The 70,849-nt window shown below is 48.6% G+C and overlaps 4 protein-coding genes across 5 annotated transcripts; 3 read left to right on the top strand and 1 right to left on the bottom strand.

Moving 5' to 3' along the window:
- The first annotated feature begins 18,240 nt into the window (after positions 1–18,240).
- LOC136528663 (aberrant root formation protein 4-like) lies at positions 18,241–47,377 on the top strand. 2 transcript variants are annotated; one of them, XM_066521625.1, is made up of 14 exons: positions 18,242–18,495; positions 18,595–18,795; positions 18,910–19,059; positions 19,935–20,007; positions 20,743–20,921; positions 21,037–21,093; positions 21,190–21,343; positions 21,447–21,506; positions 21,588–21,862; positions 21,935–22,006; positions 23,697–23,774; positions 24,016–24,210; positions 45,673–45,724; positions 46,946–47,377. In XM_066521625.1, the coding sequence occupies exons 1-14, from the start codon at positions 18,385–18,387 to the stop codon at positions 47,158–47,160; spliced, it is 1,872 nt and encodes a 623-aa protein (XP_066377722.1). In that variant the 5' UTR covers positions 18,242–18,384; the 3' UTR covers positions 47,161–47,377. The 2 variants fall into 2 exon arrangements, with proteins under 2 accessions (XP_066377723.1, XP_066377722.1); XM_066521626.1 differs by lacking the exon at positions 45,673–45,724 and having other exon boundaries at positions 18,241–18,495; positions 46,946–47,152.
- On the top strand, positions 24,226–45,662 carry LOC136528664 (uncharacterized). The gene is made up of 2 exons (XM_066521627.1): positions 24,226–30,558; positions 36,295–45,662. The coding sequence occupies exon 1, from the start codon at positions 28,914–28,916 to the stop codon at positions 30,195–30,197; it is 1,284 nt and encodes a 427-aa protein (XP_066377724.1). The 5' UTR covers positions 24,226–28,913; the 3' UTR covers positions 30,198–30,558; positions 36,295–45,662.
- Positions 47,378–47,846: 469 nt separating the features above from the next.
- Positions 47,847–51,228, top strand: LOC136528353 (NEP1-interacting protein-like 2). Its single transcript, XM_066521303.1, has 5 exons — positions 47,847–48,756; positions 48,889–49,067; positions 49,344–49,427; positions 49,747–49,905; positions 50,955–51,228. The coding sequence occupies exons 1-5, from the start codon at positions 48,630–48,632 to the stop codon at positions 51,075–51,077; spliced, it is 672 nt and encodes a 223-aa protein (XP_066377400.1). The 5' UTR covers positions 47,847–48,629; the 3' UTR covers positions 51,078–51,228.
- A 1,419-nt stretch (positions 51,229–52,647) lies between these two features.
- Positions 52,648–54,929, bottom strand: LOC136528017 (protein BOBBER 1-like). The gene is made up of 6 exons (XM_066520906.1): positions 54,440–54,929; positions 53,667–53,839; positions 53,495–53,543; positions 53,166–53,332; positions 53,004–53,087; positions 52,648–52,893 (listed from the first exon to the last, which is right to left on the bottom strand). Exons 1-6 carry the CDS (start codon positions 54,822–54,824, stop codon positions 52,855–52,857), a joined length of 897 nt encoding a protein of 298 aa, XP_066377003.1. The 5' UTR covers positions 54,825–54,929; the 3' UTR covers positions 52,648–52,854.
- Between the last annotated feature and the right edge of the window lie 15,920 nt (positions 54,930–70,849).

Genomic DNA, 70,849 nt, shown 5'->3' with positions numbered 1-70,849 from the left:
GAGGTCCCATGGGTTCCTAGGGCATTTGTACATGCCCTAGAAGTTTCCCACGAAGATCTCCTTCAGATCCGCCCAACTCTAGATTGCGTTGGACGGTAGGTGTTCCAACCATGCCCGAGCTGAATCGGGCAAGAACAGTGGAAGGTTGCGGATAATGAAGTCATCATTATCTGCACCACTGGCTTCACAGGCAAGCTGATAGTCTTCAAGCCAAAGCCTAGGGTTTGTCTCCCCAGAGTACTTAGGGATATTAGTAGGTGGTCGATACCTTAGCGGGAATGCAGCGTTGAGGATGTGCCGGCTAAAGGCCTGAGGCCCTAGGAGGCTGGGGCTTGGGCTTCGGTCCTCACCATTGTCGTAGCGTCCACCATGTCGAGGATGATAGCCGCGGTGGGCTCCTTCCCTTGGGTCATTGTAGGCACGTCTGCGGGCGTCGAGGGTGCTGCATGCGTCGCAGTTGTGGCTGAGACGTTGATGCACCGGGATTGCAGCGCGCTGCCCGTCGCCTTGCGGCGCTTGGTGGACGGATGCATCCCTAGCGGGGTGTACCGAGGGTGTATGCTGGTTGGTGTTGGGCTCGCATCGCCGAGACAACGAGCTCTCCGACTGCTATGCTGCTGCATGCTCAAGTAGCATACGGATTTCGCGGTGGGCCCAGCGATCCTCGGGCGTTGCGGCCTCTGGAAGGCCACGGAGCAAGGCCGTTGTGACGGTGATGTTTTGGCTTGCCCAAGCAAAGTGGGGAAGGGTTTCATCGTCGGCGATGATCCTTCGGTTTACGTCATAGGCCACGGCGCGTGTGTGCCCTCCATCTCCGTGGCGCTTGATCTCCTCGTCGACCTTCTCGTACTCCTAAACAAGCTGTTGTCCGGCTTTGTCTATTTCCCGCTTTTGGGCTCTCAGCTGCTCCACCCCAACGTGAGGTGGGGCCACTGTCCCCCTCTTAGTTGCGCTGCCGCGGTTGCCTCCCGAGGTAGTCTCCTCTGCAGAGATGCTTTCGACGTGTCCCTTGGAGGTTTCCGCCATGAAACATTCCCAAGAGGGATGATGGCTCCCCCTGCCGGAGTCAGAGCCGGAGTCCAACCCTAGCCCCTCCATGAGGAGGCCGTGGAGGGATTCTGTAATGCTTTTGATCATCCCTATGAACTCGTTGTTTGAGTGGGACATGATCATGCGTTGTGTCACAAGGTGGCTAACGGTCGCTGTGGCGTTGCAAAGACCGAATGGAAATGCGGTCGGGGCGCTCTGTGCGGAGTGTTCCGGAGAGAGGGTGAGGCGGCGCGGGTCCTCTCTGGATGGCTGTGGTCCAAGGGAGAAGCCGGGCTGGCGCTCAAGCCTCTCGTAGTTGAAGTTGACGGAGGGGAGAGACTGGACGGCGGTGTGGGCCAGCGCCAATTCTCCTCCCAGTGTGACAATTAAGTCTAGGTCACCGAAACGCACGTGTGCACCCAGAACCCAGCTGATTGCATGGTTAGCCATCCACGGCCTGATTTGGAATGCACAAAGGCCCCTACCTAGCCCGCCAACTATTGGTGTTTCGAACAAACACCGGCTAGTAAATTTATGATTGTTGCGCGTTAGGCCCGGATGGTGCACTAAAGGACACGAGATTTATACTGGTTCGGGGTGAACGTCCCTACGTCCAGTCTGCTGCTGCTCATGTTATTAGTACCAAAAATGGTTCATAGTAGGGGGTACAAACAGTCGAGAGAGGGACGAGTCCCAAGTCTCTGATGGAATGATCGAAAAGGTCACCGAGACCTTAGTCGCTGCTCAGCCGTGTGTGAAGTATCGTGTGTGTTGAACTTATCCGTCCAGAGTCCATCCCTTTGGTGGGGAGCCCTACCCTCCCTTTTATAGACCAAGGGGGAGCAAGGGTTACAGATGGGAGAAAGAGAAAAATGCCGAAGGTATAGAAGGTCCTTTGAGGGAGCCGGGTCTTCCTTTTTCCCTATGCCTACCTTGCTTAACACTACAGGCCGTGTCAGAGGTGGCGAGTTCGCTGATCCTCGTAGGCCATGCCCTGACCTTTTTTAGCAAGTGGGTGCGTCCCATCCTACGTCGGTGGATGGTGTGGCGTGCTGAAGAGCCGAGTTGTGACCCCTCGGGGAGTAACAGGGGAAGTGACAATACGCCCGTCACTGTAGATGAGGTGATTTCTATCTTGGACCATAGTGGCTGTCGTATGCCTGTGTTAGTATCCACGCCCGAGGACTGAAGGCGATGCCTACTACACTGTGGGACAAAAGTCAGCGCCTACAACACTATTTTGGCACTGTTACATCAGAAAGGGCTTAAAGCACCCGTCCCATCGTAAACTGACGGTACCTTCCTGCAGGCGTGCAGGGCATGGTCCTCGGTATTGCGTTTGACTCGAATGTCCTGTCATACCCTGTGCTTATCATTATGAAGGAGTAGGGTGCGATCGTTGGGCGAGGCGGAGCCCGCCCTTGGACATCGGGCGAGGCGGTGCTAGCCCCTAGCCGTCGGGCGAGGCGGAGGCCAGCCCTCGGGGGTCGGGCGAGGCGGAGCTCGTCTTCAGACGTCGGGCAAGGTGGAGGCCAGCCCTCGGGGGTCAGGCGAGGTGGAGCCAGCCCTCGGGGGTCGGGCGAGAAGAGTAGCAGTGCTCTTGTCTGACTAGAAGCATCAACATTCGATGGTTATTAGTTCTACCTCATTGGGTACCCTGGTATTAGGTCCTCGACAATAAGACAGCTGACGGTGACCTCTAAAGCCCTCTACTAGTGTGTACTCCATCTCTAAAAGCATCACATCCCAAATATCAAAGACAGTCTGAGACACCAGGTAATGCACTAGCCACAACTGAATTTGAGTCAGGCCCTCATGGTAGCCCATCCTCGGAAGCAGAGTCCTCCTCATAATAGCATCAAGGAGCTGAGCTATAGGTGTAAGGTCACGTGGTGTCCTGCTTGACCCCTCGCCAAATGGCTCTGTGAAGCATGGTCTAACAAGATCTGTAGGTGGCACAAGTCCACCGTGAGGGCATCTTGGAGGCTCTGTCTGTCCATAGCATGCCTCATGAAGATGAATAAGTGACTCTGGAATCCTCAGTATCTCTTTGACCCTCGAGCTCTAGAGCCTATAGTCATGCCCTTAGAAGGCAAAATGAATAAACCTGTGTCTCGGGTCAATCCACAAGGAGGAGTAGAACTCACGGACCCAAGATGGAACATACCAATCAGTCCATCCAAGGAGATCTGACAAGCCTGGTAGATAAGTGAGGTGAGGATGGATCTGCTTGCCTACAGCTGTAACTAGAGACTCTAAGGAGTAGACCCACTGAGATCTGAAGGTAACACCGCTATTGAGATATGCATTATAGAAGTCCTCCTGTATCACTGTGTAGAAATGCTTTGAGGCACACTCATCCCACCTCGACAGAAACCAATCCTCAAACTGTATGAACCATAGCTATTGTACATGTCTGGCTGTGGCAACCCTCAGGTCAAGGTGAACAACCAGAGGTGGACCCTGTGGTCTGGGAGGTGGATGAGAGCCTCACCACTGTGTTTGAGGCCTCAATGACACCTGAGTGCGTGTGTGACTAGAGCGTCGAAGCTATGGCTATGTTGCCTACTCTGCCTCCTCAACCTGCTCTCCCTACTGAGCGTCTTCTATCTACTCTGTCGACTGTGTCCACTGCATAGTCACCCCCTGAGTCTGACTCTCCTCTAAAGAGACATGCCGTCCTCCAAGTATGATGGTCCCATGTGGACTACCAAGACTAGCCTCAATCCTCTCAATGGCGGCCCTCTAAGCCGGTGACAACTGATCGCCTATGCGAATGCCACTGCTAGATCCATCTATCTTGGCTCGCTCTATGGTGGCTGCCACTACTGCTGCTCTCTCCGCCTCAACATCATCTCTCTCACGCTTCTTCTTTGTAGTCTTTTTCACCTTTCCTTTTTGCTGAGCATTCAGGCGAGGCGGAGGCATTGGATCCTCATCACCGGGACCACCCCCAACATTCTTGCAACGTGCCATCTCTGAAGCTGACAAGAATCACTGCCACTAACAATAAACAACTGCCAACTGACACTCGTGAGGCTTGGCCTCAATCCATAGTCGCGAGCTTAGCCCTGAGTAAAGCTACCACTATCAACTACCAAGCAACCTCAAGCACACCAACTCACTACAGAGATGGAATAGATTAATATAAATAAGAACATTATGTAACTAGAGATAAGAGAGTAATCCTATTGGAGCAAGCAATTAGGTAAGAGATAGAAGAACGTCTTGCTACTTGGAAAAAAACTCCTATGAAAAGATGAGTATACTGAGCACAATAGGGCACCACGAGGTCACGGCAAGGATAAAGGGGAAAGGCATTGCCGGTCAATGAATTTACTAGAGTAGCTACTCTGGAGGATGAGTAAGGTTGGGGTGGGAGCATAGGAGAGAGTGGTGATGACAGCGAGCAGGTGCGGAGAAGAAGTCCGGCGGCGGTGATGAGCCGAGCACGGGCACGGCGAGTAGTGTAATGGCACGATGAGCGGAGGCGCAAGCACATGCACGGTGGTGGAGATGTAGGCGCGAGTGTGGTGGCGGATGGTGAAATAAATAAGGGCCCCCGTGATAGTTATAGAAGAAATGGATCTAATCCACATGAGTTGAAGCGACCGAACACGCCGGTGAAAACGACCAGACACAGAAAACTAGAGTCCGATCGAGTACAGAGAGGTCCAGAAATGCCCAAATGGCGATCGGACGCGTCCGATGCACTTGATCGGATGCAGCTTTGAGTCTGATCCTTTTCTGTTAACTTCCATGTGTTGACCGGACATGAATTCAACTTCACACCTGACGCACACAAAATACTGTTCATCTTCCGGTCCTTCTTCAGCTATATCTCCTCCTGATGTACTGATCGGACACTGCAACAGGTGAGTCTAGTCCCTGCGTCCAGTCCCTCTTCAACTGTAGATAATCCTCCTTTCTTCACGACGCTTTCTCCTAATCAAGTCCTAAACTTCAATAAGACCCAAATAAACACCAATTATGACTGATATGAGATACCTCTCTCAAACCCTCAAGTTTTTTTAAATAATTTTCCTTTGGCTATAATTCTTTTTAAGAAAATAGGCAACAAAAGAGACGAGGAGCACCATGTGACCACACAAGAGAGTTTTATGACCAATAGGAGCTTCAAATGCTCTCTCTATTTGTGGATAAACACAGCGGCTGCTCAAAAGATAACTGAAAAGAAACGACAAAGCAACACACATGCACATGCAATGCAATACTTGAAAGTAAGTCTAGTTGCTTATCAAGTTTGTTCCAAGGTTAAGCTTCTTCACACACTTTTTGGCGGTCATCTTAACTATGTTAGACAAGTCCTAAGTGCATTACTAAAAATCAAACATGTTTTATATTACAATGCAATACAAGGGACAACACAAGCTCATTTTTAGTGAAGTTACTAAAGTCAAGCACATTTAGCTCATTCCTCAACCGACTAAATGTAGCCTCATCTAGCGGTTTAGTGAAGATATCCGCCAATTGATCCTCGGTCCTTACACCTTCTAGTGATATATTATTTTTAGCAACATGATCTCTAAGAAAATGATGGTGGATATCTATGTGCTTGGTGCGAGAGTGTTGAACCGAATTATTAGCAAGCTTTACCATGCTCTCATTGTCACACAAGAGAGGTACCTTTTCTAGAACTACACCATAGTCTAGAAGAGTTTGCTTCATGTAAAGAATTTGTGCACAACAAGCACCCGTGGCAATGTACTCCGCCTCTACAGTGGACAATGCCACGCTATTTTGCTTCGTGGAGGTCCAAGACACTATCTACCAAGCAAATGACACCCTCTGGATGTACTTTTTCTATTAATTTTGCAACCGGCATAATCCGAATCGGAATAGCTAACTAGTTGGAATCTAGCTCATTTGGGATACCAAAGACCAATGCTTGGTGTGTTTAAGGTACCTAAGGATTCTTTTAACAGCAACCAAGTGAGCCTCCTTAGGATTAGCTTGAAATCTAGCACACATACAAACACTAAACATGATGTTGGGTCTAGATGCGGTCAAATATAATAAACTACCAATCATAAAATGGTAGAGAGTTTGATCAACCGATTTACCTCCCTCATCTAGGTCGAGATGTCCATTAGATGACATTGGTGTATTGATTGGCTTACATTCATCCATTCTGAACCTCTTGAGAAGGTCCTTGGTATGTTTTTCTTGAGAGATGAAAATCCCCTCTCTCATTTGCTTGACTTGAAAACCCAGAAAGAATATAAGCTCTCCAGTCATAGACATCTTGAACTCCTTTAACATCAATTCACCAAATTCTTTGTAATAGTCTTCATTTGATGAGCCAAATATGATATTATCAACATATACTTGACAAATGAAGATCTCTCCATCGGCCTCGTTCGCTGGTCTGAAACTTGGCTGAAACTGGCTGGAAAACACTGTTCCGGCTGAATTGTTGTGAGAGAAAAACGCTGTTCTGGCTGAAAAAGAAGCCAAAAAAGCCAAATATGGGGTAAGCCGAATAGGGCCATCAAGCTTCTTGATGAATAGTGTGGTATCGACCTTCCCAATGGTGAAGCCCTTCTCAATGAGAAACTCCCGAAGGCACTCATACCAAGCTCTTGGGGCTTATTTAAGCCCATATAACGCCTTTGATAACCTATAGAATGATTAGCATATCTAGAGTCTTCAAACTCGGGAGGTTGATCAACATAGACTACCATTTATGAAACCATTTAAAAATGTACTTTTAATATCCATTTGATATAATTTTATTTCATGATGGGATGCATATGCAAGAAGGATACGAATGGCTTCAAGTCTTGCAACCGGTGCAAAGGTCTCCAAAATCCAACCCTTCAACTTGCGAGAACCCCTTTGCAACTAGCCTTGCCTTGTTCCTCATAATGATGTCTTGATCATCTTGTTTGTTGTGGAACACCCACTTTGTTCCAATGACTCTTGCATCTTGTGGTAGCTCTTCAAGTGTCCAAACTTCATTTCGGGTGCAGTTGTTCAACTCTTCATGCATGGTATTTATCTAATCCGGATCTTAAAGAACTTCTTCTATATTTTTAGGCTCAATACAAGAAACAAACGAGTGATGTTCAATAAATAAAGCAAGTTTTTGAGAGCGAGTCATTACATCCTTTGAAGAACTCCCTATGATGAGATCTTGTGGATGTGCTTGTAGTAGGGGTGAATTTCTTCTATCAACCACTTGAGAGGGAGGTTGTGGAGCATCAACATCTTGAGCTTGTGCCACCATTTGATCATGGGAGATATGAGTATCTTTATTTTCTACTCTTTCATCTTTATCATCATCTTGTGGCACATTTGATGAAGAAGGTGGATTAATCACTTGTACATCATTTTCATCATCTTTGGGCTTGATGTCTCCAACCGGAATGTTCTTTATGGCCTCCCTTAATGGTTCATCACTTACATCATCAAGATTCTCATGTGCTCCTTGGGAGCCGTTACATTCATCAAATTCTATATCATATGTTTCTTCAACCAAGCCGGTGGCATGATTAAATACTCGATATGCTTTGGACTTTGATGAGTAACCCACAAAAAAAACCAATATCACAACATCTTTAGAACTTCCCTAGGTGTTTCCGGTTCTAGTAGATGTAGCATTTGCAACCAAACACCCGAAAGAATGATACGTTCGACTTCTTCCCACTGAGCAACTCATAAGAGGTTGTGTCAAGAAACTTTTGAAGAAATAGGCGATTGGATGCATAACATGCGGTGTTGATAGCTTCCGCCCATAGAGCTTCGGGTGTATTGTACTCATCAAGCATTGTTCTTGAAAGAGTGATAATTGTCTAGTTCTTTCTCTCTACTACACCATTTTGTTGAGGAGTGTATATTGCGGAGATCTCATGCTTGATCCCTACTTCATCACAATATACTTCAATGTTTGTGTTGTCAAATTCTTTTTCATTGTCACTTTTTATCTTCTTGAGCTTCACTTTAAATTCATTTTGTGCTCTCTTAGCAAACTTCTTGAAACATGCAGCCACTTCGGTTTTGTCATGAAGGAAGAACAGCCAAGTATATCTAGAGTAGTCATCAACTATCACAAGACAATAGAGATTTCCTCCCAAACTCTTATAAGTTGTTGGTCCAAATAGATCCATGTGAAGAAGCTCTAGTACTCTTGTTGTTGACATGTAAGCTTTTGTTCGATGAGTGTTTGTAACTTGCTTGCCGGCTTGACATGCACTACAAAGCTTGTCTTTCTCAAATTTCACATTCTTCAAACCTCTCACCAACTCATTCTTCATTAGCTTCTTGAGTGAGCTCATCCCAACATGCGCAAGTCTTCTATGCTATAGCCATCCAAGTGATGTTTTGGTGAATAAGCATGTCTTCAAGTTTGCATCTTCGGATATGAAATCCACTAGATATAGGTTGTTGTATCTAAAACCCTTGAATATAACTTGATCATCATCTTTCTTTGACACAACCACTTCCTTCTTGGTAAATAAACATTGAAAGCAAAGATCATACAATTGACCAACGGAGTTGAAACTCAATGAAACAAAATATAGCACATTTAATATTGAATGATCATTTGATATTACAACTTTACCCAATTCTTGAACTTTGCCCTTTGAATTATCACCAAACGTAATCCTTTCTTGACCATCTACTTCTTCATCTAGTGAGGTGAACATACGAGGATCACCGATCATATGTTGAGTGTAACCACTATTAATAACCTAATGACTTCCACCGATCTTATAGTTCACCTACACATAAGAGACCAAGCTTGTTGTTTAGGGACCCAAACTTAATGAGGGCCCTTGACTTTCTCAACTAGTGACTTTGCAACCCAAATTTGCTTAGACCTATTCTTGTTGGGTGGACCTAAGAACATGACTTTCAATTTTCCACTAGAATCCTTTCTAAGTATATAGTGAGCATTGAAGACAAAGGGTCTAGCATGCATGAGCAAGGGTTGTGGTGGTGGAGTTTGACACTCATGAGCAAACTGACCTTCTTGTCCACACTCAAAACATCTCTTTGGCTTAGGCTTTGACTTTATTGTTGTTGATGTTGAGCTTGAGCTTTCTTCTCTTGATTTGCCAAGTACCCAATACCACTTCTATCCATCTTTATCACGGTGTTCATGAGTAGCTCACTTTGGAGATATTGGCCTCTTGTGAACTTGCTCAAACCAGTCTTGAGATGTTCTTTCTCCAACTTGAGCTTCTTGTTTTCTTCTCTAAGTTCGTCATGATTTTTCTCCATCTTGAGTCTCTTGTTCTCTTCTTTAAGCATCTCATTCTCAAGAGCTATATCATAATCATTGTTAAGATTCTCTATAATAATTGTGTTGGTGGTTGATAGCTTTTCAAGATCTTTCTTGAGCTTTTCATTCTCATTCTTGAGCTTGACATAATCATCATAGTTGTCGGACTCAATCACTTTCTTGCCTTTGTTACTAGAACCTTGCTCAATGCTCTCAACAATTAAGTCATCACATGATGTAGCTATATCAATCTTAACAATATTGTTAGTAACATCATGTGGATCATTGAATAATAACTCATGAGAAAGAACAAGATTGTCATGATTAATCTTAAGATTGGTGTACTCTTCTTTTAGCAAATTGTAACTAGTGGTGAGCTCATTATGTATCTCCTCAAGTTTATTATATTTTTCTCTAAGCTCCTTTTTAGAGGATTTGAGCTCCTTGAGTTTGGATGACACAATTTTATTCTCTTCTCTAAGCTCAACACTAGCTTTTTCGGCTATGTCATACTTTGCTAAGAGTGAGTCCTTCTCAAGTTCTAGCTTTTTATTTTTAGCTCTTGTCTTTCTAATGATTTTGGTGTATTGGTTTAGCAATTTGACAAGATCATCATAAGAAGGTGATTCAAATTCTTCATCACTATCACTACCACTTTTATCATTGCTAGCATTATCATCACCACTATTATCATCATTATTTTGTACCTTTCATTCACCCATGGCCATAAGGCATAGGTGTGTAGAGGATGACGGTGACGGTGTCGGTGAAGATAGTGAAGAATCAATCACAAGAGCGCCCACCTTCTCCTTCTCCTTCTCATTCTCACTTTCATCATCAGATGAGCCACTTGATGACTCAATGTCTGTGAGCCAATCACCAACAATGTATGCCTTGCTATTCTTCTTCTTCTTCTTGTAAAATTCCTTCTTCTTGCCATCCTTCTTCTTATATGGCTTGTTCTTCTTCTTCTCATCATCATTTTCATCACTTGAGTTATTTTTCTTGCCCTTGTACTTCTTCTTGTACTTGTCTTTCTTAGGTTTGGGGCATTGATGAGGTCTTTCTTAGGTTTGGGGCATTGATGAGCTAGATGACCAAGTTCTCTACAATTATAGTAATACATTTCAGAGATGGGCTTCCTTCTATTACCAGTGAAGAATTTCTTCTTCTTGCCATCAAACTTGACACTATTCTTGTTTAGCTTCTTGAGCATCTTGGCAGTTCTTCTCACCATGAGAGCAAGACTTGCATCATCAATCTCATCATCACTTGAGCTATCATGATCAACTCTTGCTTTGCCCCTCTTCTCTTGGCTAGCCTTGAATGCCAAATCTTTCTTCTTGTTGGAAGAAAAGCCATCTTGTGGAGTGATGTGCATGTACATCTCATGTGCATTGATCTTCCCTAATATTTGAGTTGGTGTAGCGGTGGAAAGATCACCTTGATGAAGCACCGTCACAATATGCCCATATTTGTCAAAGGGAAGGACACTCAAGATCTTCCTCACAACATCGGAGGGTTGCATTTGTGTGAGTCCAAGCCCATTGACTTCCTCGATAAGAACATTCAAGCGTGAATACATCTCATTGGCACTTTCTCTAGGAAACATCTCAAATGAATTAAGCTATTTCATCATAAGGTGGTAGCGTTCCTCACGCTCACTCTTGGTTCCCTCATGGAGCACATAAATGTCCGACCATAGTGCATGGGCGTCTTTGTGGTTCCGCGCACAGTTAAAAACATCCTTGCAAAGGCCTCTAAAGAGCATGTTTCTAGCCTTTGCATTCCACTTCTCATAGTTAACCTCATCGCCTTGAAGGTTGGCAGGATCCTTAGGTTTTGGGAAGCCTTGTGAGGTAGCTCTAAGAACTTCAATATCTAAAGCCTCTAGGTATGCCTCCATGTAAATTTTCTAATAAGGAAAATCATCTCCCTCAAAGATAAGAGGGGGTCCATCCCCGTGGGACATCTTGCTCTTGGCGGTTAAGCCTAATTTAGGGACCACGATGCTCCAATACCAATTGAAAGGATCAAGATGCCCAAGAGGGGGGGTGAATTGGGCTAATTCTAAATTTTTGCAATAATTAAGTCCTACACTTAACCCATTTCACCCCTTGTGTCTAGAATGCGCTTCTATTGTTCTGTCGTATAAAAGTTTTGTATCTTAGGTTCCAATCCTACTCTAGCATGACAATTCTAGGAATGTAAAGACATGAAATGACTTACTCAAATATAAATGCTCAAAATAAAGATAGGAAAAGAAACACGACGATGTTTTCCTGAGATATCGGAGAGTCACCACTCCCCACTAGTCATCGTTGGAGCACCCACGCAAGGGTGTAGCTCCCCCTTGATCAACCCAAGGATCAAGTGCTCTCTACGGGCTGATTCTTTGACATTCTGCCATGGTGAATCGCCCACAACCGCTCATAACATGACTTGGGTCATCCACATGCTCTGCTGGATGATCACCAAGCTCCTAACCACCATCGAGTCGTCTAGGTGATGGCGATCACCAAGAGTAACAAGCACAAACTCTCACTTGACCAAGACAAGCCTAATGAGAAAGGTGGATAGACACTTACTACTCTCTATGCACTAATGAGGTCCTTAATCTTGGATTATCAAATCTCAATTACCCCACTAGGCTCTTGCTCTCCCTTCACTCCAAAGGTGTTTCTCAGCTGAACAAATGGGCAAGAGGCCTCAAATGGACGAGTGGGATATGTATTTATACCCTCCCCATTCAAAACATAACGGTTGAGGTCCAACTCAGCAAGTATCAGGATGATCGAACACTCCGATCAAGGTGATCGGACACTCTGGTCAGTGTAATACGTCAGTGTGTTAGAAAGATCCATTTGCTCTAAACGAACTCTAGCCCGCATCCGATCAGCACCCACCGAACGCGTTCGGTCTTCAAAAACCCTCTCTGGAACCTTACTGTTGTTGACCAGACGCTGGCACCTAGAGTCTGGTCATTTCTCTATTCAGCGTCTGGTCCGTGGTCAACAACCTATCCACGCTGCTATAGATACGGCTAGCATCGCGTCTGGTGAGCACTGGTGTCCAACGTCCGGTCGCACTCTGACTGCTGCTGCCGATTAAATGAACTGACCAGACTCTCCAAGCTATGTTCGGTCACAACCAAACTAGCATCCGGTCAGTCATTTGACTCTCCATTTACTTCTAATTCAAAATTCTTTATAAATGAAGTTGACTTCTATCGATCTTAGGGCTATTCCTGAGCTACCTAGTGCTAAGTTTGACAAGTGTGCACCACACCTAATCTATTAGACTCACCTAGGTTAAGCTACTAGTCCATACCCACCTTAATAGTACGGTCAAAGGAAAAACAAAGTCCTAAACTACTCTAAGTGTCTCTCCAACACCTGAAAGGTCCTAATATGGCTAGAGGGGGTGAATAGCCTATTTAAAAATCTACAAATCAACTAGAGCAATTTGATTAGTATGACAAATAGCGAAATGCAAACTTGCTCTAGCTCTACAAGGGTTGCAAGTCACCTATCCAACAATTCTAGTTGCAATGATTACTAGGAACACAACTTGCAATGTTATTACTCACTAAGAGCTATCAATCTTGCTACTCTAAAGAGCTCCACTAGATGAACTTAAAATAACAAAGCAAGCTCTCAATTCTAATTACACTAAAGAGCTTGCCACAACTAGTTTGTAAGAATATAAATGAGTGAGTAGGGTGATTATACCGCCATGTAGAGGGTTGTGAACCAATCATAAGATGAATACTAAATCAATCATCGGGAGAATACCAAAGGGCAAGAGACAACCAATTTTTCTCCTGAGGTTCACGTGCTTGCCGGCACGCTAGTCCCCGTTGTGTCGACCAACACTTGGTGGTTCGGCGGCTAAGAGGTGTTGTATGAACCTCATCCACACAATTGGACACCGCAAGAACATACCCACAAGTGAGGTAACTCAATGACACGAGCAATCCACTAGAGTTAACTTTTGGCTCTCCGCCGGAGAAGGCACAAGACCCCTCACAATCACCATGATCGGAGCCAGAGACAATCACCGACCTCCGCTCAATGATCCTCGCTGCTCCAAGTCGTCTAGGTGCACGGCAACCACCAAGAGTAACAAGTGAATCCCGCAGCGAAACACGAATGCCAAGTGCCACTAGATGCAATCACTCAAGCAATGCGCTTGGATTCTCTCCCAATCTTATAATGATGATGAAACAATGATGGAGATGAGTGGGAGGGCTTTGGCTAAGCTCACAAGGTTGCTATGTTAATGCAAATGGCCAAGAGAGTGAGCTTGAGCCGGCCATGGGGCTTAAATAGAAGCTCCCACGAAATAGAGTCATTGTACCTCTTCACTGGGCACAACACGGGGTGACCGGACGCTCCGGTCAGTTCGACCGGACGTAGGACCCCAGCGTCCGATTGCCCGATGCTTGCCACGTGTCATCGGCTTCAAACGCCGATAACCCGATCTCAATGGTCAAGTGATGACCGGACGCATCAGTTAGAAAGTGACTGGACGCAGGACCCCAGCGTCCGGTCATTTCCAGTAAGGTTCCAAACGTGAAATTTTACGACCGGACACGTCCGGTCATGCTCGACTAGACTCACCCGGCATCCGGTCACTCAACGTTTCCTCTGTGTGTCTCATGTCAGCGTACGTCAGCACTGACCGGACTCAGACCATGAGCGTCTGGTCAGTTTACACGCCAGCGTCCGGTCACAAGATCGAGACCGTGTGCTTACTACTATCACTGACTGGACTCTGAACCCAGCGTTCGGTCACTGCACCACCAGCGTCTTGTCACTCTGTGAACCCCTGTCTTTTCTGTATAGGGCGCCGGTGGCACCGTCAGACTATCTGCACTCTATGGGTGGACACTCTACCGGTGAAGTTCCTAACCCTTGCTCAAATGTGCCAACCACCAAGTGCATCACCTTGTGCACATGTGTTAGCATATTTTCACAAATACTTTTAAGGGTGTTAGCACTCCACTAGATCCTAAATGCACATGCAATGAGTTAGAGCATCTAGTGACACTTTGATAACCGCATTTTAATACGAGTTTTACTCCTCTTAATAGAATGACTATCTAACCTAAATGTGATCACACTCGCTAAGTGTCTTGATCACGAAAACAAAATAGCTCCTACTATTTATACCTTTGCCTTGAGTCTTTTGTTTTTCTCTTTCTTCTTTTCCAAGTTCAAGCATTTGATCATCACCATGCCATCACCATCATCATGATCTTCACTATTGCTTTATCACTTGGAGTAGTGCTACCTATCTCATAATTACTTTGATAAACTAGGTTAGCACTTAGGGTTTTATCAATTAACCAAAACCAAACTAGAGCTTACAACACTTAGAACTAGTCTGTCCTTAACCTTGTCGTCCATCCTTTGAAAACCAAAACGATTTCCATCGACAGGAGCATGAAAACCATGATTGCCCAATCAATTTCCATTACCATGACATAACTCAAATTGCCTCTACAAAACACACATTAGTCATAGTAATCTCGTGTCGTTATTAATCACCGAAATCCAACTAGGGGCCTAGATACTTTCAACATGGTCATGCAAGATAGCATGATGTGTAACTGCAGACTTGCACTAATCCGCATCTGGGAACACCACATTTACATCAATGCATAGATCATTAGGATCATATGAAAACATGGGAGCATCATACTCATCAAAATCATCAATATTTCACCATTAGGATCAAACTCTGAGTCATCATCAAAGTCGAAAGATGCAGCTAAATCAGTGTCATAGCCGCTGTCAGAGAATATGACCTTATTATCATCTTCTACCCTCTCATCATCATCGCCTACCCCCTCATCATTATTTGTTGCTCTCTCATTTGTGGTGGCTCCCTCATTTGTGCTTCCCTCAATAAGGAGTACTCTACTTCTCACACTAGGATGACACCTACGTTGGGTTGGTGAAAACTGTAATCGCTCTTCAAAATCATTTATCTAGGCATTGATGCAAGCTACCCCCTTATCTATATTGAGTACAAACCACTCTAAAAGATGTTCATCAGTTTTCATCTCAAATGAATCATTTTCCAGATCACGCCATAAGGTTATGTATTGCTTTGACCCCCACATGCAATGCTCGCCTATGAAATCAATCAACCGCAGAAGCCCAAAGCTATGTATGTCATCAACAAATTTAGTTGGCAAAGTTTTACCCTGCTGCCATGACTTTGGAGCATTGTCTAGCAAGCTGAAAAAGATTGAATTCTAACAAGAAGCCGTATACCCCTATGATTTGGCCTACAAACCACAGCAAGGAGTATGCGGTTAGCTTATCCAACTCAAACCATAAAAAATGCACTCACTCTGGCAGCAAAAGAGCAATACAAAAGGGTTAGGGTTTGTTGAAACCACCTTTGCTCTTCCATATTGATCGATTCGAGAGATCTGATGTCCATGAGGTGTCCTGAGCGCTGTGTGTTGAGCAGGATATCCGCAAGGCATGGGGCTCTCCGCGCACACCCCTATAGCCACGCAGCCGGGTGCCTAGAGGAAGATGATGACCCGCAGCCGGGCAAAGCCAGGACCTGTGGGCAGACGCCAGGACCAGCAGGCAGAGTCCATTGGTGAGCCACGATAGGGCACCGCCGCTGCCACCTGGCACGCGCACGTCGACCTGTGGGCGGGCGACGCAGCCTCCCCGTGCCTAGAGGTCGCGTCCGCACCCTGTAGCGGCGAGCGGGAGGAAGCCCCGCACCCACACCCCGGAGCTACGGCCTCCCTTCCCCTTTGGTCTACAGCCACCGCTGGAAAGCCACGCGAGTGGCCCGTGTCCGATGCAGAACGCCCGCACCTGGAGTCGGGCCTCCGTCCCCTTCAGTTTGGGATTAGTCGATAATGATAAGGGGCACTATGGTCATTTGGCCTTTATATTTTAGATTTGGATTTTTTTAATTCGTTTAATCCATGTCCACCTGACAGATGTCGGAAGCAGGGGCAAACAGACCTTTCATTCCAAAATAACAGGGGTAAAAACACAAAGTTAAAAAAAGTGGGGGCAAAAACACAATTGGCTTACTAGAGAAGGGTAATATATATGTCAAAGGCTTTACTCCTCCGTGGCTGCAGGCTTCTTCCATGCCGCCCTGATGGGCACGGGCCTAGCAGGGCGGCGCTGACACACGTTAGATTTATGCAAGAGCTTGGGGTAACCGTAGGCTGGTCTCCGAGCTTTCAGCCTTTCTATATGTTTTGGGCCACCATTACAAAAAAGGCCTATCTGGCCCTTTCGTGATTGCGCCCCGAAAGACCCCTAGCCCCTCCCGTTCCTCACTCGCGCCGCCTCCCACACGCGCACTCGCGGCTCGTGCAGGCAAGGCGCCGTCGCCGCTCAACGCCGAGAGGAGCAGCGCCGTCGCTCATCTCCCGTCCTTTTTTTCTCGAATATGCAAAAGATTTACGTATCATTGTAATTAAGAAAAATAGTTTAACCATACACACGACACGCTTCGAATGAGCGTCCTAGAAGATCTTATAGTTGTGACTGGACCTTCCTAGCAGACTGTTTCGAACTTTGATATTACATAAAAGTAAACAATCGTACTAAGAGCAGTGTAGTAACCTACGGAGCTGGGCGTCTCCGCTGCTGGCCGCGCGACCCTGCTCCGTCATCCGAGAAGAGTCTTCTACCAGTCCTAGCATTGGTTGCCGGGAACAACACGTCCAGTGCTTCGACTTCGCTCGACGTCAAGTTCCTTGCGAATACGTCATCGTATGCTCGCTTAGACGCGGATGAGATTGAAGCTGCCGACGATGCAAAGCCCATCCTCTGCATGAGGAGCACCTCGCGCCCGCTTGGAGGTCGGAATGTGCGCCAGCGGTTGAGCGGCAATCCGTCTGCTTCGTTTTGGTAGGGGTTGCCTTGTGGTTGCCACCTTATGCCTTAGTGGGCTGGCGATTAATGGTGACATTCGCTTGAGCTGCACCTCCTTAGTGAACCGTGCGAGATACGGGGCAGCTTCGTGTGGTGTGGGCGTCGCGTCGCTGGGGCTGGTGCAACCATCTGCGACGCCGGGTGCTCCTGCTCGTGGTGGCGTGAGCTGTGGCGATCCCTGCACTGGCGACATCAGAGACAAGTCTGTCGTCTACTGAGTAGCCGTCGTCGGGGAACAGGTGTCTGCCATTGGTGCTTCAACCTCCTGAGGGGCTGTTGTAGCAGACAGACACTCATGTGTTGCTGCTCTCATTGGCCGGCTCACGACGAGCGAGACGGCAAGCTCCTCCAACATTAGGTCGAACGAGACAACCTATGCGGGAGGTCCCGTGCTCGCACACAACGCCAATTCCAGTGGATCTGGCTCAAGGAAGCAAAGTGTAGTAGCAGAAGAAGCGGCGTTGTCGGCAAGTGCGCCCTTGCTGATGTCTCTCGCCGGCGTCGGCGTCGACGGCAGCAGGTGCTGTCGACGCCCTCCATGGCCCCATGCGTGGCGCCTGGGAGGCCGGAGGGTCGTCACGAGCAGAGTGCCGTGGCAGGTTGGCACCCGTCGTTGCCGACTTCGCAGACCTGTGCCGCTTGCTGTCCCAGGCGAGGTGGCGGTAGCCGTGACAGCATAGGCAACGTTGTGGCAACCGGCAAGTTGCAACGTGGTGCGAGTAGGAGAGACAGTTAAAGCATTTATCGCGAAGCTCTTTGGGGATTCTCCGTACTTGCGGGAGCTGCTTTTGGCGATGCTCAACCGAGGCAGTCACAGGTTACGTCTCCTGCCGTGGGAGGATCTTGCGCCACCCATCGATGTGGAGGGCGGAGATCCTTTCGCGATGAAGGCATTGGCGGGCAGGGATATGGCCATCCAATGGCCGGGCAGGCAGGCAGTGTTCGCTCAGATCCCTGCTGTCTAGCGTCCATCGTGCCGCCTTGATTCATGATGGGAGTCTAGGCGCGCGGCTGGGCCGCATCTACCTGCTTTGGCGGGCGACGAACGGCGTGAGGTAGGTTGTAGGGTTGTCTCGTGAGACTCGTCGCCGTCCCGTAGCCTCCTCTCCCCGTCTCGCTCGTTTTCTCTTTATTATCGGCCCTAGCACGCCAACACTGCCGCACCGCAGCAGCTCCATGGCCGCCGTCGAACCCTCCGCCGCCACCACCAGCGACGCCCCCATCAGCTATTCCCCCGCAGCCCCGTACTCCGCCCGCCTCCGCGAAGCACTGACCGCCCTCTCCGAGGTAACCCATTAACCCACGATCTTAGTACACTTCAATCTCTCGAACCACCTGCTGCTTTCCGGAACCCTTCTAAACTTCCTATCTCCGTCTCCACCACAGGCTTGCGACTCCGGCAACTCCAATGCTTCCGAAACCGCCTCCTTCACCATCTCCGACATTCTTGACACCGCAGCCGTCGTAAGTGCCGAGGCCGATGACGGGAGCGACGACAGCGAAGACGCGTCAAGGCCAGGGGCCTCCGAAGAGCTGCTCCGCGAGGTGCTCGAGTTTCTCTCGCGCCCGTCATCTATCTCGAACCAGGTCGGAACGCGTTCCTCTCGAATTGATGTGTCTTGCGATTTTTTGGTGGGCTTGGGAGAACGGAGAACGATGGGTGTTTGGCGTACTGATTTGGTTGCTTTGTTCTGACAACAGATGGCCCTTGACGCGCTCTCCCTTGTGCTTCCCAAACCCGTGGCGAAGCTAGGGGCTCAGATGGGGAGATGCCGGGATGTTGCCGCGGCTATCCTCAAGTTCTTCGTGTCGAATTGCAGTCCGAGGGACATGCTCTCCATCCTCTGTGAGGTTTGTTATACTTCGAATTATATGTGTTAAGTTCTTGACTTCTTGTTAGTTGGCATAACTGTCGTTTTGCAATGACGATAGAAAATTCCTCCGCGCTTGGGAATTTGAGCTTGTTAATGCTTGCAAGTTGTGTGTACATTTGCTGATAGGAAATTTCTCCACACTTAGGGCCCCTTTGGATTGCAGGAATTTCCTGGAAATTGTACAGGGATTTCACAGGAATCTGTTCACTTTCACAGGAAAAACGCAGGAAACATGAAGAATTTCCTTGTTCCAAAGGGGACTTAGAGAGCTGTTTGCAAATGTGACTACATTTTGCGGGGAGAATCTTGGCTCCTTTCTCACCCAGATGTACTTGTATATGTGCATGCAAAGGCTTATGACTGATGTTCATTTGGGATCTGAGATGGTTGATATGGTTTCTTCTCATCTAATAGATCTGGATTAGTCTTACAATCTTTACTTGTAATTGATGTTGTCTTTGCCCAAACTAAGAAAAACTCGACCTGCAGGGGGTAAGACCCCAACCCCTGCCGCACCCATACACAGTAGCACCGTAGTCCATGTGAGAACGATCACGACCGGGGCTGGGCCTTAGATCGGTGCTTTGGTTTGGGACAGACGAAGGGATTTTGATTAACCCCAGACTGAAATTCGCTCCCACACGGAGTTGAACCCAGGTTACTCGATCCACCTACTCAACTCAGCTAGAGGCCCTTTCGCGTCTTAGCCCGACTTGTGTAATGCAAGTGGTTCCTCATTGATTCATTTTGAAGTTATAATCTTGTGTTTTTTCTGACTCTGTACAATTGATACTTGGCTCCTTTAAGTATTCTGATCTCTTTTGCTTAACCTATCGTATTTGATTAATGCAGGCATTAGATGCATCAATGGAGTTACCAAATGGCTTATCCAGTTTTGTTCTTCTACTCGATGCACTTGCTAAAGGTATGTGCACTATTGTCTTGTGAAAACTTCTACAATTATCTCCTCATTTCCGTGTTCAATATTTGTAAAATTGTTGTGCCCCATCTTATCTGAAACTTGATCCTATTATCTTAATATCCACCTTAATTTGTTCCACAAAAATCCGATAATCTGACATGTATACACTATACACTATACAGTCAGTTTTCACCTAAATGACTTAAACTGACATTTGAATAGCATGTAAACAGTAAACAAGAGATGTCTGTCTTATTTAGGCCATATACAGCTAATTAGATGGCCAAACCGTTTAAACGGTAAAAAGTGTTGAAATACGGAGTAAACATGATTAATTTGCTGAAGTGAATTAGATTCATGATGAAATGCCTATTAGAACCCAAGACTGAATCAGTTAACTTTAGTTTACTTCATGTTGAAAGTGGATACATAAACTGTCAATGCGCTAGTGGAAGACATAGTATATTCTGTTTTTTCGCTAGATGTCAATGCATAAATATGTATACTTGCAGAATACTAGATTTTGTTTCATGAGTAAGTATGTATATTTTGGTGTAGTAGAAAACTGTTTACGCCATTTAAACTGTCTAAACTGTTTAAATGTTAAACATGACTGTTTACTATTTAGGATAACACTGCATACTGTAGATAAACTCTACAGATATGTTGCTCACCTGCTGTCTAAAAGACTAGTATCCATGTTATTCAATGTTCGTTGACTAATTATTCGTTGGCCAGTGCTTACTTTAATTCAGAGGCGACATATCGAGCAAGTAAAGGTGGCACTACCTGTTGTCCTTAAAGTTATGCATGCTGCTGTATCAGAATGTGTTGAGGAATATGGAAGTGCTGCTGTTGATCTCTTCAATGCAGCACATGGCATTGGCAATGCCATTCAAGAAATGTGCAAATCAATGGTTTGTTGATTTAAGTACCTATTGTGTGCTGTTTAATGTTGAAACTTATTTTAACATTTTGTTTATCATTTCTATGTTCTCATTGATTCTGCATTATTGTTCTGTCTACTGAAAGTTCAACAAAAACAAAGATCTCTATGCAATTCTTGGTTTATACTCCCTTCAGAATATAGTGAGTACATGAGATGATGCTTTTCTTTACAGTTTATTTTCTTCCTTTTCCCTAATAAGATCTATAATGGTGCAATGCATGCCATCTTACTTTCAGGCTCTTGTATCACGAAGCAGACAGCAGGATATTCTCTCTGCTTGTGGTTCAGTTGTTTTTCAGAGTTTCAAATTTCTTAAATCTAGTGGATTCACCTATCTTGGTCTGCTAACGGGCAGTGATGTCACAGCGGCAATTGATCAACTTTCCAAAGGTGTCTAACTCATCCAATTTATTTCTGGTTTCTTTTCTGTTCATTTCTTCACATTTGGTTTGCTTTAGTTTCAGCTGATAAATTTGTTTGCAAAGTGATGCAGATGAAGATGCTGATTTTGTGGAGTATTTTTCCTTTGCTATGGATGGTGCAGCACTTTCAGGTGGTGATAGTTTCTACTACAGCAATTTCTTTCGTGTATTGTTTATATGCTCATCGGTTACCTGTATCACCTGTTATACAGTTGTGTGGACACATATGTATGATGATAATGATATGTCAAAGTATGCTGGAGAACAGTTGGAATTAGCACTGAAGGAAGTTCAGGGCAACCATATGAAGAAATGGGAAGCAATTAACATGCTTAAACATGTCCTATCCTCAATTCATTACCCATGGATGATCAAATCCCATGGTTTAAACTTAATGCTGATTCTAGCTGGTGAAAATCATGTTGAAGAGATCAATAATCATGTAGATTTCACATGCTATGCTCCTCGTGTTTTTGCAACACTCAAGGTATCACTCTTCCTTTTATAAAAATGTGGTAATTTCTTATTCTACCGCATAACATTTTAATGACATTGATAGGCCATTGAAAGCGTTATGATGGCTGCCCCCATGGCATTGGTGCGGAAAAAAGCTTTTGTTGCTTTGAAAAAGGCAAGTACCTGGAATTCCTCTTTCCTATGCGTATGGGTTAATTAGATCCATGTCATTATAATTCAGCCGTTTCAGAGGCGACCACTAATTCTCACCTAATAGGACGTGTGCCATTACAATTTAGCTTCCCTTTGAACCATGCCATCTTATACGTCTTTAGTGACATTGGCCCACATGCAGGTGTATGTATTGCGTAGACTTTTCATATGGTCCAAAATACCCATCTTACCCCTCTCCCCACTTGACTTACAACCTTGCGTCTTCCCCTTCCTCTCTCTCCCTAGTCCATCTTCACTAGTGGCATCTAACGATGAGCTCATGCATGCCGGCGTCTGAAGCGTGTCAGGCTCTGAGTAGCGCTTCCGCTACTCCATCCTATGGACCTTCGTAGTCGTGGCCTTCTACGAGGATGACATGCCCGTGCGCAAGGTGCGGCGGTTGACCGCCATGGGCGCGAACTTCCGCTCCAAGGCCATGTCCGTGTACGCCTCCACCTGCAGCTGATACCGCGTCAACTACCTGTACGTGCCCTTTATGGCCATCTTCATGGACCTAGAGCTCCTTGGCTACCGTGTCGGCCCCATTTAGCAGATGACGGCGGCGGGACGGTGGCCCTCAGGGCGTCGGACGTCATGACGATGTGAAAGTAGCAGGCCTTGCGTCACTTGTGGGCGTGCCCCGAGTGTGGATGGATGCGGATCCATCCTTCTCTGTTGTGGACCCTGCCCCTCTTGTCGTGGATTCGGCTTCTTTGCTACGGTGTTGCTTGCCTCCGGCTGCTCCCGCCGCAGATGGCGGTGGTGATAATTCCCGGCTTGTCACCGTCATGGATGGGCCATCGGAGCCCGAGCTAGAAATGTCGCTGCCCGGAGGCTCGGCTCGAGAAGTGACTCGACCATCGCCTTGAGCTTCGGTCCCTCTTGCTAGAGCATCTCCTTTGCTGCTGCCTCCCTGGGCATCATGATCGTGCACCTCCTGCAGCTCATCCTCACCATCCTGCCCCTCATCCAGATGTAGCTCTTTAAGGCCCTCCGTACTATGGTGGCCTCCTACTCCCCTCGTCATGGAGGCTTGCACCTCCTCCAGCGCATCCTGACGGAGGGTGCATGGCGGTACCGAGTGCGATGCTGGGCAACACCGGTGCTGGTGCAGAGAGGGGGAGCCTGCCTTGGGGGAAGACAGGAAGAGAGACGATAAGTATGAGGCCTTGGGGGGAAGACAGGAAGAGAGACGATAAGTATGAGGAGTAGGACCCGTATGTCAGTGAGTGGAAGGAGAGGGGAGTAGCAGGGGAATTTTGGCCTATACAGAAGTACGAAGCTGTACATATGCCTACATGTGGGCCCAAGGTTGCTGTCGTCGTGCATAATGGCATACCTCAAGTATGAGCTGAATTACAATGGCACTTATCCTATTCGGTGAGAAGTAGCGGTGCACTTCAAAAACAGCTGAATTATAATGGCATGGAACATTTTTTTTTCTTGAACTTAATGGCATGGATCTAATTAACATATTTTTTAGTTTGCTCCCACTTTTGGTGCGTATTTTTGCAACAAGTGTGAAAATTATAATTGCCACGATTTCCATGATGATAGCTTGATTTTGAATGGCATCTCTACGTCCTATGTACTGTGATATTGCCTAGCCTTTTTTTTTAATATTGTACTAATTTATGACACGAAATTGTCAGGTTATTTCAATGGTGCCATCATCTCAGAGATTTGACATCTTACAAGCTCTTGTAAACAATAGTACATCTCCATCCTTGGTAAGGACACTGTTTTCCTCTAACACTATGTTCAAGTAGTTATTCTTTATGTTTTGGTAACTCCATCGTATTTATGCTCGTAATCTATTGGAGGACAAAGAGTTATATGAATGTTACTGCCCTTAATCACTGACCTTAATCTTCTAAGGCACAATATGCTGAGAATGGCAAACATGGCTCTTAAAATTTGAGCTTCTGTTGTAGCGTCATCAATAAAATTCTGACTTCTGGTTACTGTCAGACTGCAATTCTCCTTGATCTAGTGAGGGAGGAAGTTTCGAGAGAGAGTCGCCGAGCTGACAATGATTGTGTGGAAGATGATGGATTTCGAGGTAACGGGTTGCCACGCTGGGCATCTCACGCACTTGAGTTAGTCGAGCTGATTTTGAGGCCTCCAGAAGGTGGTCCTCCTTGCCTTCCTGATCACAGTGAACAGGTATATTTCCTTTTAATGATCTTATTGCACTTAAAATAATGATAACTTGTGTATACGCAAATGATTTAGGAAATCCCTTTGACTGGGGAAGTAATCATTTCCTTCCTAATCTAATGGAATGGGATCTGGTTCGGTGATCAAATTCTGTGCGGCTATGATTGGTTGGCCTCTTTGATTTTTCTTCTTGAAAACGCAGGAGAGCTGCGCCTCATTATATTAAGAAGAGAAAAGGGCAAGAGCCCAAGCAACCCCACAGACACCACAAACACACACTTTTACGCCCCAACAGCTACAAGGATTACATTCGCGCCCGTGACAAAACTACACAAGGCGACCACTACTGAGCTAGACACTCAACTACCAAGGAGGAGGGCAGTCAAGAATGATAGCCCTCGAGCCCCTGCCATAGACCACAAGCGGCACTCCTCGCCAGCTATGATCAAAGCACTAGCTAAGTTGGAGCTGCTCCATCAAAAACACACCCATTGTGATGGTTCCATATAGTCCAAGCTCCGAGTATAATGAGTGAATTAATTCCTTGCCTCATCAACCCATCAACGGTGCTGCTGCTAGTTTTCTCCCACCAAGCATGGAAGGAATTCTGTAGGTTGAGGGGACAAGGTCTTGGTCACAAAGGGGACAGTACTCCGGATGAGGTAGCCCACGACGAGCTAGGCGATCAGCCATCCAGCACTTATTGTGCGTGACCAGCCACACAAAGAAGCGACATTTGGGCGGTGCCCATGATTTCCAAATCCTTTCACACGGTCCAAAAAGAGTAGAACCCAAAAAGAGCCCTTCGTATGCCAACTTAGCCGAGTATTGTCCATTGGAGGAGAGCCTCCATAAGTGTCTATCCTCAACCTCCGGCTGCAGCTGAAAATCCATCAGTAGATCCCATAAATGAAGGTAGTCTACAATCACACCAACTATAAGAACTCCCTGAATGTCCGAAACCCAAGCCTGGTTAGTGAGGGCGTCCCGGACAGTGCGCCGCTTAACCCTCCTTTTAGGGATAGCCATGAAAAGGAGGGGCAAGGTCTGCAATGCATTGCCCATGGAGCCACCGATCTGTCCAGAAAAGAGTATTTGCACCATCTCCAATTATAGAATTCACTGCAACTAAGAAGAAGGCTCTCAGGGTAAGGCTTGCCACTGACACCCTTCCCCAGACCCCGCACAGAGCGAGAGCTCTCTGCACTGGGTACGCCCTTTAAGAAGAAGGCTCTCACTTGCTCAGGCATATGGAATGGGAGAGCAGCCCAAGGACGATGAGGCTCTGTTTTCTGCACCCAAACCCATCTCATACGCAGAAACCAGCCAAGAGACTTGAGATATGAAATTCTCATACCTCCAAGCTCTGGTGGTCGGCAAACTTTGACCTAGGCCACAAGACAATGTCCACCTTTTGCATTTTTACGGCCGTTGGCCTCTTTGATTGCTCATGCTTGAGTAGTTGGGGTTTCAAATCAGCAACTTTGCTTAGTTTTATGATTGCACAAACTAAATAGTTAGGGGGATTTTATCTTAAATTTCTCTTCTAGGAAAATGGAGCAAAGCAAGCATGAAGTGCATATGCATTCCGTATTCTACTCCATTTGCATTTGTGTGTATGCCACAATATTTTAATTTATGAGAACATTGTGTAGCACACCTCTAGGTGCACAAAATCCATGTTATGTTTACTGAGACAAAATATACTATTTGAGAGATGCAAGGACCAGATTGATCTTTGCCTATGGTGGACAAAAATGTTAGTGCAAAGGTGCTGCCTGTGCATTTTGTCCTGGAACGAAAACAGAAGTGTATTTGAATTTCTGAATCAACACTTGCTGTAATGTTAGCTCTGCAAATTTGTTAGTTATATTGTCATGCAAATATGACACCTTGTGTAATGTTTTTTTTTCCACAACGGTGGAAACCTGATTTCATTACAAATGTAACGAAATTACAGAGTTCAGCAGTTTGAAAACGACAACGATACCGTGGACAAAACAACACGTCTATGAGAATGATCACCAAGGGATCAGCCTCATGAACGAAAACTACCCCCGCGACTAGAGACAAAAACGCAGTGACTGCCAAACAACCAACCGAAGACACTTCCGAGTGTTCATTACTGGGCTCCTGCCCAAAAGCATGCAGGGCGCCTTCAGCTGATACCCTCACAACTAACCAACATAAGGAACCAACTGGCGATCATCTTGAGCTTGCATCTCCAGGTCTTTCTTGTGGAAGAATAAGGCAGTCGTCTTCACAGCTTCCACCCCTCGAGTTACCTGCTTCTCTAGATCTTCCTTGTTTCATATGCGGGCGCAAGTGTAGTAGGCGCGGCAACAAAGACCGCGGGGCAACCGTTGTGGCGCAAAGTGGCTAGGAGGCGCTCACACGACGCCCATACTGTGGTGCCCAGGTGCTCGCAGATTGTATCAGTTTCCTATTTGAGGAATAGTTAGTTAGGCAGTCAATCTAGCTTGGGACTCTAGATATTGGAGGTTGTAAAGATCATCTTTTCATTAAGGAAGTTATTGATCTTTCTCCCTCTCCTGTCTCCACTTCACTCCCCGTCTCGTGTTCGCAGACGCGGAGCGCCATCGCTGGCGGAACTCCCTGCGGCCAAGAGCTTAGGCCGGCGTAGCCTAGGTTCCTCTACATCACCAGTACCTCACCCACCACAGCCATCACATCTGGTATCAGCTAGCTTTGGTACTCGATCCTTCCATCCACCTCCGCTCTGGTTTTGCCTGGTTCTTTGTTCCCATGTCACACAAGACCAACGCCGAACTGGGCAAGGCCCTCGCTGATCTCGCCAACCAGACTGGCGAGCAGTTCGCTGAAGTAACATTGAACGTCGCCGACCTCGCCACCAAGCTTGCCGCCCTGGAGCCAGTTTCCTCCACCATCCGCACCTTGGAGGCCTATGTCCATGAAGGAGCAGAACAGGTCCACACCCTCAACCTCGCCATCTCGCAGTTGGAGCACGGCACCAACTCCAACACCAGCAAGCACCCCTCCATGGACACCTCGGATTCCTCAGGAGACGGCGTCCTAGGAGCCATGCCTTGTTCTTTCAACACTACCAGACCGCCGAGCGGTGAAGATCATTTTTATCCAAGGCCCAAGCTGGACTTCCCGATGTACGACGGCAAGGACGACCCATTGCCGTGGCTGAACCGCTGCGACACCTTCAGAGGGCAACAACGCCGGATGACAAGCGAGTTTGGTATGCTTCTCTCCACATGACCGGGGCTGTGCAGTTGTGGTACTATTGAATTGAGCTATCTGGCGGCATGCCTTCCTGGAGCCAGTTCGTCAGCGGGGCTGCGCAGATGGTGCATCAGCGGTTTGGCCACCCAATGATGGATACTCCTCTGGGTGAGCTCAAGTTGCCGGGCTGCACAGGCTCTGTAGAGGAGTACGGCGAGGCGCTGTCTTGCTGTGACCCAGAATTGGCAGAATCCCAATTGGTACAACTGTACACTGTTGGCCTACAGAATCCCTGAAGACGGAAGTAGGTCTGCACCGCCCAGAAACCTTGAACGACGCCGTGATGTATGCCTGTGCCTATGAACAACGGCTGCAGATCAGACCATCGGACTCCGGACCGCCACGCCGTTCGTACCGAGCACCTTCTTCATCGTCAGCGTCGAGCCCACCGACATCTGGACCAACACAAGCTGCTTCTGCGGCCAGCAGGCTCTCTGGTGGCGCAACAACACTTCCACGGCAGAGGCTAACACCGGCTGAGATGGCTCAGTGCCGCACAGATGGTCTTTGCTACAATTCTGATGAGAAGTTTACCTATGGCCACAAGTGCAAGTGTGTGTTTGTCCTGGAGGTCCTACCAGAAGACATTGGGGAGGAAGAAGAGGTGGACAACAACACATTGTTGACTCCTGAGACACCTGAGATTTTGCTGCATGCACTCACAGGCATCAGGTCACCACGTTTCAGAACCATCCACATTGGGGTCACTCTTGGTTCTATCCGCCTTGAGGCCTTGTTAGATTCCAGATCAATGCACAATTTCATTAACGAAGGCATGGCACAACACCTCGGTCTTAAGATACGACAGTAACATGTCATGTTTATCACCGTGGGCAATGGTGATCGCATCAATTGCCCAGGATTATATCCAGATTTGCCGCTGCTCATTGGCTCTGAGTGATGGATAAGTCTCATGTGGGGTTGTGCTGCTCACATGGTCCTTGTGGCTGTTTTTCTGTTTTTAGGACAGCATCTTAGACTAGAGGACAGCATCTTAGAGGACAGCATCTTAGACTAGAGGACAGCATCTTAGCTAGGACAGCATATTAGCATGTTAGACTAGCATCTTGGCATATGCTTGGCTGGCTAGTAGCCTATAAATATGTAACCCCAACCCCTCAGGTTGGTATGGCATTTGTGTGAGCTTGTGTGAGAAATAGACAAGAAAATTGCCTCAACTCCTAGTGTCATCCTCTATCGATGAGAGTAAGAATTCTCCTACTACCAAGAGTGAGAATTCAGCGACTAACAACTGGTATCAGAGCCGTATTATCCTGTAGCCTGAGCATCTCTTGCTCATCTTCTCTCCCAGCCCCACAACAGCCCCAGCTGTTGGCAGCACCAGCTCCTCCGGCCGCTCCTGTTCACTCCTCCCCCGCGTAGCAGCTCGTCTGAAGCAGCCCTCTCCCCATGCAGCAGCCCCCCGGTAGCGCGTCATGTCCGCAGGGCAGTCTCAGCGCTCGGTCGCCTCGAGCACGCGGCGTCGGCAGGAGGCCGAACTTGCCGCGGCAGAGGAACGCGAGCGAGCGGCGGCAGAGACCGCTGCGGCGGCGGCAAGGGCGTCAAGGCTGGCAGCGGCGGAGCTGGCAGCAGCCAGAGCGGAGGCGGAAGCAGCGGCGGCGGCGAATGCAGCGCGTGCGGCAGCGGCGGAGGTCGAGGCTCTGCGCGGCAGCATCGGCAGCTCCATTTCCGCTGACGACACCGCCGACGCGGACCTCGAGCTGCTAGAGAGGGAGGCATCGCGAGCGCGGGCGGCGCAGTGGGCAGCCGTGCACGTCCACGAGCGTGGCGGCAGCCCAGACAGGCGCGGACGCGCTGGCGGCGCTCCTGGGGCAGCCGCGCACGCCCATGAGCGCGGCGGCAGCCCAGACAGGCGCGGACGCGCCGGTGGTGCTCCTGGAGGAGGCGCGCACGGCGGTGGTGCTCCTGGAGGAGGCGCGCACGGCAACGGTGGCGGATGGGTCGATGGAGAGCGCGGCCTTCACAGGCAGCGTGGCTCTCTCTCCCCGGATTGGTACCGACGGGTCGATGGAGAGCGCGGCCTTCACAGGCAGCGTGGCTCTCTCTCCCCGGATCGGTACCGTGGTTACCACGGGCTCCATGCTGTTGTCAGGGACGTCGGTCCCGGCGGTGGGTGGCCTACCCTCACCAAGACCAACTACGTCGAGTGGGCTGCGGTGATGAGGGTAAAGCTCCAGGTGCGGCACATGTGGGAGGCAGTCCGATACGGCGACGTCGACTACGACCTAGATCGACGGGCGCTGGATGCCCTCATCGCTGCAGTCCCGCCCGAGATGCAGTTCTCGCTTACCAACAAGCGGACTGCCAAGGAGGCTTGGGACGCCATCGCTGCGGCACGCATCGGCAGCGACCGCGCCCGCAAGTCCACACTGCAGGCACTTCGCAAGGAGTGGGAGAACCTGGCCTTCAAGCCAGGTGAGGATGTTGATGACTTTGCTCTCCGTCTCAACACTCTGTTGCAGAAGATGGTGCAGTTCGGCGATGACTCCTACGTCGAGGAGAGAGCTGTCGAAAAGCTCTTTCACTGCGTCCCCGAGAAGTACAGGCAGATGGCTCGCTCGATCGAGTCCCTGCTGGATCTCTCCACGATGTCGATCGAGGAGGCGATAGGTCGCCTCAAGGTCGTCGACAGCGATGAGCCACAATCTCTCTCGGGGCTCATCACCACTGGCGGGAAGCTCCTTCTCACTCGGGAGTGATGGATAAGTCATGTGTGGCTGGTCTTTGTGGGGCTGTTGTTACTCACATGGTCCTTGTGGCTGTTTTTCTGTTTTTAGGATAGCATCTTAGACTAGAGGACAGCATCTTAGACTAGAGGACAGCATCTTAGCTAGGACAGCATATTAGCATCGTAGACTAGCATCTTAGACTAGCATCTTGGCATATGCTTGGCTGGCTAGCAGCCTATAAATATGTAACCCCAACCCCTCAGGTTGGTATGGCATTTGTGAGCTTGTGTGAGAAATAGACAAGAAAATTGCCCCAACTCCTAGTGTCATCCTCTCTCGATGAGAGTAAGAATTCTCCTACTACCAAGAGTGAGAATTCAGCGACTAACAAGTGGTATCAGAGCCGTAGTATCCTGTAGCCTGAGCATCTCCTGCTCATCCCCTTGCCCAGCCTCGGAACAGCCCTAGCTGAGAGTAGCAGCAGCTCCGGCCGCTCCTGTTCACTCATCTCCCAGCTCGTCTGAAGCAGCCCTCTCCCCACGCAGCAGCCCCCCGGTAGCGCGTCATGTCCGCAGGGCAGTCTCAGCGCTCGGTCGCCTCGAGCACGCGGCGTCGGCAGGAGGCCGAACTTGCCGCAGCAGAGGAACGCGAGCGAGCGGCGGCAGAGACCGCTGCGGCGGCGGCAAGGGCGTCGAGGTTGGCAGCGGCGGAGCTGGCAGCAGCCAGAGCGGAGGCGGAAGCGGCAGCGGCGGCGAATGCAGCGCGTGCGGCGGCAGCGGAGGTCGAGGCTCTGCGCGGCAGCATCGGCAGCTCCATTTCCGCTGACGACACCGCCGACGCGGACCTTGAGCTGCTAGAGAGGGAGGCACCGCGAGCGCGGGCGGCGCAGTGGGCAGCCGCGCACGCCCACGAGCGTGGCGGCAGCCCAGACAGGCGCGGACGCGCTGGCGGCGCTCCTGGAGGAGGCGCGCACGGCGGTGGCGCCCCTGGGGCAGCCGCGCACGCGCACGAGCGCGACGGCAGCCCAGACAGGCGCAGACGCGCCGGCGGCTTTCCTGGAGGTGGCGCTCACGGCGGTGACTCCTGGAGGAGGCGTGCACGGCGGCGACGCTCCTGGAGGAGGCGCGCACGGCGGCGACGTTCCTGGAGGAGGCGCGCACGGCGGCGGCGCTCCTGGAGGAGGCGGGCACGGCGGCGACGCTCCTGGAGGAGGCGTGCACGGCGGCGACGCTCCTGGAGGAGGCGCGCACGGCAACGGTGGCGGACGGGTCGATGGAGAGCGCGGCTTTCACAGGCAGCGTGGCTCTCTCTCCCCGGATCGGTACCGACGGGTCGATGGAGAGCGCGGCCTTCACAGGCAGCGTGGCTCTCTCTCCCCGGATCGGTACCGTGGTTACCACGGGCTCCAGGCTGTTGTCAGGGACGTCGGTCCCAGCGGTGGGTGGCCCACCCTCACCAAGACCAACTACGTCGAGTGGGCTGCGGTGATGAGGGTAAAGCTCCAGGTGCGGCACATGTGGGAGGCAGTCCGGTACGGCGACGTCGACTACGACCTAGATCGACGGGCGCTGGATGCTCTCATCGCTGCAGTCCCGCCCGAGATGCAGTTCTCGCTTACCAGCAAGCGGACTGCCAAGGAGGCTTGGGATGCCATCGCTACGGCACACATCGGCAGCGACCGCGCCCGCAAGTCCACACTGCAGGCACTTCGCAAGGAGTGGGAGAACCTGGCCTTCAAGCCAGGTGAGGACGTTGATGACTTTGCTCTCCGTCTCAGCACTCTGTTGCAGAAGATGGTGCAGTTCGGCGACGACACCTACGGCGAGGAGAGAGCTGTCGAAAAGCTCTTTCGCTGCGTCCCCGAGAAGTACAAGCAGATGGCTCGCTCGATCGAGTCGCTGCTGGATCTCTCCACGATGTCGATCGAGGAGGCGATAGGTCGCCTCAAGGTCGTCAACAGTGATGAGCCACAGTCCCTCTCGGGGCCCATCACCACTGGCGGGAAGCTCCTTCTCACTCGGGAGCAGTGGCTTGCCAGCCAGGGTGACCGGAGGAAGGGGGAGCCTTCTTCCGCAACAGGCGGCCGCAAGCGTGGCAAGGCGCGCAGAGACGCCCAGGCCGGGGCGCGAGGACGTGCCGAGGGTGATGCCCGCGGAGGCGCCCAGGGCGGCGCCGCCGGCAGGCACAAGCCGGCACGAGACGACACCTGCCGCAACTGCGGCCAGCTTGGCCATTGGGCCAAGGACTGTCGACAGCCACGACGCGGCCAGGCCCACGTCGCACAGGCGGAGGAGGAGCCGGCTCTGTTCATGGCACATGCCAGCATCGAGCTACCTCCAGCGGCACCGGCCGCAGCGGCTCTCCACCTCGACGAGCCAAAAGCACACGCCCTCCTCGGCGACAGCTCCGGCAACGACAAGACTGACGGGTGGTGCCTCGACACCGGCGCCACCCATCACATGACCGGTCGACGGGAGTTCTTCACCGAGCTTGACTCTAGCGTCCGAGGCTCCGTCAAGTTTGGGGATGCCTCCGGCGTGGAGATCAAGGGCGTCGGCTCCGTCATCTTCACCACCGTGTCTGGTGAGCACAGGCTGCTCACCGGAGTCTACTACATCCCCGCGTTGAGGAACTCCATCATCAGCTTGGGACAGCTGGATGAGAACGGTTCGCGCGTGGTGGTTGAGGACGGAGTCATAAGGATTTGGGATCGTCGTCGTCGTCTTCTTGCCAAGGTATCCAGAAGCGCAAATCGACTCTACGTCCTTAACGTGCAGGTGGCACAACCCCTCTGTCTCGCTGCTCGTCGGGACGACGAGGTGTGGCAGCGGCACGAGCGTTTCGGGCACCTTCACTTTGAGGCCCTGAAGCGGCTCAGTGCCACGGAGATGGTGCGAGGCCTGCCGTGCCTCGACCATGTGGAGCAGCTCTGCGACGTCTGCGTGTTGACGAAGCAGAGGCGACTCCCCTTTCCCCAGCGGGCGAGCTTTCGAGCCAAGGAGAGGCTCGAGCTTGTGCACGGGGACTTGTGTGGCCCGGTGACACCGGCCACACCGGGAGGACGACGCTACTTCCTGCTGCTCGTCGACGACCTCTCCCGCTACATGTGGGTGATGGTCCTCGGCAGCAAGAGAGAGGCTGCGGACGCCATCAGGCGCGCGCAGGCTGCTGCGGAGGCGGAGTGCGGCCGCAAGCTGCGCGTGCTGCGCACCGACAATGGCGGCGAATTCACGGCGGCTGAATTCGTGTCGTACTGCGCTGACGAGGGCATTCAGCGCCACTACTCCGCGCCGTACAGCCCGCAGCAGAACGGCGTCGTCGAGCGGCGCAACCAGACGGTTGTGGGGATGGCTCGGGCCCTCCTCAAGCAGAGGGGGATGCCGGCTATCTTCTGGGGAGAGGCGGTGGTGACGGCCGTCTACATCCTCAACCGCTCGCCTACCAAGGCGCTCGACGGCAGGACGCCGTACGAGGCTTGGCATGGGCGCAAGCCGGCGGTCTCCCACTTGCGGGTCTTCGGCTGCCTCGCATTCGCCAAGGAGCTTGGCCACATCAGCAAGCTCGACGACAGGAGCACTCCGGGAGTGTTCATCGGCTACGCGGAGGGCTCGAAGGCCTACTGCATCCTCGACCCGAAGACACAGCGTGTGCGCACGGCGCGCGACGTTGTGTTCGACGAAGGGCGAGGATGGGCGTGGGACAAGGCAGTGAACGACGGCTCGGCTCCGACGTACGACGACTTCACTGTCGAGTACGTCCACTTCGAGGGAGCTGGGGGAGTAGGCAGTTCTTCGGCGAGCGCGTCTACCCCAGTCTCCGAGCCTCCACCGACCCCGGCACCTGCTACTCCGACAGCACCACGCTCTCCAGCCAGGACCTCGGCTGCGATGAGCTCTTCGCCGGCTCCACCACAGCCGGCAACGCCACGCACTCCAGCACCGACAGGCACCACTCCGGGCACGTCTACTCCACCACCAGCTCGTGTCGAGCACGGCCCGGTTGAGCTCGCTACTCCGCTCTCACGACGAGGAGCGCGTCGACGCATACCACGACGGCGAGCCGTTGCGGTACCGTACGATGGAGAACCTTCTCGGCGACCAGCCGGTGCCGGGACCGGTGCCTCACGACCTGGAGGCGCAGTTGCACCTTGCGTGCGACGACGGCGAGCCTCGGTCGTTTGCAGAGGCCGAGAGACACGCGGCATGGCGCGCCGCGATGCAGTTGGAGATGGATACGGTTGAGAAGAATTGCACCTGGGAGCTTGCTGACCTTCCTCGTGGTCATCGCGCGATCACCCTTAAGTGGGTGTACAAGCTGAAGAGGGATGAAGCCAGTGCCATCGTCAAGCACAAGGCTCGCTTGGTGGCACGAGGTTTCGTGCAGCAGGAGGGGGTCGACTTCGATGACGCCTTTACTCCCGTGGCACGGATGGAGTCCGTGCGACTCCTCCTTGCGCTAGCTGCCCAGGAGGGCTGGCGTGTTCATCACATGGACGTCAAGTCGGCGTTCCTTAACGGCGACTTGAAGGAGGAGGTCTACGTGCACCAGCCGCCGGGATTTGCGATCCCCGGCAAGGAGGGCAAGGTGCTCCGCCTGCGCAAGGCCCTCTATGGCTTGCGGTAGGCACCGAGGGCGTGGAATGCCAAGCTGGATTCCACGCTAAAGGGGATGGGCTTTGAGCAAAGCCCGCACGAGGCGGCCATCTACCGACGGGGCAATGGAGGTAATGCCCTGCTGGTGGGTGTCTACGTCGACGACTTGGTGATCACCGGCACCAAGGATGCGGAGGTGGCGGCATTCAAGGAAGAGATGAAGGCCACCTTCCAGATGAGTGACCTGGGGCCTCTCTCCTTCTACCTGGGAATCGAGGTGCACCAGGATGACTCTGGGATCACGCTTCGACAGACCGCCTACGCCAAGCGCGTCGTTGAGCTAGCTGGGCTCACCGACTGCAACCCAGCTCTCACTCCGATGGAGGAGAGGCTGAAGCTGAGCCGCGACAGCACGACGGAGGAGGTGGACGCTACGCAGTACCGACGTCTTGTGGGGAGCCTTCGCTACCTCGCCCACACACGGCCGGACTTGGCATTCTCCGTCGGCTACGTTAGTCGGTTCATGCAGCGACCGACGACGGAGCACCAGCAGGCTGTGAAGAGGATCATCCGCTACGTTGCGGGGACTCTCGACCACGGCCTCTACTACCCGAGGTGCCCTGGGGCGGCACACTTCGTCGGGTACAGCGACAGCGACCACGCCGGCGACATCGACACCAGCAAGAGCACGTGCGGGATCCTCTTCTTCCTCGGCAAGTGCCTTGTTAGCTGGCAGTCGGCCAAACAGCAGGTGGTGGCCCTGTCCAGCTGCGAGGCCGAGTACATAGCGGCTTCCACCGCTTCGACTCAGGCGCTCTGGCTCGCTCGACTGCTTGGTGATCTCCTCGGCAGAGACACTAGAGCGGTGGAGCTTAGGGTGGACAGCAAGTCCGCTCTGGCCCTGGCAAAGAACCCCATGTTCCACGAACGCAGCAAGCACATCCGGGTGAGGTACCACTTCATCCGAGGCTGTTTGGAGGAAGGGAGCATCAAGGCGAGCTACATCAACACCAAGGACCAGCTTGCGGACCTGCTCACCAAGCCCCTTGGGAGGATCAAGTTCCTTGAGCTCTGCTCCAGGACCGGGATGGTTCAACTCTCCCACAAGACGACGCACAAGACTTAGGGGGAGAATGATGGATAAGTCTCATGTGTGGCTGGTCTTTGTGGGGTTGTGCTGCTCACATGGTCCTTGTGGCTGTTTTTCTGTTTTTAAGGACAGCATCTTAGACTAGAGGACAGCATCTTAGAGGACAGCATCTTAGACTAGAGGACAGCATCTTAGCTAGGACAGCATATTAGCATCTTAGACTAGCATCTTGGCATATGCTTGGCTGGCTAGCAGCCTATAAATATATAACCCCAACCCATTAGGTTGGTATGGCATTTGTGTGAGCTTGTGTGAGAAATAGACAAGAAAATTGCCCCAATTCCTAGTGTCATCCTCTCTCGATGAGAGTAAGAATAGACAAGAAAATTGCCCTAACTCCTAGTGTCATCCTCTCCTTGTGTCATCCTCTCTCGATGAGAGTAAGAATAGACAAGAAAATTGCCCCAACTCCTAGTGTCATCCTCTCTCGATGAGAGTAAGAATTCTCCTACTACCAAGAGTGAGAATTCAGCGACTAACACTGAGGACTTCATGGTGGACTGCTATGCCATGCCATTGGGTGGTCACAACATCATCCTGGGTGTGCAATTCATCAGCACACTTGGACTGACTTTGTGGGACTTTGCCGAGCAGACGACGTGCTTTTGCGTGGGGACTGGCGCATCCTGTGGACAGGCCTGGACCATGCAGCCGGGGCACAACTCCACAATCTGGCACTTACTGCTGATCGCCACATGGATCTGCTCCTGGAGGAGTATCAGGGGATTTTCAGGGAGCCTACAGGGCTGCCGCCTCGCTGGGATATCAGTCATCGCATCAGACTTCATGCCGGAGCTAAGGCAGTCGCTGTACGGCCCTATCGGTATGCTCACACCTAGAAGGATGAGTTGGAGCACCAATGTGCGGAGCTGCTGCGCCATGGGGTCATCAGACCGAGCACGTCGGTGTTTTCATCTCCAGCACTGCTGGTCAAGAAGCAGGACAGATCAAGACGGATGTGCATCGACTATCATGCCCTTAACACTGTCTCGGTGAAGGGCAAGTTCCCGATCCCAGTGGTGCAGGAACTACTTGATGAACTCAAATGTGCCGAATATTCCACTAAGTTGGATCTACGATCAGGATACCATCAAATACTTACGAGTGAGGATGATATTTCCAAGATAGCATTCCGAACTCACCAAGGCTTATTTGAGTTCCTTGTCATGCCTTTTGGCCTCACCAACGCACTGGCGGCATTCCAAGCGCTAATGAACTCAGTGCTTAAACCTTTTCTTCGCAGGTTTGTGCTAGTTTTCTTTGATGACATCCTCATCTACAGCCAATCATGGTTAGGAACATCTTTGCCATGTCCGTTTGGTCCTGCAGCAACTTCAGGATCATCAGCTCTTCCTTAAGAAGTCCCAATGCTCCTTTGGTGTGACCTGCCATCAGTGCAGCAGGTGTAGCCATCGACACTGATAAGATCAGAGCAGTCCCCTCCTGGCCATTGCCGAAGACAGTGAGGGATGTACGGGGGTTTCTCAGTCTTGCCGGGTATTACCACAGATTTATCAGAGATTTTGGAATCATCGTGGCACCATTGACAAGAAATTTGGATATTTGGGACTCTAGAAATTCGCGTCTTTTATTTTTCAAGTCTAGTTCATAGATAAAAGGGTACCACAGAAGCTAAAAGGCAAGTTTTATAGGACGGCGATTAGACCTGCTATGTTGTATGGTGCAGAATGTTTGCCTACGAAAAGACGACACGTTTAACAGATAAGTGTCACGGAAATGCGTATGTTGCGTTGGATTTGCGGTCATACAAGAAGGGATCGAGTTCGGAACGATGATATACGTGATAGATTAGGGGTAGCACCAATTGAAGAAAAGCTTGTCCAACACCGGTTGAGATGGTTTGGACATGTCCAACGGAGACCTCCAGAGGCACCGGTGCGTAGTGGAATCCTAAGCCAGGATAGTAACATGAAGAGAGGCAGAGGAAGACTGAAGTTGACTTGGGTAGAGGCAATCAAAGGAGACTTGAAAGGATGGAATATACCCAAAGACTTAGCCTTAGATAGGAGTGCTTGGAAAACAGCTATTTACGTGCCTGAACCTTGATTACTTCTGCTGGGTTTCAACTCTAGCCTACCCCAACTTGTTTGGGACTTAAAGGCTTTGTTGTTGTTGTTGTTGTATTTTTCAAGTCTAGTTCATAGTGTCAACTCTCCAAATGCAACGACATTGCATTCACGTTGCATTTGAGAGGGGGTGTTAAGGTTATTAGTGTAATTAGTTACGTCTTGTGTCTCTCATGTACATTATATATTGCCCCCCTTTGGGCCTCAATAGTGACAATCCAGTTCAGTCTCCCTTTATTCGTAACAGCCCTTACCTTTGGGGACAACCATTTGTTGTCAAAACCGATCACTGGAGTTTGAAATTACTCCTAGATTAGAGGCTGTCCACCATTCCACAACATCAATGCAAGTAAGCTGATGGGTTTTGATTTCACCGTTGAGTATAAGCCTGGATGCGCTGCCGTGCCGTGACATGGAAGAACTGTCAGCATGCCAAGCTATCTCTACTCCAAGACGTAGTGTTTGAAGAAATCAGAGTTGCTCTCCAAGAGGACAGCACACTGGACGTGGTCAGGAACAAAGGTCTGGACAGCTGGAGTATGGCTGATGGCCTACTGCTCAAGGACGGAAAGGTGTTTGTGCCCGAGACATCTTCCTAGGCACAAGCAGCAGTTGCTGCTGCCCATGAGGTTGGTCATGAAGGGTTCCAGAAGACGCGACATAGAGTTCGCTCTGATTTTTGTATTCCACAAGACACAACCTTAGTCTGCGATCATGTCAGTGCTTGCTCTACATGCCCAACAGAGAAAGATAGAACAGCTGCGTTGAGCGGGTTTGCTACAGAGCCTGGAGGTTCCAACTGAGTGTAAACCTATGTGCAAGTGTGTGCTTTGGCTATCTTTAGTTGCTTTAGTGGTTGAGTCTGTTACGGCTGATCGCAACCAAGTTATTTTTTAGCACTTCATTCAGTTGTTGAGCTTTGCTTTTGAGCTGTAACTTTCTAAATAGAACTACAAGCAGCCAGTCTCAATGCTGCCATCGGAAAAAGTAATTCTCGAATTCTCCAATTGTGGTTATCCTTCTCGTCAAGCTAGCGCAGGTCTGCTGTCACGGCTGGCGAGCGTGAGGCACGCATCAGAGTGGCAGAGGAGATGACAGTGTTGGGAGGCGATGGCTGCGACTGAGGCTGCAGCGGCCGCTGTTGCTGCTCTGCGCATCGAGGACGACGACGACAATGGGGACGGACCAACATATCGCGGAGCCCTTATAGGCGCTGCCACGTCTCGTCGTCACCAAAGCGGCGTCGTGGCCGTCATGGCAGGTGCGGGTCGCCCATCGTCCACCAGGTGATCAAGGAGTCCGGGGGAGCATGCCATAGCCGATGCTCACCAAGACGAAATACAACAAGTGGAGCCTGGTGATGAAGGTGAAGATGCAGGCCTGGCAGCTCTGAGATGCTGTCAAGTACGGGGACGCCGACTTCCACGTCGATCGATGGGCGCTCGAGGCTCTCCTCATCGCTGTTCCACCGAAGATGGGGGCTACCCTCGCGGACAAACCCACTGCAAGCACGCCTAGGACTCCATTTCCGCGACGTGCATTGGCTTCGATCACGTTCGCAAGGCTACTCTACAGAATCTTCACCAGGATTGGGATCGTCTCGCGTTCTGCCCCGGCGAGGATGTCGATGACTTCGTCCTCCGCCTCTCAGGCCTGATGCAGTAGTTGGTTCGGCACGGTGAAGGCGACATCGGATGTATACCCAGATCGCTCTAGCGATGGAGACGCTCTTGGATTTCAAGATCCTCTCCATTGAGGAGGTGATGGGCAAGCTCAAGGTGGTGGATGACCGTGAGGAGGCGCCTCCCATCGAGTCCTCGATTAGTAATAAGTAAACGACATGGTGCCGGCTAAAGAAAATAGGAAAAGGTAGGGAAACAATGGGAAAAGCAAGTGAAAGAAAAAGGTTTGGGAAGTGCCGGTGCCGAGGGTGGGGCGTCGGATTCTCGTCAAGGTTAAAGCAAGTGCATGATGAATTTGTGTATGGTCTTTGCGCCTATGGATTGAGTACTGAATTGGTTTGATTGTTTCATGTGCTATGTTGAGAAGTACCTGCGTGTCGTCCCGAAGAAGTATACCCAGATCGTCTAGCGATGGAGATGTTCCTGAATTTCAAGATTCTCTCCATTGAGGAGAGGTGAGGGCAAGCTCAAGGCAGTGGATGACCGTGAGGAGGCGCCTCCCATTGAGTCAGTCGCCATAGGTGAACCGAGGAGCAGTGGCTAGCCCGCCAGAAGAAGGGGAGGGCACGAGTGCGCCCAAGGAGCGTTGCTGGCGTCCGCAGATGAGGGATAAGGCTGGTAGCGGCCGCAGTGGTAAGGCAAGCGGCGGTGCCGAACGCAAAGCGAACCATGACGACACTTGCCTGAACTCTGTCAGCAGCCCAAGCGTGAGCGCAACTGAGTGGCCCACATGGCCCAAGCAGAGGAACAAGAGCTTGCCCTGTTTTTGGCCCATGGCTGTCTCAAGCTGGAGATTGAAGAAGGCAGAGGAAAGGGGAAAGCTTCAACATTTCCCCATCCTCGTTCGACGCCGGTGACCGTCTGGGCGACAAGCTTGATGGGTGGTACCTTGATAGCGGTGCCAAACACATGACTGGGCGCCGGGAGCTATTCTCCATCCTAGACCGCAACGTTCGAGGCTTTGTCAAGTTCGTGGATTCGTCCTCGGTGGAGACATGCAGCGTCGGCTCCATCCTATTCAAGGCCAAGATCGGCGAGCACAGGGTGCTCCACGACATCTACTACATCCTGGCGCTCCGCAACTCCATCAGCCTTGACCCGCTTGACGAAGGCGGCTCGTGGGTGGAGATCGACCGGGGAATACTTCAGATTTGGGACCACCATGGTCGCCTCCTCGCCAACGTTAGCCATGGCCTCAACCATCTCTACGTGCTGCACCTAGAGGTGGCCGCCTCGCCGCTCGTGGTGACGATGAAGCTTGGCGCTGGCATGAGCGATTTGGGTAGCTCCACTTTGAGGCCTTGCGGAAGCTGGGACGCGAGAAGATGGCGCGTGGTCACCAAGCAGAGGAGGCACCCATTCCCGCGTCAGGCCTTGTACCACGCGCAGGAGCATCTCGAGCTCGTACTCGGCGACCTGGTCACCAAGCAGAGGCACCCATTCCCGCGTCAGGCCTTGTACCGCGCCCAGGAGCAGCTCGAGCTCGTACTCGGCGACCTATGTGGCCCCGTCACACTGGCGACTCCTGGCGGCCGGTGCTATTCCCTGCTTCTAGTGGATGACGTGTCCTGCTTCAGGTGCGCGTTCCTCCTTCCAACAAGAAGACTAGCTGCGGACGCCATCAAGCAAGTCCATGCGGCGGCAGAGAAAGAGGACGGAGATATCTAGCGGCACTACGATGCTGCCTACTTGCCGCAGCAGAACGACGTGGTTGAGCGCCAGAACCAGACCGTGGTGGCGGTTGGCGACCGTGCGCGTGTGCTGCTGAAGCAGAAAGGCATGCCAATGACGTATTAGGGCGAAGAAGTGATGATTGCTGTTCATCTACTCAACGGATCGTCGACCAAGAGTTTGGAGGGCAAGACCCCCTACGAGGCTTGGCACAGGCGCACTCTGGTCGTCAGGGCTCCAAGGCGTATCGCGTCCTCGACCCGGTGACCCAGCACGTGCGCGTGGCGCGTGACGTCATCTTCGACGAAGGACGTGGCCAAGACTGGTCCAAAGGAAGCAGTCGTGGTGCGGAGGCGATGGTAAGTGACTTTGTCGTCGACTACAACCAGTTCGGAGGAGCCGGGGGAGCAAGTGAGTCTGTGCCGGCATCTCGCTCACCTCCCCTGACATCGGCGACGCCACCGGCTCCGCTGTGATCACCGTTCCTAGGCCAGGAGGTACTAGCGCCCAGCGGGTGTGCCTAGGCCGGCTGCTGCGCCGTCGATGATGCTAGTTTCCATTTCATCCGCTATGCCGGTTGTGACGCCTCCCTCCGGTGAACAGCAGGCGCCCACGTTTGTCACACCACTGGAGGACGACGAAGACCACCTTGATGCCACGCACCACGGCACCCCGATACGCTATCGCACCATGGCCGACATCCTTCGGTGATCATTCGATGTCAGCGGTCGTGCAACGCAACCTCGACATCGAGCTCCACCTAACGCATGTTGGGTAGCCAGTTCCCTATGCTGAAGTAGAAGAGGATGTGGCCTGGCGTGCTGCAATGTTAGTAGGAGATGAAGGCTGTCGAGTAGAACCGAACCTTGGAGCTCGTTGATCCGCCCGACGGCCTTCGTCCAATCACCCTGAAATGGGTGGATCAAGAAGAACGAGGCATGGGAGGTGATCAAGCACAAGGCGAGGCTGATGGCGTGTGGGTTCGTTTAGCAGGAGGGGATCGACTACTACAACGCTTTCGCGCCCGTCGCGCGCAAGGAGTCCGTCCGTGTCCTCCTTGCGCTGGCGGCACAAGAGGGTTGGCGTGTCCATCACATAGACGTCTAGTCCGCCTTCCTCAACGGTGACTTGAAGGAGGAAGTCTACGTTCGTCAGCCTCCTGGCTTTGTCATCGCCGGCCAAGATGGGAAGGTCCTGCGCATGTGCAAGGCCCTCTACGGCTTACGCCAGGTCCCGGGAGATGGGCTTCCAGCAAAGCGCACATGAGGACGCTGTGTACCGGCAGGGCAGAGGACGCTCTGTCCTGCTCGTCGACATCAAGGTCGACGACCTCGTCATCACAGTTGTGGAGGAAGGAGAAGTGGACGCGTTCAAGGCGCAAATGAAGTCAACCTTTGCCATGAGCGACCCTAGCATCCTCTGTTTCTATCTCGGCATCGAGGTGTGCCAAGACAACTCCGGCATCACCCTTCGTTAATTGCACTACGCTAAGCGCATCGTTGAGTTGTGTGGCTGCAATCTAGCTCACAGCACGGCGGAGGAGGTCGACGCGACGCTATACCGACGCATCATCGGCAATCTCTCCTACCTAGTGCATACAGGGCCAGACTTGGCGTTCACCGTCGAGTACGTGAGCCGATTCATGGAACGGCCCACGGTGGAGCACCTACATGTCAAGTGAGTTATGTGCTATGTGACGGGCACCCTCGACTATGGCCTGCACTATGCAAGGAACCCCGGCGCGGCGCACATCGTCAGCTACTGCGATAGCGACCTCGCCGGTGACATTGACACAAGCAAGAGCACGAGCGGCACCATGTTCTTCCTCGGCAAGTGTCTCGTCAGCTGGCAATCGCTCAAGCAGCGTGTGGTGGCTCTATCAAGCTGTGAAGCAGAGTACATCGCCACCACCTCCACCGCAACTCAATCCCTTTGGTTGTCTCAGCTGTTGGGGGAGCTTCTCGGCAGGGAGGTCAAAGCAGTTGAGCTCAGGGTGGACAGCAAGTCCGCTCTGGCCCTAGCGAAGAGTCCTGTCTTCCATGAGAGGAGCAAGCACATTAGGATCTGGTATCACTTCATTAGAAAGTTGCTTGGGAGATAGGAGTGTGAAGGCCAACCACATCAACACCACTGATCTGCTCGCTGACATTTTCACCAAGTCACTTGGGCAAGCAAAGTTCTAGGAGATGAGAGGAAGGATTGGGCTGGTCCAAACCAATTCAAAGATCTAGCACAAGGTTTAGGGGGAGAATTTAGAGTGTAAACCCATGTGCAAGTGTGTGCTTTGGCTATCTTTGTTGCTTTAGTGGTTGAGTCTCTTAGGGCTGATCAAGTACTGCTGTCTTCTTTAAATAGAACTACAAGCAGCCAGTTTTGACGCTGCCATCTGAAAACCAATTCTCCAATTCCCAATTGTGGTTCTCTAGTTGTCTAACACCAACTTAAGTCTGGGTAGACATTGCAATGGATTTGAGGGATTGCCAAGGGTGAATGGCAAATCTGTGATCCTTAACAGTTGTTAAACTGCTGTTCTCCAAATCAGCCCACTTCATCGCATTGGGTATCCATACACTGCTACATCAGTTGCAAGAGTTTTCTTCGCCGACATCATACGACTTCATGGCATCCCAAGCTCTATAGTAAGTGATCGGGACCCTGTTTTCACAAGCAATTTCTGGAGGGAGCTGTTCAAGTTGTCAGGAGTGCAACTCAACATGTCTTCTATGTTCCACCCGCAAACGAATGGTCAATCAAAGTCTACGAATAAGATCATTGCCATGTATCTTTGCTACCTGACGGGTTATCGTCCTCGAAACTAGCTCCAGTGGCTTCCATGGGTTGAGTTTTGTTACAACTCTTCATTTCAAGCGGTGCTGGGCACCACTCCATTCAGAGTTACGTCTATGGGCACGACTAGGGATGAAAACGGGTGGAAAAACTTGGCTCCCGTTTCCGTTTCTATATTTTTAGCGGAAATGGGATCGGATTCGGGGAAAAACAGAAGTGAAAACGGATGGGGATATACGGAGATACGGAAACAGACAAATACGGATGGAGAGCTAGAAAATTAAGTTAGAATAACATGATCAAATATTCTCGAGTATACATGAACAAAGTCACAAAATAATATACACATACGAAGTTATAGGTCCAATATTCACTAGCATACCATGTGTTAACATGTTAACATGCTGGTGATTAGTAGATTTATGAACATAGCAATTTTTAGACATATCTCACATAGATTGAAAACGTGATGAAAAACAGAATAAATACATGTCAATTCCGGATGAAAACAGGTCCTGTGGAAACTGACGGAAAAATCCCTCTCCCATTTCCGTAAATATGGAAACATGATCCACAAATACGGAAACGGGTGGGACAAAAGTAGAAAATGGGACAGGTCAGGACGGGATTTTTTCTGTCCGTTTTCATCCCTAGGCGCGACCCACCATCACTGATAGCTTATGAGCCGGGAGAAACACGATTAGCCGTCTCTCAGCAGCTACAGGTCCGAGATGAGTTTCTGGTGGAGATTAGAGAGTGCCTAGAGCAAGCCCAACAGTATCACAAATCTCAGTATGACAAGAGGCGCCGTGAAGTGGACTTTCAGGTAGGCGACTTGGTTTGGTTGCGCCAGTTACACCGTCCTTTGGCCTCCATGGACAACAAAGGGCGCAACAAGCTTGGGCCTTGCTTCTATGGTCCTTTCAAGGTCCTGGAAAAGATCGGGGAGTTGGCCTATCGCATTGAACTACCGGCTGGAGCACAGCTACACAATGTCTTCCATGTCAGGTTGTTTAAGCCATTCAAGGCACCACCTCCGGTCACACCACCGCAGCTGCCAGCAATCAGCCATGGCCTTGTGTGCGCTAAGCATGCTGGCGGCAGAGACAGGAGAGGGATAAAGGTCGATTGTACACGCGGTAACTCCCTGCGTCTTGTGTGTAAGGAGCGCATGCTGGCGGAACTCCCTGCATCTAAGAGCTCAGGCCGGCGTAGCCTAAGTTCCTCTACATCACCAGCACCTCACCCACCGGTCATCACCCACCACAGTCATCACACCTTGGTAAGACCATGTGCTTACCTCCAGTAACCCTTTTTCCTTTCATGTGGTCGAGCAAGGTTGTCTTCTGGTGCTATGTGTTCGCCACTCTTTGATCAATGGGTTGTTGGTTCAGTGGTTTATATTTAAGGTGCTCTGTTATTGTAAATTTTACTTGTCTGCCCTACTAATTGTGTTTTCAGTTTTCACAACATTGTGCAGTTTTTGTCTGCAAATAACTTCCTAGAATATTTCACGTTTTTCCTATTTCTATGCAGGTAATATCAGCTCTAAACTTGCTAAGATTTATTCTGATAATAGATTCAAGAGGTAACGTCCAAAAACTTAACATTAACAATTTATCTTCAGATATTGATAATTTGTCACAGCCACGATGTACTCTTGTTCTTTCAATTCATGCTATGCCTGTATTTGCATCCACTACATTTCGACTCCTGCAATATTTTAACTACCATTTGAAATATGGTTCAAAATTTTGCAGGTTTTTTTCATCAATGTAGATTTCTTATTTTGTGGTCATAATTAAGCATTTTGGTTTAATATTATACATGCTAACTTGTGTCAAATCCAATGAACTTTGTTAGCAAAATTGTTAGATTTTTAAAAACAATCTTACCAAAAGTTGAAATTAACACTTGGGGGTCTGGCATCGGTCCTTATTACGAAATTTTAAGTCATGCACGTACATGTCCTTATTCATGTCTGGAAGTGGTAATGAACCTTTCCAAAGAGCAATAACCTTATTTCTAATTTTTAAGTCATGCACATATATATACCTTTCCAAAGAGCAATAACCTTTGAAGCATACCCTCCATTTCAAATTATAAGACAGTTTTGGCAATTTCTAGATACATAACAAAAGTAATGTACTCCCTCCATTTTTTTTAAGTGTCGTATTTGGCTTTGGTGCACAGACCAAGGCAGAGATTAACTTAAGTCTTCACATTTCTGTACTTTATTCAATTATGTTGCTTCGTGCACAGCGCTAGGCAATTACTCCTGCATGGCTCCATGCAAGCCAAGCGCGCGCAGCACTCACCAGCGTCCCGCCCGGCACTTGCGCATAGTACTTCACCGGCAACATGCAAGCTAGTTCGTGCATGGCTGCATGCGGATTTAACTGCGCATGGAAGGAACGATGCGTTTCTTTAACTCCTGGCTCTACGAACCAAGCGAACGGTGTGGCCAGACCAAAATACGATGCTTATTTGCGACTTTCTCCCAAAACCAAATACGACACTTGATAAAAACGGAGAGTATCTAGCAAAGCCAAAACTTCTTATAATTTGGGATGGAGGGAGTACTGTGCAATGAACATACATCCCAGTTCCAAATCGGTAATGGAACTGATAAGATGTGTGTTTTTTTGTCATTTTTTCCCATTCTTGTAAACCAGCAGAACGTAGGAAGGATTCCTCAGTTTTGCATCATCGCCTGATTAATGGATTAGAATTTGCATGTGCCACAATGGATTATGGAAGATATGTGAATTGTGTGTTTGATCACCTTTTATCTTCCCCTTTTGGTCAGGAGAAAGATCTGGAAAATTGTTTCAGAAAGAGACATTGCACAAGGTGCACTTGGAGTGGCTGACCCCATTAAGACCAATCGCTGCGGAAATTCAGTTGGAAAATGAAAAGGATGCTGATGAGATTAAAAATGAGATAGTGTGCACGTTAAATCTTGTTCAATTGGTGCTATACCGCTGCATTGAGTTGGTGGAGGAAAAGTTGAAGGGCTGCTAAAGTTTTTGGTACCTAGTCATTTCCATACAGTGCCGACTGCTGTATCTAGATGGAATGTGAGGATACAGATTCCATCATGTCAGGTTATGGTATACTGACGTCCTTTACAGCGACTTGGCCAGGAAGTCTGGTTTTACTTAAAGTGTGTCTAGTGTGTTCACACGAATTTATGGTGTTATTATCATAGACTAGCAAATAGGATGTGGTTAACCCGTGACCAGTTGCCCCGGTAGCCGACAACGTGGGACACCCCTGATTGCACACAACGAATTAACGAGCGTCTCTGACCGTGTGTGATGAGTGCCTCCTGTGTACTGTACATTCATTTTGGATGGCAAAATTGGCTGCCCGGCCTGGCATGGCACGGGCCTGAAAAGGCAAGGCCTGTCCTCAGCATCCCGCATGGACCCGGCCCCTCCGCCGCATCCACCATACCACCGCAGTTGCGATCCCTCCACCGTGTGCACCGAGTCAAGCTGCCATGGGTGGCATACGACCGAGCTTCCCATTGCCAGGGGTGCCCACTGCTCGTTCCTCCCCTCGGGCCCCTCTCCATGCCGCAGACGTCTCGCCCCCCCCCCCCCCCCCCCCCCCTCTGTCCTCTCTTCTTCTCCAGCGTCGTCAATCACCGCAGCCACCGCCATCGTTGAGCTTCGGTTTGAGCTCTGGATCTCCACATAGACACCACCATTTGCCTCCCCGCTTCCTCTGTTGGCCTAGCAAGGATACACCGCCCCTGTTGCACCGCTTCTTGGCGTCGAACCGTGCCCGCAGCGCCATCCCGTCAACGAGAAGCTCATCGTCATGGTCCTCACCGCCCGCAGCAATGGCACCAGTGGCGACGCGTCGGCTTCGAGCACGACATCGCCGCTGGCGTCACCGGCGTCGGCCCCTCCCGCCAGCTCCACCCCCACCCCTGTCGTTGTCGCCCGCTCTGCCTAAGGAGTCGGTGGCTGGAGGTAGGGGATGACCGTGACAGCCGGGTCCACCCATCAGCGGGAGGAGAGGCTGGGAGAGATGGCTGATAAGTGGGGTCCGACTGTTTGTGAGTATAAACACGCCAGGGGCAGGGGCGTCGTTTCACATGGGGCTGCGGACTCGGATCCGCGTTGGAGTGATGTGTTGGCGTGCCACGCGAGCAAAAGTGGTAATTTCGTATCAAATTTCTCTCTGCCGGTAAAATCGTAGTGTCAATTCTAAAGATGGTATCTCAAAGGTGTCATACGTTGTAATGGTAAAAAGTTAAATATCCTGTTTTAAGCGGCATCACGCGCTCACACGCCTGGCCGCTTGGCGGCTTGGCCCCTCCCTCCTCCCTGTTCTCCCTCTCTTCCCGGCGAGCTCCACCACGCGTGCACCAACCAACCACCAGTTATACCCAGGCCAAGCTACCGTGACGCTCGATCGGCTTCGGCTTTTAGTTTGCGGAGGCGTGGAGGTGGACCGCCCCGTGCCGTGAGGCTGGAGTCATGGAAGTGCCCCCTCTGCCAACGGCGGCGGCGGAAGAGGAGCGCCGAAGCGTAGCGACGGGGCCGTGCCTCCCCCGGCTGCTCTCCGGCGTCCTCTCGGGGGCCCTCACCGGCATCTTTGCCGTTGGTAAGCGTGCACCTGCGTGGCGCCCCACATAGCGTTGACGCGGCACCTTAATTGTGTTGCTTCTGTGTTTTGGTTTGCGTGCTCTGCCGCCCCTGGTATTCTCTTGACGCGGATTTGTTTTGCCTGGGGTAGCTGGAGGCCTGACGGGGGCGTTCACCGGCGCATTGGCCGGCCGAGCTTCCGACAGCGGCGTCCTCCGGGGAGCCGGCCTGGGGGCCTTTGCGGGGGCGGTGCTCTCCATCGAGGTTCTCGAGGCTTCGCGCGCCTACTGGAGGGCGGACCGATCGAGCCCGCAGAGCACGTCCTCCATGGTCCGTGAGCTACTTCTTCAAATTCATCCGGCATGATTGTTGTGCAAATTACTTAGTAGAGTGTATATGTCTTGCGTTAGCTACAGAAATTCCATCGGAATTAGGAAATTCTTATATGCTACAGTAGTATTGTTCTTTCAGCCCAGACCATGGAAATTATATAGTATTGTTAGTTCCTTCAGCCCAGACCGTGGAAATTATATTTTTGCAATGACATTATTTTCAGTGATTCATGGTGGACGTGCATTTAAGAGAATCACCTGTTGCATTTTCCAGGGGGATTTCATAGAACAGCTCCTTAATGCTCGATTTGTGCAAGACCAGTATGAGCCATCGACATATATGGCATATCGTTGGCAGGTCAGTTTGTTGTCTTTTTTTGTGTGTGTGTGAACAGGTCAGTTTGTTGGTTACCACTGGTGGCATCCTCTTTGACAGAAAGCACATAAATGCGTTACAACATTACACGGTTTTGATACATAACCTTTACCACCATTTCTTAATAAAATATATTCTTAACATTTTTGAAGCTTATGAAATTTCGCAAGTATTTTTAACACTTCAATACACATGTAACTTACATGTTCTCAAACTAGATAATTTAAAGTTGTTGATGTAGTTTCATAAGGTTTCGCTACACGGCATGTTCTTTATCGGAGTAGTAGATATTTTCCAACAGGTTGGCATTGCGGACAATGATGACATGTTCGATGTTCTTGAAGATGTTTTATCCGAAGGGCTCTCACAAGATACTCTAAAGAAGTTGCCACATCATGTGGTGACTGATCAGAAGCAGGAATCAATTGGTGAAAATGTGTCTTGCGCTATTTGCCTGCAGGTACTAATGTCACATTACATATTTGTTTAGTGGAAAACTGACCTGCATTAAAATCTTAAATTCTCTGGGGATTTTACTGTTTATGAGCTTGCTTTGTTTTGTGTTGATAAATTAATATGATGTGCATATGGCTTTTCCTTTTGGATGCTAGCAGTTGATTAATCATGGGGGAAAGTGTGATTTGACACATTACTTGTAACATGACTGAAACTAAGATAGTGGGAGTTGAATCAGGAGTGCCCATCACTCCAGCTCATAGATTGATTATAGTTTACTCTGGTGATCACTTTTGTCCACCTACTGGTTGCTTGCCTTCAATTCCAAAGACTTCTAAATTTTAGGGCAATTTATCATAAGTGCCGTATGCATTTTGATCGATCTCTGGTTAGATCGCATAGCTCAAACTATCTGCTTGTGCGCAATATATGGAACAAAATTGATATTTGCTTTTCTTTTTAATTTTCAAAGTGTTCGGCTGATATTAAAGCCTCTGGTGCTGATTTGTACGGCTGATTTGTTGTGAGAGAGAAACACTGTACCATGGCTGATAAGCCGACGAATAAGCCGGCTGATAATATCAGCCGAACACTCCCTCTCCAGTCCAAAAATATGTCACGTGATAAAAAAAAATATATATACGTCACATTTGACTTTGAATGGTCTTTAGTATATAACTTTAATCACCATTATCTTCTAGAATACATTTTTAAAATGTTTCAAAATTATGAAATTTTGCAAGTATCTTCCAATATAAATGTATACATATATCTTGCATGTGTCCAATCTAAATAATTTAGAAGTTATTGACGTTTATAGTTTTTTATTTTAGGTTTGACCGAATCTTGCCGTACACATAATATTTTGATGACAGGAGGAAGTATTGAAGTATTCACATTTTTTTTTATGTATCTGATGCTATAGTTAGCCTTCTTTTTTTCTCTTGAAATGACATGCTCGGTTAGGATTCTTTTGGTGCTGATGTAGAAAAGGCATTTCTATTGTTTCAATTAAACTTTATGTGGAAGTCCTGACAGTTTGCCTTCTCCCAGGATGTTGTTAGCGGAGAGACAGTGAGGAAGTTGCCAAAGTGCTCTCACACCTTCCATCAGCCTTGTGTGGACAGATGGTTCATTGACCATGGTTCATGCCCAGTATGTAGGCAGGATGTGTAGGTAGATCATGTTGGATTCGGGGTTATCATGCGGTCATGCCTTTGCAAAGTTGCTACCATTGTCATATAGAAAGAAAGATACGTAGCATGTAAATTAAAGTCCTGCACTTGTCCCTATTGTGAACAAAGGTTTACTCATCAGTGATCGAGTTTCATGTTCTTTTTTTACTCATTTTCGGCATATAATGATATGAAACTAGCATAAATTATTCTAATCTGGCATCTAATTAAGGGCCTATTTGGATCGGCTAAAGCTAATTGTTAGCCGGAGCCAAAATTAGCTGGCAAAAATTAGCCCATTAACTCATGTTTGGATCCTTGATTAATATGTATCACTAGCAATGATTTGCCCTTGTTAGCTAGTTCTGCTTGGCTAATGGGCTAACAAAATAACTAAGGATTTGGCTAAACCTAAAATTTCTTTCACACTTTAAAGCAGCGGATTAGTAATGTCTGAAAGTTACGGAAACTTGTCTAAAACTTCTAGAGGTTCCGGAACATCCGAAGATATCTCTAAAAGTTCCGAGTAGGTCTGGACGAAAAACTTGTAACTCGCTAGCTCGCTCGATTCGCTTGTTAGTGGCTCGGCTCGAGCTCGAGCTCGGCTCGTTTGAATTTTTAAATAAGCTGAGCTTTTTAAATAAGCCGAGCCAACACTTTAGCTTGGTTAATTAAGCCAGCTCGATCCAGCTCGCGAGCCAAAACGAGCCGAGGTAAATCAGATGACAACAACTTGAATCAGCCCATATATGCCATGACTCATTGGCCCACCATGATAAAACCCTAGCCCCCAGCTCCCATGCTCCCACCCCTAGTCCCTAGACTTCCCCCATCCGCTATTCCGCGTAGGCGTAGCCGTAAACACATGCACGCTCAGCTGTTCTCCTCCTGAGCCGCCGCGCGCGGCACACACATAAGTCGTCCGGCCCCTGCTGCTCGCTAGGGCCTTGCAATCGTAGCTTTGCTTACTCTCTTGCAAGCCAACGCACAACAAGAAGCATTAGTTTTTGTTTTTTTCTTGATTTTCCCAAACCAGTATCAAATCATCTGTCTTCTTATTTATTTTGCTTTTCCCAAATCAATACTTGTCTCTGTCTTTTGCTAGATGAATAGCCTCAACACGAAGAAAATTTTTTTAAGTTAGCTCACGAGTCAAACGAGTCAGCTCGAGCTGCCAAACGAGCCGAGCCGAGCTAAGCTTCTAGCTCGTTAGTATAACAAGCCGAACCGAGCAAAGCCAACTTGATAACGAGCTGGCTCGATATCCAGCCCGAGTTCCAAGAGATCAAGAAAACCTACAAAAACAAATCGTCGAATTAGCACACTTCATTGGGGCCGATAGTCGAATTAGCACACTTCATTTGGGGCCGATATTTCCTTTACAGCCCTGGGGAAGGGTTTCGATGAATCTGGAAAAATCATTTCTCAATCTTAGTTTTTCTCAATCTAAGGAGTCGAGCATGGCACCATGGCGTATGGGCTGTTAGGCCAAATAGGCTGACAGGACAGAGCCTAAGCCAACAAACAGAATTCTTTAGTTTTATTTTATCGTGAGCACGCTACAACAGTGGTAGTTCATTTAACAAGCATAGCAAGCAGCACGGAGAGCTCAAAAATTGACATAATCCAGCCATTAGGTTGGTTCAAGACACATGTTACAGTTCTAAATGACATTTCTGACGCATTACAGAAGAACTGATCAAAATTTGTTTCACACTAATAACGCACTCAAAGACAACCTAATGCAGACTGGTAGAAATAACTGCCCGAAAAAATCCTCAAGCTAATTTCGCTCTAGAGAAGTCCATCTCCGGGTGCTGCGACGAAAAAAAAAAGAATCAGATGCATGAAATAGGATGGGAAGCCAACCTACATACATATATCGGGACTTAAAGATGATAATAATGGCTTTGTCGCACAGACTTACCTCAGACATGAACTTCTTGAGAATTTCTTGCTTTTGCATTTCGTCACTTGTTGGAAGGCCCATCTGCTTCTGGCGCTGGTCAAACTACAAACCAATTAAAGGATTTTAGCTATTTCCAAGCTGCATTAAGAACTCAGATGTGCATCAGGTTCTGTCTCTTACCATCATCTTCTCCACGGTTTGTCTAGTCTCAGGATCCAAATCAGAGAGTTTGCTGCTCTCAGGCTCCACCTTTTGGGTATCAACTTCAGGGTCACCCTTTATAACAGACTTCCACCACTCCATTTGGTTGTGCTTTGTAAGCAATATGGACAGAGTTTTTCCATCCTCTACAAAATGTTATGATTAGGAAACCATACTTCTATCAGTAAGGGGCTTTATAGGATCAAAAAAAAAAAGCAAGCTCAGATACAAACAGCCTGCTCAGCAGCAGCAGCAGCAGCCATATATAAAGTAGTGCAGCCAAGCAGGCTCAAAATCCAATGACTTACCTATGCTCCAGAAGCAGTCATCAACCTTAACTGGCTTATAGAGCTCGCCCTGGTAATAAAGAAAGTACCAACAGGAAGTTAGAGCCTCTGTATTTTGTAACAACACATTTGGTTCACCAGAAACATTGTTGTCCCATAAGACAAGATGAAATTTATTGCAGTAGCTACTTACATCAATGATAGGTGGCTGGCCCTTCAGACCAACCTTCAGATGGTTCTTCTTTATATCAAAGACCACGAATCTTGATTTTGTTCCTTGAGGAACAGGAATGGTGATGTTAACCTCTGGCAGCTGTTGAGTCCACGAGTACTTCTCCAAATCAAGACCATTGCCAGCATTTGGTTCTGATTATTAGGAAATAAACAAAATTAGATAGGAGTACCCATAAAATGCAGAAGTAGAAATCACATCTGAAGAAACTGTCTTAGAGATGCAATAATGAAATAAAACAATTATTAGGGTATCATGTTAGCAATTTCAACCTATATAGTTTCACTTATATCGCGGCACAAACCCAAGCCTCAACAGACCACTACAACAGAGAGATAACTTTTGTCGGACTGCAATCAACATTGGACCATATATAATTAATTTACTGTAAGGTCAATTGAGAAAATAAAGGGCAAATTAATGTATTTTTTCCCTAACAAAGCTGTTATAAGTTAAAGCATTTTGTTGCCTATTGATACCAATAATGGAATGAAGTTTGAAAATAGCAAATGGCGTAAGTATGAGCTCTAGAGTTATTATTAGATACCTAAATCAAACCACATACGTTGAGCAGAGTATCAACCCCAATCTATCTAGCTTATCCTAACTCAAGCCTAATCACTAGAATATGCTAGATCGGGCTTATGGAACCACATTTAGCACCAAAATCCCTAAAACGCAGCATAGCAACATGACAGTTCCAAAACAGGCCAGCAAGGGAATAGAACACTCACGTCCCACGTTGCCTTCCTCCTTCTTATCCACCTCCATGATGTCCTTCTCCACCGAGCTCTCTGGCTTCTCCTCCGCCGTCGCCGCCTCGGCCGCCGCCTTCCTCTCGGCCTCCTCCGCCTTCCTCTTGGCCTCCCTAGCCACCCTTTCCTCGGCCTCCACCTGCGCCCTGACGGTCGCCGCCATCGCGGTGACCTTGCTCACCGCCGAAGGGTCGCGGAACAGGCCGGACCTGCGGTGGGCGACATCGATGGCCGCCTGGAGGAAGGGGAGCGCGCCGCCGCACCTCTCCAGCGCCACCGCCAGGGCCTCCTCGACGCCGGGGCCGGCCGCCGCCGCCGCCTGCTGCGTAGCCTCGTCCTCCTTGAAGTCGGAGATGATCGCCATGGGGCGATCCGTCAACCTAGGGTTTGAGTGGCGATGCGTCTAGATGGATCTCACAACTTCGCGAGGATTTTGGTTTTTTTTTATGAGGTTGAGGGGAAACGTGGCTTTGGACTTCGATTATATGGAGGCGCCGAGGGGGGCCGGCCGGAACGGGAAGCGAGTTGGAATTGGAACTCGAGACGTCTCCGGAAGTGCGGATTGCGGTCGCGTTTTTTTTTTTTAATTTTAACTTTTTTTAACTATTTCTAAATCTAATACTGTTTTTTTTTTCAAATCTAACATTTTTTGCCGCGTTTATCTCTCTGGCACGGCGAAACGCCTGTGCCGCATCATGTATGGTGACGCGACGAAAGAGATGACGTGACGACGACCAAAACTATGAGGCAAGGCCAATGAGACTACTATACGCGTTTTCCGAGGAGCAACATGATACTTGATTTTCCGTTGGTTTCCAACCCCCCTTCCCTTTCATTTAAGAAAGAGGTCTTCCTAGCTGACTTGAAACTAGAAGCCTTTCCCGTTCATATGCCTACTTGACGACTTATTCCTGTCCAGCGAGGAACTACGGCATGTTTCGAGCTAAAAGCTCTACCACAACAACGAAGAGGGGCCATTGATACCCACATCCCCTGAGGAACTCAAGCAAGATCAAAGTATTTCTCACACTGTCTTGTCCATCCTACTGGATTATCACCCTCAAAAAAAAGTAGGAAAATCCATTTTGGGCCTAGATATAGTTAAGCTGAAAGACCTATCAGATTCAGTGACGTGGCAGAGTCTGCCACGCCTTGAATAGAGCCTACACTAGCAAGATCATTTATTTCTCTTCTTTTCTAAATGAACTCAATTTTCGTTTTGTTTTCACCATCTTGCTCCTCAGCAAGACAGCAACCATAGCAAACAGCGGTATACCTTGCCATAAGGCGTTCGGCTGTACTACTTCCCGCTTGTTTCAGCTTGTTTTAGCTTATTTTCTCTCACAGAATACTATTTAATCATCCGAAATAATCCAAAATTCACTATTCCACTTACCAGCCGAAAGGCCACTCACAATCAGAGATGAGTTCCATCACTCGCAGGTAAATTCAACCTTCAACCATCAACCCCGGCTATTTCCAGTTTTTCTCCAGAAAGAAAATAATTTCCTCACAAACAAGTACCAGTACAGTAATAATATTTGTAGAGTAAAAACAGCAGAGAGCAGGGTGGTGCGGTACAGAACAGAAAGCATTACTGCGGCGTGGGAGCCCGTCCGTCCGTCGCCTACGAGTTGCTCCTACCCCACCTATAATATTTGCAGTTCGGCTGGCCGATTCTGGCTTTTTTTTCTGGTCGAAACCGTATTTTTCTTCCACTATTTTTCATCTGCTACAGTATTTTTCCGGCTGTTACAGTGCCATTTTTATGCCAGCCGAACACTCTCGTGGTGAGGTGCGTGGCAGTGCTCTATTCCTGCAGCTGCTGCCCGGCCACTGCACCGCACCGCACCCACCACCCACCCTGTCTCGCTTTTGCTGCCGCTGCAGGCCGGTCAGACCAACCAGCCGCACACACGCAAGCACAGGCCGCACCGTGAGCTACTGCCGCGCCGCGAGCGACGGCGCGGTGCCGAGACAGGTGGCGGGAGAGACTCTGCCACGTCACCGGATAGAGTCTCGGTCGTCGCCACGTCATCCATCCACCACGTCACCATGCATGGCGAGGCACAGACGTTTCGTCACGCCAGGAAAATAGACGCGGCAAAAAGTGTTAGATTTGGAAAAAAAATTAAACAGTGTTAGATTTACGAATAGTTTGCAAAAAGTGTTAAAATTTAAAAAAAATCGCGGTCGCCTGGTTTGAGTCAGCAAGGCGGTCGATGACAGGTGGGGTCTTCCGAAAAAATGACAAGTGGGGTCAGACCATAGTGGGTCGGATTTTTTTTTGCGCGATCGGTTCCGACTATGACTCCAACTCCGAATCATATTAGGGTACTTCCCCGGTGTTCGGACACAGCTCCCCGCTCTTGCTCCTTGTCGCCCGCCCCGCATGCTGGGATTCCCTGCCTCTCGTATGCCTCACCTCGCCCGCTCGTATTCTGTGCCACCCCCACGTGGGTCCATGCTACCCGAACATCACCAACATCGAGAAGAGGAGACACCGAGGTGAGGCAGCAAAAGGCGAGAAGTGAGATGCACACCTGATCTACTTTTGAAACATCCAAATGAAACATTTGCAATATACGTTCGAAACAGTTGAAACATTTACAACATACATCTAAAACACTTGTAAAAACATCTAAAACGGCTCGAAAAGCCATTGCAAAATATATGCAGCATTTAGATAAAATACATGTAACATATGTGTGAAACACATGCAACATACAGATAAACACGCTTGCAATATATGTCTAAAAAAACAGATGAAACATTTAGAACAGATACATGCAACATATGTGTACAACCATTGCAACATATACAACATCCTAATCTAGTTTTGCAACATCCATATAAAACACTTGTAACATATCTCTAAAACATCTGAAACATACGCTTGTAAGATGCGCTTTTAAGCACAACATCTACTTATTACTTGGACGAAATGGAGGCTCATCGACGTTTGGAGTTCACCAAAGGCAGCGGCCTGACAGCGGTTGTAGGCGGTGGCTACATGACACAACAGGGAGGCAGCGGCCACACGACTGGGACAGGGGAGCCAGATCCATTGGGAAGCCACTTGTGCTTTCCCTGCCGCGCTGGTCCGCTCGTGACCAGGCTGTCACCGCCATTGCGCCGCCATGTCGAGGTCCGCTCGGGCCTCCATGTCGTGTCCCACTCGAGCTGAGGCCATGCTGAGGCACCGCGCCGGGATGCTCGCCCACACCACAAAGAGAGAGAGAGGGGGAGGAAGGAGCGCTGGAGGCACACGAGAGAGAGAAAAGCGGAGGCATGGAGGAGCCGTCATGCCGGGATGCTCGCCCGCACCGGAGAGAGAGGGAGGGAGGAGCGCTAGAGGCACGCGAGAGAGAGAAAAGCGGAGGCAGGAAGGCACGAGAGAGAGAGAGAGAGAGGTCACTGATATTTTCTAGGTAGAACTAATGGGTCGAGCGGGCGGCACAGGGCAAACCGGGGTCCAGACAGACGGACACCCTATAGGTATCATTATCGTTGGTTCTGTCTTATGCCCACCACGTGGTGCAGTATGCCATCCGCGGTGGGATGTTGAATCAAGTGCTCGATTATTTCTCGCGGTGGTTGGAAGGAAGGCGGTCGCGAGAATAGTTGTCACACAGACTGTTTGGCGTGCTTTTCAACGATTCCTGCGGCGAGCGATCCACTATCCGATTAAAACCGGAACCAAACAAGCCCTAAGCCAAGTTACCTCAAGCTAGACTTGTCTAATGTACTAGGTAGAATTTTGTTTGGTTGTCAGGTTTGCTATGGTAGAATTACCTTGTTTTTCTCACATTGATTTTTAGCTCTGTCACCACCCACATCTCATCACTTGCTCATGTTGGCATTTCATCAAACAGGTAGCAGTCTCCACTAACCGCACTGTGCTCCTCCAATGCCCTTACTTCTTCGCTGGCAGGAGCCCTAGCCTCGAATGCGGTGGTGAAAGGTCCTAATGGCTAGAGGAGGGGTGAATAGTCTATAAAAATTTCTACAACAACACTAAGCAAAGCAGTTAGACAAATATGAGGCGAAGCAATTCTCGCGCTAGCTTACTAAAAAATGCAAGCCACCTATCACAATTCTAGTATCTATAGTCTCTAATCACACAATGCTAGATCACTACAACTAAGTTAGTGAGCTCTCAATGACTAACTAAAGTGCCTCACTAACCACTAGACAAGACACAAGCTAGCTCTCAAAACTAATTACACTAAAAAGCGTAGCAACACTAGAAATGTAAATACAAGAGAGGGTAGTGATGATTATACCACCGTGGCAAGAGAAGATCAATCAATTCACAATGAATATCAATGAAATCCCAGTGACAAGATGACACAATGATATTTCACCGAGGTTCACTTGTTTGCTGGCAAGCTAGTCCCTATTGTGATGATTCACTCACTTGAAGGTTCACGCACTAATAGGCATCATATGCCTAACCCGCAATCGGGTGCCGCACAACCAACACAAGATGAGGATCCACAAGCCACAAGCAATCTACTAGAGTACCATTTGTCTCTTCACCGGGAAAAGGTCAAGAACCCCTCATAATCACTACGATCAAAGCTGGAGACAAGCACCTTCCTCCACTCGACGATCCTCGTTGCACCAAGCCATCTTGGTGGCGGCAACCACCAAGAGAAACAAGCGAATCCCACAGCGAAACACAATCAACAAGTGCCTCTAGATGCAATCACTCAAAGCAATGCACTTGGATGCTCTCCAATCTCACCAAATGATGAATCAATCAAGTAGGAGTGGATGGAGAGGAGTAGCTCAGCTCTAAGGGATGAGAAATATGTTAAAGTGCCAAGAGGGGGTGCCCAAGGCTAGCCCTTTCACTTAAATAGACATCCCAAGAACTAGTGAGTGTTGGGCCACTTAAGTGACCGTCGGACCTGCAAACACGGGGTGTTGGACCATCCAACGCCTGGGTTCGACGCGTACCATGGCCAACCACGTGCTGCCATGTAACCTCGTTCAAACAGATTTGATCGTTGCCGCGCAAACGATCACTAACACGCTGAAAACATCGCTGTCGGACTCAACTTTGGACTAACCATTGGACTCCACATAGGGAGGGTCCAATGCGGTCCAAAGAGGTGCAGAGAGCACCAAAACGGTTGGACCCCAAGGATGAGTCCGACGCTGCCATGCATCACATCTGCGTGCTCCTCGCCAAATGCCAATCAAATTTACACCGAGAGGTTCCAAAGCCCGTCAGACCGAGTCCGAGGCCTGGCCGTTGGACCTAGGTGAAAGGTCCTTGTTGGTTTTGGTAATTGAGTGACAACCTAGGTGGACTAATTGTGTTTATGTGAGATACACAGGTGATTAGTCCACAGGTACATATGTGTGAGCAACATATGCCATGAAGGTGAAAATGGCTTGGAGATGTTGCGAAGCTCACACATGTGATGATGAAGGAGCTTAAATGCACATGAGACATGACATTGAGTCATGTGATCAAGGTGGAGAAGATCAAGACAAGACTTGGCTTGATGGACCAGTTGCAAGCGTAAAGGGCAAGTCGAAGGCTTTGGAGTGATGGACCGCGTGGCGGTGAAGCTTGAGCAAGACTTGGCGCCGATGGACGATGGCAACGGTGAAGAGCAAGTAAAGTCAAGATCGATGAACCAATATGATCACATGATGATATGAAGTGGATCATATCATTGTTGATCGTGTTGGTGCATGTGTTGCATCGACATTGGAGGAGATGGAATGGAATGCGCTAGGCAAAGGTATAACTTAGGGCATTTCATTTCACCGGTCATAGGTGTGTAGAGAAGTTTATGACCGGGTTTAGGATAGATGGCCGTACTATCAAGAGGGGCAAACTTGTTTGCATATCGGTCATCTAGTGCCACTCGAGTGATCTAACTTTGCATTGTCACTAGGATCGAGTGGCGTGGCAAGTTGAGTGGTTAACATCCTTTGGGAAATGATTGTGAAAATGCTAACACACATACACATGATGGTGTACACTTGGTGGTGTTGGCACATTTACAAAGGAGGTGGTGTTTGTAGGGGTGAGATAGGTTTGGGTCCCTCTCTCCCTCCCGCCGAGCTTGCGAGGCGGGATTCGGCGCATTCGGGAAAATGGAATGCCTACTTTCTATTGCGCCGGATGCAAACTCTTGGTGGTTGGCTCTTTGGAGCAAGGATGAAGAAGTTAGAAGTGAGAACGAGTTAGTCGCGAAGATGCTGGCGTCGGTCAACTGACCGGACGCTAGATCTGAATGCACCGGACGCTAACTGCCTGCGTCCGGTCGCACTGACGTGGAGTGTAGCAGTAGCTAGAGAGTGACCGAACGCTGGTGCTGCGTCCGATCGTGTTCGACCGGATGCGTCCGGTCATGCTCGGGAGCTTACTGGAAATGACCGGACGCTGAGGGTCCAGCGTCCGGTCAGTTGAAGCTGCTGCGTCCGGTCAAGTCAAGTGACCGTTGGAATCAGGACATGTGGTCGTCTGCGGGCGACCGGACGCTGAGGTCCAGCGTCCGGTCAACACGACCGGAGCGTCCGGTCGGCCTGACCGTTGCCCAGTGAAGGGGTAACGGCTAGTTTAGCCCTTGGGGCTATAAATAGAAATGGCCTTCGGCCATGGCTGGTGCTGAGCACCTCAAGGGACTTAGTGTCCATGCTTGTGAGTGCTTGGGAGCCCTCCATCACACATATACTTGATAGTGATCATTCGATTGTGTGAGTGAGCGATTCTAGTGCGATTGCATCGTGAGGTTGCATCGAGTGGCACTAGGTGATCGAGTTGCGAGCCGGTGGTGCTTGTTACTCTTGGAGGTTGCCACCTCCTAGACGGCTTGGTGGTGGTCTCCGTCGAAGCGCGCAAGAAGCTTGTGCGGCGCTCCAGAGAAGTGCTTGTGAGGGGCACTTATGCTCGCCCCGCGGGAGTCGTGAAGAGTAACATTAGTAAAGCGTGTCATTGAGCTACCCTCACTCAAGGGGTAGGTTCTTGCGGCGCCCGACGTGCGGGCTTAGCGGGTGATGCTAATTAGCCGCCGAACCACCAAGTGAGCGGTCGACACAACGGGGACTAGCGTGTTGGCAAACACGTGAACCTCGGGAGAAAAATCATCGTGTCAACCTTGTTCTTCCCGTTGGTTTGCATCCCCATTACACAAGCTTGCAATTACTTTTATACATATTAAGCTTGTGTAGTTGCTCTTGTAATTAGATAGCTTGTGTAGCTTGCTAATTACTTTCTTGCTTGTGTAGCATAGAAGTAGCTCTCTTGCGTGGCTAATTTGGTTTGTGTAACCTTGTTAGTTACATTACTTAGTTTGTGTAGCTAAGTCTTTGCGCTCTCTAATTAGGCATTGGTTGCCTTGTTATTGAGCATTGCTAGTGAGCTTAGTTAGCTTTGTGCTTTTGCTTACTAGCATGTGTAGGAGCTCCCTTGTTGCTTAAAGTACTAGTGACATAGGTTTGTGTAACCTTGCTCCTAGAATTGTTTAGGAGAGCTCTAACTAGCTCGACACCTTTGTTGCATAATTGTTATCTTTGCAAGGTGCTAGTGAACATATATAGTGGGGTATAGTCTTGGCTAGACCGATAGTTTTAATTCCGCATTTGTTTCGGTTAGCCAACGTGATTAAGTTTTTAAAAGGACTATTCACCCCCCCTCTAGTCGCCATCTCGACCCTTCACTAGGCTAGTCCGACGCTCCCCCAAGAGCTCTCACACGCTGTCACATCGGCACCCCAGTAGGGTTAGCCATCGAACCCAGGCTAGAGGCCGGTCCGATGCTTCTGTGAAGCAGGGTCCGACGCCCCTGTTTCACCTCCTTTTCAAGCGCGAACACTTCACCCTTTGTTCAAATGTGCCAACCACCAAGTGTATCACCTTATGCACGTGTGTTAGCATATTTTCACAAACATTTTCAAGGGTGTTAGCACTCACTAGAATCTAAATACATATGCAATGAGTTAGAACATCTAGTGGCACTTTGATAACCGCATTTCATGATGAGTTTCACCCCTCTTAATACTATGACTATCTATCCTAAATGTGATCACACCCATTAGGTGTCTTGATCACCAAAACAAAATGGCTCTATCAAATTCACCTTTGCCTTGAACCCATTTTGTTTTTCTCTTTCTTCTTTTCCAAGCCCGAGCACTTGATCATCACCATGGCCATCACACCATCATCATGATCTTCACCATTTGCTCCACTACTTAGAATGTGCTTCTGAAAGGACCGAGGATGCTGCCTAGAGGGGGGTGAATAGTCGTTTCTAAAAATTCAACCCTTCAAAATGTGGAAACAGTTAGAATAGGAATTTCTGATGACTCAAAAATTCCAAATCAGAGAAATAAACCCCTCACGAGTACACACTAAGTAAATAACAAGTGCTAAATAAAACTAGGAGCCATAAGCCTGCAACACAAGGATTAGAACTGAGAATGAACAGAACAACACAAGCCCCAAATACCGGACACGTCCGGTATTCACGAGTTTGTTGTATCAGCTCCCAAATTTCTCTAATTGACTTCTCTTTTCAAACCACGTTGCTGGCACCTACTAGTGACCTATCAACAAGCTCAAGCAACACATGTAGATCACAAAAGCCAAGTGAAAAGAGAGATCGAGACATAAGAATTGTTTTACCGAAGTTTGGCCTCCGTCGAGACCTACTCTCCGTTGAGGGGTCTGCGAGCGACCCAACAAAGGTCAGCTCTAGAGGACCACTTAGGCCACTCTAGCCGAAGTCTTTTCCAACTCCTTTTCCTCCTTCCACTAGATGATCCCTTCCCTTGCGGCGGTGGAATCGAACCATTACAAACTTTCTGAGGCACACCACAAGCTCTTGGGTGCTCTCCGACGACGCCTAGCCGTCTAGGACCGAAGAGTCCAAGAGTAACAAATGCAAATCATGAGATTGACAAATATGCACAAGTGCTCAAGGGTGGCTTGCTCTCAATTTTGAATCTCACTCAACCCACAAGATGGATTTTGCAAGTTTGAATCAATCACTCACTAAGAGAGGGTTGGAGAGTGTTCTCAAGGCTCAAAAACATGTGAGAGTGTTAGCAGAATCAGCAGCCTCTAAAGGTGGAGGCTAAGGGGTATTTATAGCCCCTTAGCCGTTGGGGAATATCAGACACGGGCCGTACAACCCCAACAGTCACGATGTCAATAAAGCTATGAGGCGTCAGAACTCCCGATGATTGTCGGGACTTCTGACACCTGGAACTCCTGACTCTTGTTGGAACTCCCAATGAGCCAAACTGAGAACGCCAAGAATATCACTATGGCTGGGCAAATACTAGACAAGGCACAGTAAACACAAGTTAGCTCTTTTGTCTCTCTTTCACTCAAACCTCACATGGGTTGGCTTGAGCACTTATGGATAATCATCTATCAACATGATGCATCCCTCTTAATAGTACAACATACCTATATACTCAAGTTTAAATGAAAACAAAATTGAAGCGCTTGAGTTGAAATCCTTTGAGCCGAATGCCATAACTTTGAAACTTCATTGAGTGAGGATGCCAATCATGTCATCTATGATTTTCTCCTTGAGCATCGCCATCTTGAGAATGTGACTTGACTTCATTGAAGAAATGTGAGTTGGCTTCAAGTTTATCAAGTCACTCCTTTATTACTTCATCTAGGATTTGATCGTCCACTTCAATGTGACCGTCATGGTTTGATTAGTATCTAGACTAATTGCAAGTACTTCCTTCTTCACCTTAGCTAGGTTCCTCGGCCATCAAACCATCGCTTTCCCTTCACCCTTGCTTAGTACCTTGAAGCCTTTCCTTGCTATCTTCACCGTCTCAAGCCATCAAGTCACACTTGGTGTTGAATCATCCATTTAGATCATTTGTATAAATGTCTTTTAATGTAACAAGCTTTAGTATGTGAGTAATGTAACAAGCTTTAGTATGTGAGACCATTCCATATGCAATCCCTTATGTCTCATTAATAAGTTCTTCAACGTGCTTGCTTTTATATAAGCTAGAGAAATCCCACAATGAGTAAGCCTTGCATGAATTACATTTGCATTGTTGTCTTGTGTTTGAACTAGATTGTTTACAACAACACATCATTTTGACTTTCATTATATACCTGTGAGATAACCTATTTCCTGTTCACACTTAGCAAATGGGTTAGACCTTTAATCATGTTGTCATTCAATCATCCAAAACCCACTAAATGGCTTGATGCACTTTCAATCTTCCCCTTTTTGGTGATTGATGACAACTTGATTAAATCTTACAAAAAGATATTAAATATTAAAGCTTTTGAGTTCAATGATTTATGAGAGGCTCCTCCTTAATATGTGCTTATGAATGGAATTCACAAAATGACCTCAAATGTCAATTGCACATATTAATACACATAGGAGAATCCTCCTAAATCATTGCATCCGTGGGGTGCAAAAGTGTGTGACAAAATAAATTTGTGATGCATATGACAAGATATATCACACAAGAACAAATTAAAGGCATCACATCATACAAATCCACTATAAGCACGTATGGTCCTTATGAAAATAAATACAACATATATATATATCACACACATGTCACTCATCACAAATTTTCTTAAGTCCACAGACCACTAAGATGGATTATATTACAAGATAAGGTCATGTCACATGAGTCTCAAAAGATACATCCATGAAACACAAATCTCATCTCATACAAGATACAATGATAAAGCACATATAATCTGTCTCAACTCAAAATGATACATCAATGAAGCTCACAAGACAAAGAAAAACTATAGTTCTACAGTACATATCTCTAGGAATAAAGATAACACATGAAACACATCTGAAGCTTTAATCACTATCTCTCCCCCTTTGTCATCTATCACCACAAAAGGTTTGACAAAGACAATCCAAGCACAAAGGGGCTGCAAGCTATATCTAACACCTGTGATCACTCCTTGTCATCGTCGTGATCATTTCCACCATCATCCTCATCATCTGAACGTGGAGCATCATCTGGACATGAACCACCCTCACCAAACGGGTCATGGCCACCATACCCATAGTAGTTATATCCACCTATGAGGTCACTCCACCAGTCTGTAGCATACTTGTCTGCTACACTAGAATGTGGCTAAGCGTGAGTATGTACATGAGCCTATAGTGGCATGGTGTTAGGGTGCTTCGGTGCCTGCTCTTACTGCTAAGCTTGCTGCTGTTGTCCCTGTTGCTCCTGCCTCTAAAAAACTCAGCAAACAGTCTGTCGTGTCTGACCTATCTATGATCCTTAGTCTCAGTTTCACTAGAGGGGGTCATCATCTGAGATAGGAGACCCAGGAGGTCTAAGCTCCAAGTTCTAAGAAATCTACTTGAGAGTCCAGGTGTCCTTCCTCCTAGCCTCTCTCTCCTTCCGCTGTCGGACCTCACTGTCCTTGCACATCCCAAAAATGGCACTAAAGAGCTTGCAAATAGGAGACTTCGGGCTATGACGTCGTGAAGAAGAATGTGGAGGAGCACATGGTGGAGGTGAAGCTCCTCCTACTGCTGTTGCACCACCCTTAGGTGCATTTGCCTCTGCTTCTACTGCTGCTCCCGCTGGACCAGGTGGGGGTACTCTAACCTCTAGCAAATTAGCTATAATCTTCAAAACATTATGAGGTCTGTCATACTCAAATTGGTGCCTGGTCACCTGCTCAATCATATACATTATGTATGGATTGAAACCATAGCCCTTGATGGGCCTCTCACCAACACTCTGAATCTCACACTAGATGAAGTCAAAGATACTGAATGACTCTACATCTGGTGCTATCCTATGGAGAAGGTTCCTAGAGTAATCTATAATAGTACCCTTGTCACCATCCTTGCAATCAATAGACTTCCTGAACATCCTGTCCAGGTACCTGTAGGTGGGATGAAGGCCATCCACCTTCCCAACTGAGCCACCTCTATACATGTAAACCATCCTCTCGAGAGGTAGTACCTGCTCAGTGTGAATCCTATCCCTCTAAAGCTCCTCCTCTAAAATGCCTAGATACCCTGTGAAGACTGTATAATCAACACTGTACCATTGTCCCTCTAACATCCAGTGCATATGCCTCGGCTCCTCCTCTACAAACAAGGTGGCATAGAACTATGCAATAACTTCAGAGTTCTAGGGATGCTGAAACTACATGAGTTGGTAAACACCGGTGCGCTAATAAGTGGCAATGGCAATGGCAATGTCAAGAGAAGGCTTCTGCTCTCTATGGACACTATGATAGAAGTCAAGCTAAAACATAGTGTGAAAACAATGATCATATGGACAACTCTCCGGTTGACTCCTAGGATCAATCCTCCTTAGCTCTCTAGCTCTCTCAGTCACACCCTTTCCTTTGTAATTAACTCTAGCAACTAAAAGTTCCTAATATGACTAGAGGGGGTGAATAGCATATTTAAAAATATACAAACCAACTAGAGCAATTTGATTAGTATGATAAAAGGTGAAATGCAAACTTGCTCTAGCTCTACGATGGTTGCAAGCCACCTATCCAACAAATTCTAGTTGCTATGATCACTAGGCACACAAGAGGCTAAGTTGCTACTCACTAAGAGCTCTCAAACTTGCTTCACTTAAGAGCTCCACTAGGTGAACTTAAGCTACAAAGCAAGCTCTCAATTCTAGCTACACTAAAGAGCTTGCTACAACTAGTTTGCAGGAATGTAAAGGAGTGGGCAAGGTGATTATACCGCTGCCTCAAGGAGTGAACCAATCACAAGATGAATACCAATTCAATCATCAGGAGAATACCAAAGGGAAAGAGACAACCAATTTTTCTCCTGAGGTTCACGTGCTTGCCGGCACGCTAGTCCCTGTTGTGTCGACCAACACTTGGTGGTTCGGCGGCTAAGAGGTGTTGCATGAACCCAATCCACACAATTGGCCACCACAAGAACCTACCCACAAGTGAGGTAACTCAATGACATGAGCAATTTATTAGAGCTACCTTGCGGCTCTTCGCCGTGGAAGGTGCAAGACCCCTCACAATCACCCGAGCCGCCCACGATCTATCACCAACTCATGTCAGACCTCCTCCACTGCTCCAAGCCATCTAGGTGGCGACAACCACTAAGAGAAACAAGAAATCCGTAGTCACAACGATCCCTAAGTGCCACTAGATGCAATCACTCAAGCAAATACACTTGGAATCACTCCCAATCTCACTATGATGACGAGTCAATGATGGAGATGAGTGGGAGGTGTTTGCTTAGGCTCACAAGGATGTCAAGTATGTCAAAGTGTCAAGAGGGTGAGCCCCAAGCCGGTACCTTCCTATTTATAGAGCCCCAAAACTCAAAGAGCCATTGGGCACTCTCGGGCTGACTGGACGCACCCCAGCGTCCGATCGCCCTCGGCCGTCCACATGTCCCTGTTTGAACAAAAGTTGCTCGATCTCAATGGTTGTATCCCGATCCCTTACGTAGTTAAAGATTGACCGGACATGCACCTCCACCGACCTGACACCGCGCGAAGCCGAGTCCGGTCGGTTATAGAGATGTTCTAGAGCACAAAAACAGTGACCGAACATGTCCGCTCGAAGTCAACCTGACACGCTACAGTGTTTGGTCAGTGCACCACTCCAATGCGTGCTCACCTAAGGCTAACATCAGTGTACGTCAGCAGACACCTGACGCAAGCCTTGTGCGTCCATTCATGCAAACACGTCGCCTATCAACATGTGACCGGACACACCGATCGAGCCAGGGCCAGCGTCCGGTCGATCCTCCTCGCTATAATTGACCGGACCTGGCAACCATCGCCCGGTCAGGACGTGGCCAGCGTCTGGTCAATGTTGTCTCCTCCTTTTTTTAAGTCCACAACCACTTCACCCTTACTTCTATATTGCTAACCACAAAGTGTAGAACTTGTGTGCATGTGTGTTAGCATTTTTCAAAGCATTTTACAAGGGTTAAAATTAGCACACTTGTTCCTAAATGCATATGCAAAAGTCATGTCACCTAGTGGCACTCAATAAACCGTTTAGCCAAAGATTTCCCCTCTTTATAGTACGGCTATCGACCCTAAGTCACTCACACCCTCTATGGTGTCTTGAGTGCAAAACAAAAAACTATCTTATACCTTTGCCTTGATCATCTTGATTTTTGTTTTTCTCTTTTTTCTTTACCAAGTTGAGCTTGATCATCATCAACACATGTCCATCTCTATCTCCATGGGCTTCATCATCATGCTCCATCACTTGGTATGTACCAACCTTGCTCACATGACACTCATGACAAAGGTTAGTACTTAGGTTTCATCAATTAGCCAAAACCAAACTAGGGCTTTCGATCTCTCCCTTTTTGGTAATTGATGACAACCTATTTACAAAGATATTCAATGAAGTCTTTTTGGATTCATGTTGCTTGCCCAAGCATATTACCATGTGTAAAGATTATGGACAAGTTTCATCAGCCCAAATTAGTAGTATTAGCTCCCCCTACATATGTGCTAAGAGTTTGGATTTGAAAGCTTGCACATGTGCATGGATTAGAAGTTTGGGAGAGTAATAGCTAACAAATGATGCTAAGGTGTAAAGAATGGACCTTTGAAGTGTGATACCAATCAGAGTTGCCAATATACACCATCCTTAGCACCATTAGTGACTAGACATTTACAAAAACTAGAAAAACCCATGAGATCAACATTATATGAAAGGGTCTAGTTTTTACATGATAAGCACAAGTCTAGTTACTCTTCCTATGCATGCTAGTGCTTCATTCATAATTCAAGTTACTACTAGCATACACCACACAAGCAAGGATATGGAATTTAGAACTTGTGCCATGCAAGCAAACATATGTAAATGCACATTCAAATGCAACATACAAGTTTATGAGCTTGCTCCCCCTATTTGTGTGCTCAAATTTTAATTGATCCCCTTACAATGTTATTTCATTTGTTTGCTCCCCCCATCTTTACTATCTTTGTGAATTCCCCCTTTGTCAACAATTAGCACAAAAGGTGAGCTCAAATTTTAGATAGGTTGGGGTCAAACCATGTGAAGTGAGGATCATTTTCCCAATTTGGTTCAATCTAGATCACTTGCAAAAGATATTTAACTCGGTTTGATCCAAGGGCAAGCTTCTTCACACCTCCAAAGAAGGGTTATCATGCACCATATTGAGTTAAACACTTATAGCTCATTTTCTAGATTAAACACTAGGTTCACAAGCTCACAAATATGTCATATGCTATCACTAGATCATTTCAAGCATAGAAGCAATAGTGGTACCATACAAGCATCAAATTCATTTGATTTTTATGATTGAGCCTAAGACATGATAGGAATGATTAGATGCACTAAACAAGTCCTTAGCAATGGATGAATGACATGTCAATCAACTTTACCTTGCTTTGCTCGAAGGAGAGGCATGTCATATAGTGCGAGTGCATCAACACATATTTGAGAAGTCAAGTATATTCAATTCATTCCTTAGCTTGCAAAACCTCTTCTCATCAAGTGGATTGGTGAAGATATCAGCAAGTTAATCATCGGTGCCCACACTCTCAATGCAAATGTTCCCTTTTTGTTGGTGATCTCTAATGAAATGATGATAAACATCTATATACTTTGTTCTTGAATATTGAACTGGGTTGTTGGTGAGCTTCACAACACTCTCATTGTCACAAAGCATTGGCACTTGCTTGAATTTGATTCCAAAGTCACTCAAAGTAGCTTTCATCCAAAGTAACTGAGCACAACAACTACCGACCGAAATGTACTCCGCTTTGGCGGTTGAAAGTGCTACGCTATTTTTCTTCTTTGATGACCAAGACACAAGTGATCTTCCCAATAGTTGACATGTGCCTGATGTGCTCTTTCTCTCAACTTTGCATCCCACATAACTGGAGTCCGAATATCCAATCAACTCAAATCTTGCACCTTTAGGATACCACAATCCAATATTTTGTGTATGCTTCAAGTACCTCAATATTCTCTTTGTTGTCTTCAAATGACTCTCTCTTCGTGAGGCATGAAATCTAGCACACATGAATACACTAAACATCACATCCAGCCTTCATGTGGTCACATAAAGTGGGCTTCCAATCATAGACCGATACATCTTTTGATCCACTATGTTGCCACTAGCATCACTATTCAAGCTTCCATTTGTCCCTATTGGTGTACTAATAACTCTGCTCTCATCCATGCCAAACTTCTTCAGCATGTCTTTGATGTACTTGCCTTGACTCACAAATGTGCCATTCTTCATTTGATTGATTTGAAGACCAATGAAGTAACTAAGCTCTCCAATCATGGACATCTCAAACTCACTTGCCATCATCTTTCCAAACTCCTCACAAAAATCTTGATTGGTTGATCCAAATATGATGTCATCAACATAGATTTGCAACACAAACAAGT

This window comes from Miscanthus floridulus, chromosome 19 (assembly GCF_019320115.1).
Source record: "Miscanthus floridulus cultivar M001 chromosome 19, ASM1932011v1, whole genome shotgun sequence".
In the NCBI taxonomy this organism is placed as follows: Eukaryota; Viridiplantae; Streptophyta; class Magnoliopsida; order Poales; family Poaceae; genus Miscanthus; species Miscanthus floridulus.
The sequence above is the reverse complement of the archived record's forward strand: the minus strand, read 5'-3'. Positions and strand labels throughout refer to the sequence as shown.

Coding starts and splice junctions, on each gene's coding strand:
- LOC136528663 (XM_066521625.1), top strand. CDS start 18,385: ATGGCCGCCGTCGAACCCTCCGCCGCCACCACCAGCGACGCCCCCATC. Junction 20,922..21,036: donor AAGAAATGTGCAAATCAATG/GTTTGTTGATTT, acceptor GTCTACTGAAAG/TTCAACAAAAACAAAGATCT. Junction 21,094..21,189: donor TATACTCCCTTCAGAATATA/GTGAGTACATGA, acceptor TCTTACTTTCAG/GCTCTTGTATCACGAAGCAG.
- LOC136528664 (XM_066521627.1), top strand. CDS start 28,914: ATGTCCGCAGGGCAGTCTCAGCGCTCGGTCGCCTCGAGCACGCGGCGT.
- LOC136528353 (XM_066521303.1), top strand. CDS start 48,630: ATGGAAGTGCCCCCTCTGCCAACGGCGGCGGCGGAAGAGGAGCGCCGA. Junction 48,757..48,888: donor CACCGGCATCTTTGCCGTTG/GTAAGCGTGCAC, acceptor TGCCTGGGGTAG/CTGGAGGCCTGACGGGGGCG. Junction 49,068..49,343: donor CGCAGAGCACGTCCTCCATG/GTCCGTGAGCTA, acceptor TGCATTTTCCAG/GGGGATTTCATAGAACAGCT.
- LOC136528017 (XM_066520906.1), bottom strand. CDS start 54,824: ATGGCGATCATCTCCGACTTCAAGGAGGACGAGGCTACGCAGCAGGCG. Junction 53,544..53,666: donor GCCAGCCACCTATCATTGAT/GTAAGTAGCTAC, acceptor CTTTATTACCAG/GGCGAGCTCTATAAGCCAGT. Junction 52,894..53,003: donor TCAAGAAGTTCATGTCTGAG/GTAAGTCTGTGC, acceptor TTTTCGTCGCAG/CACCCGGAGATGGACTTCTC.